Source organism: Triticum urartu, chromosome 3 (assembly GCF_003073215.2).
Source record: "Triticum urartu cultivar G1812 chromosome 3, Tu2.1, whole genome shotgun sequence".
NCBI classification, from domain to species: Eukaryota; Viridiplantae; Streptophyta; class Magnoliopsida; order Poales; family Poaceae; genus Triticum; species Triticum urartu.
In genome coordinates this window covers 712,292,321-712,364,409 of record NC_053024.1, presented here as the reverse complement: position 1 = coordinate 712,364,409, position 72,089 = coordinate 712,292,321, and the positions used below count along the sequence as shown (strand labels likewise).

The 72,089-nt window shown below is 45.1% G+C and overlaps 2 protein-coding genes across 2 annotated transcripts; both read left to right on the top strand.

The window, feature by feature from the left end:
• Positions 1-33,436: 33,436 nt before the first annotated feature.
• On the top strand, positions 33,437-47,787 carry LOC125549346. Its single transcript, XM_048712784.1, has 3 exons — positions 33,437-33,720; positions 44,564-46,169; positions 46,296-47,787. The coding sequence occupies exons 1-3, from the start codon at positions 33,509-33,511 to the stop codon at positions 46,830-46,832; spliced, it is 2,355 nt and encodes a 784-aa protein (XP_048568741.1). The 5' UTR covers positions 33,437-33,508; the 3' UTR covers positions 46,833-47,787.
• Positions 47,788-68,790: 21,003 nt separating this feature from the next.
• Positions 68,791-70,996, top strand: LOC125546117 (protein LATERAL ROOT PRIMORDIUM 1). Its single transcript, XM_048710258.1, has 2 exons — positions 68,791-70,162; positions 70,265-70,996. Exons 1-2 carry the CDS (start codon positions 69,511-69,513, stop codon positions 70,663-70,665), a joined length of 1,053 nt encoding a protein of 350 aa, XP_048566215.1. The 5' UTR covers positions 68,791-69,510; the 3' UTR covers positions 70,666-70,996.
• Positions 70,997-72,089: the final 1,093 nt, after the last annotated feature.

The window sequence follows — 72,089 nt, the reverse complement described above, 5'->3', positions numbered from 1 at the left end:
ACTGCTACTGGGGCGCTGCTGCTAACTTTTCTCCACTCGCTACTGCTAATTTTAGTAGTTTTTTTCTTTTTTCTGCATATTTTTTTTGTATTTGAATAGGCTTTATACAATAATCTTTAGTATAAGATACACATACAAATGTAATCATAGCATATACATACAAATAGTCTCATCAAATCATGTCATCATCATAATCATCATCCAACACAAAGTGGTCTCTCATCATCATCTCGAAAATAGCGATACAAATCTCGATTACTTGCAACTACATCGTCATCCATCTAAACAATGATATACGCGAGAAGAGCTATCACTTTGCGTGAACCTAAACTAACTAATGAATGTCGCTCGGAAACTGAAAACCGGTACACCCGGGCCTGACATTCCGGCCACTCGTCGTATACTCCTGGCGTAGCACTTCTTCGCCATCAATGATCTATACACCTGCATCGTCACATGAGTCGATGATATGCAACATATATAGTTGAGCAACAGAAAGAGACAGACTTGGCAAAAATAGAAGAAACATATCATAAGCATAAATAACAAAGTTCATCGTACCCAAAATGCCCTAACTAGAGTGATCTTCGCTAGTCGAGCAGGACGGTTTAATTACATCACAAATAAAGTTTCGTCGTGCATAATTCAAAGTTTCGTCATATAGATAGTATGGACTAAACGGACACATTGTCATATATCGACAATCACTCCATGTCGTGTCATCCATCCAAGTCAGCGAGATAGTCCCCGAGCTTAGTGAAAGGCTTCAGGTCGAGACGTTGAGCGGCTACGCGTGTTCGGACGTCTTCCCGCGACATTTGTCCTTCTTTGTATAACATCCTGTTTTTTCGACGACCTCCTTCATGATGATTTGGGCAAGTTTGCGCTGGATGTGATAGAACTCAGCTCGAAGTCGATGATCCTCGATATCTCCTAAGTTCTTTGCCCATTGCAGAATATGGGCATCGCCGGATGTAGGTGACATGCGAAGGTTCTGGTGATCCCGTCTGTACTCTAGCATCTGGTGTAGGACACATAATCCATCATTAAGAGAATCACTCGGTTGCTGGATGCAGAAGAAGTCGGTCTAATGGCCGAAGGCGGGCCTGCCGTCCTTTTTCTTCTTGTCCTTGACCTCTCCACCCCGTGCGCCGTAGTGAAACATAGCACTGTCAAGAACAGACTTGATGTGGGTGTAATCCTTTTTGTTAATGTTCTTCGACGATTCCAAGTAAAGAGCGTGGGAGTATCGGGGGTAGAGGATGATGAGGACGGCGCGCCCGCCGCTGCGGAAAACAAGTACACCTCAAATTAATTAGCCTCCACCGTGAAAATGAATGATTGAAATCAAAGGAAGGATATCCGCGCGGATGACTTACATGGGATGATAAGGCACGAGAATCGCCTCCTTGTCCTTATTGGCAAGCATGAAATTGACGATGTACTCCCTCGCGTATTCACAGTGCTTTGGGCAGACTCCCAAGAAGGCCTTGTGCACGAAGTACGGGTCAGCGACACATATATAAGGTATCTGCTCAACCCCGATGAGGTAGTTCATGTGCAAAGCATAAAGGTGGACAAACGCAAAATCCAGCTTCTCCAAGTGAAACATGTCGAAGATGTAATCGAATCGAAGGAAGAACTTCTTCGCGGGGATTGTGTCGACATACGACAATCCCCGCGGCACGTTAACCACGTAGAGTGGGAATCCTAGATTTTTTGAGGCGATGAGGCCTTTCTCTATCCACAGCACATCGTCATGAAGTCTCCTTAAATCGCCGAATCTGGCCCGCACCGCTGCTTCAGGTAGTATTGGTTGACCGGGGATATGCCATTTTGCCGCACCGGGGATATCTATATGGTCTTGAACCCGAGGCTACTGAGGTGGCTGGATCACAGAAGTAGCTTTTTTTCCTTTCCTCGGTCTCTTGCTAGACTTCTTTACTACCGGAAGGTTGTCCATAATACGTTCAGACTCCGGAGGCGGCAATTCAGGCACTGACTCATAAGGCTCAAACCCTAAGTAGGCGCCAGTATTGACATACTGTTGAGTGTCATCGTCATCCTCATCCTCATCTATGGCGACGTCACCATCGACTAATGGAGTAGGCGAGGTGTTGATGTTCATACCTAACTGCGTGCTCGTGGGTGTGCTCTCGGCTGCCTCCAGACGAAGCAGACTCTTTGGCCACAACAGGACCCACCCATTGCAACAATCACCAAGCCGCCGCGGGGTCTCGTCGTCATCCCCCACTAGAAATGGAGGAGCCAAATTCTCGTGGCCCGGTTTGACACTGGCCACGGAAACCTTGAAAACTTCTGGGGGATCGGCCGGTGATAACCCACAAGTATAGGGGGTCGCAACAATTTTCGAGGGTAGAGTATTTAACCCAAATTTATTGATTCGACACAAGGGGAGCCAAAGAATATTCTCAAGTATTAGCAGCTGAGTTGTCAATTCAACCACACCTGGAAACTTAATATCTACAGCAAAGTGTTTAGTAGCAAAGTAATATGATAGTAGTGGTAACAGTAGCAAAAGGTAATGGTAGCAAAAGTAATGTTTTTGGTATTTTGTAGTGATGATAGCAATAGCAACGGAAAAGTAAATAAGCGAAGAACAATATATGGAAAGCTCGTAGGCAATGGATCAGTGATGGAGAATTATGCCGGATGCGGTTCATCATCTAAACAGTCATAACCTAGGGTGACACAGAACTAGCTCCAATTCATCAATGTACTGTAGGCATGTATTCCGAATATAGTCATACGTGCTTATGGAAAAGAACTTGCATGACATCTTTTGTCCTACCCTCCCGTGGCAGCGGGGTCCTAATGGAAACTAAGGGATATTAAGGCCTCCTTTTAATAGAGTACCAGACCAAAGCATTAACACATAGTGAATACATGAACTCCTCAAACTACGGTCATCACCGGTAAGTATCCCGATTATTGTCACTTCGGGGTTAACGGATCATAACACATAATAGGTGACTATAGACTTGCAAGATAGGATCAAGAACTCTCATATATTGATGAAAACATAATAGGTTCAGATCTGAAATCATGGCACTCGGGCCCTAGTGACAAACATTAAGCATAGCAAAGTCATAGCAACATCAATCTCAGAACATAGTGGATACTAGGGATCAAACCCTAACAAAACTAACTCGATTACATGATAGATCTCATCCAACCCATCACCGTCCAGCAAGCCTACGATGGAATTACTCACACACGGCGGTGAGCATCATGAAATTGGTGATGGAGGATGGTTGATGATGACGATGGCGACGGATTCCCCTCTCCGGAGCCCCGAACGGACTCCAGATCAGCTCTCCCGAGAGGTTTTAGGGCTTGGCAGCGGCTCTGTATCGTAAAACACGATGAATTCTTCTCTCTGATTTTTTTCTCCCCGAAACCAAATATATAGAGTTGGAGTTGAGGTCGGAGGAGCTCCAGGGGGGCCATGAGGTAGGGGGCGCTGAAGGAAATATGCCCTAGAGGCAATAATAAAGTTATTATTTATTTCCTTATATCATGATAAATGTTTATTATTCATGCTAGAATTGTATTAACCGGAAACATAATACATGTGTGAATACATAGACAAACAGAGTGTCACTAGTATGCCTCTACTTGACTAGCTCGTTGATCAAAGATGGTTAAGTTTCCTAACCATAGACATGAGTTGTCATTTGATTAACGGGATCACATCATTAGGAGAATGATGTGATTTACTTGACCCATTTCGTTAGCTTAGCACATGATCGTTTAGTTTGTTACTATTGCTTTCTTCATGACTTATACATGTTCCTATGACTATGAGATTATGCAACTCCCGTTTACCGGAGGAACACTTTGTGTGCTACCAAACGTCACAACGTAACTGGGTGATTATAAAGGTGCTCTACAGGTGTCTTCAAAGGTACTTGTTGGGTTGGCGTATTTCAAGATTAGGATTTGTCACTCCGATTGTCGGAGAGGTATCTCTGGGCCCTCTCGATAATGCACATCACTTAAGCCTTGCAAGCATTGCAACTAATGAGTTAGTTGCGGGATGATGTATTACAGAACGAGTAACGAGACTTGCTAGTAACGAGATTGAACTTGGTATTGAGATACCGACGATCAAATCTTGGGCAAGTAACATACCGATGACAAAGGGAACAACGTATGTTGTTATGCGTTCTGGCCGATAAAGATCTTCGTAGAATATGTAGGAGCCAATATGGGCATCCAGGTCCCGCTATTGGTTATTGACCAGAGAGGTGTCTCGGTCATGTCTACATAGTTCTCAAACCCGTAGGGTCCGCACGCTTAACGTTCATTGACGATATAGTACTATGAGTTATGTATGTTGGTGACCGAATGTTGTTCGGAGTTTCCGATGAGATCACGGATATGACGAGGAACTCCGGAATGGTCCGGAAGTAAAGATTGATATGTGAATAGTAGTGTTTGATCTCCGGAAGAGTTCTGGAATTCACTGGAAGGGGTTCCGGATGTTTCTCGAAATGTTTGGGCACGAGAACACTTTATTGGGCCAAAGGGGAAAGCCCACGAGGTTTTTGGAAAGCGCAAAAGGATGTTTTGCGGAGTCTAGGGGCCAGACGCCAGGGTCCCAGGCGTCTGGGTCCAGACGCCGGGAACCCTGGCGTCTGGCCCTGGAGTCCGAGAAGGGCTCTTGCCTTTCGGGTGAAACCGACTTTGTGGAGGATTTTACTCCAAGTTTCGACCCCAAGGCTCAACATATAAATAGAGGGGTAGGGCTAGCACCCAAGACACATCAAGAAACACCAAGCCGTGTGTCGGCAACCCCGTCCCCTCTAGTTTGTCCTCTGTCATAGTTTTTGTAGTGCTTAGGCGAAGCCCTGCGGAGATTGTTCTTCACCAACACCGTCACCATGTCGTCGTGCTACCAGAACTCATCTACTACTTCGCCCCTCTTGCTGGATTGAGAAGGCAAGGACGTCACCGAGCCGAACGTGTGCAGAACTCGGAGGTGCCGTGATTTCGGTACTTGGATCGGTCGGATCGTGAAGACGTACGACTACATCAACCGCGTTGATATAACGCTTCCGCGAACGGTCTATGATGGTACGTAGACAAACTCTCCCCTCTCGTTGCTATGCATCACCATGATCCTGCATGTGCGTACGAATTTTTTTGAAATTACTACGTTCCCCAACAGTGGCATCCGAGCCAGGTTTATGCGTAGATGTCATATGCACGAGTAGAACACAAGTGAGTTGTGGGCGATATAAGTCATACTGCTTACCAGCATGTCATACTTTGGTTCGGCGGTATTGTTGGATGAAGCGGCCTGGACCGGCATTACGCGTACGCTTATGCGAGACTGGTTCTACCGATGTGCTTTGCACACAGGTGGCTGACGGGTGTCAGTTTCTCCAACTTTAGTTGAACCGAGTGTGGCTACGCCCGGTCCTTGCGAAGGTTAAAACAACACCAACTTGACGAACTATCGTTGTGGTTTTGATGCGTAGGTAAGAACGGTTCTTGCTAAGCCCAGTAGCAGGCACGTAAAACTTGCAACAACAAAGTAGAGGACATCTAACTTGTTTTTGCAGGGCACGTTGTGATGTGATATGGTCAAGACATGATGCTAAATTTTATTGTATGAGATGATCATGTTTTGTAACCGAGTTATCGACAACTGGCAGGAGCCATATGGTTGTCGCTTTATTGTATGCAATGCAATCGCCCTGTAATGCTTTACTTTATCACTAAGTGGTAGCGATAGTCGTAGAAGCATAAGATTGGCGAGACGACAACGATGCTACGATGGAGATCAAGGTGTCGCGCCGGTGACGATGGTGATCATGACGGTGCTTCGGAGATGGAGATCACAAGCACAAGATGATGATGGCCATATCATATCACTTATATTGATTGCATGTGATGTTTATATTTTATGCATCTTATCTTGCTTTGTTTGACGGTAGCATTATAAGATGATCTCTCACTAAATTTCAAGATAAAAGTGTTCTCCCTGAGTACGCACCGCTTCCAAAGTTCGTCGTGCCCAGACACCACGTGATGATCGGGTGTGATAAGCTCTACGTCCATCTACAACAGGTGCAAGCCAGTTTTGCACATGCAGAATACTCAGGTTAAACTTGACGATCCTAGCATATGCAGATATGGCCTCGGAACACTGAGACCGAAAGGTCGAGCGTGAATCATATAGTAGATATGATCAACATAGTGATGTTCACCATTGAAAGCTACTCCATTTCACATGATGATCGGTTATGGTTTAGTTGATTTGGATCACGTGATCACTTAGAGGATTAGAGGGATGTCTATCTAAGTGGGAGTTCTTAAGTGATATGATTAATTGAACTTAAATTTATCATGAACTTAGTCCTGGTAGTATTAGCATATCTATGTTGTAGATCAATAGCTCGCGTTTAGCTCCCCTGTTTTATTTTTGATATGTTCCTAGAGAAAACTAACTTGAAAGATGTTAGTAGCAATGATGCGGATTGGATCCGTGATCTGAGGTTTATCCTCATTGCTGCACAGAAGAATTATGTCCTTGATGCACTGCTAGGTGACAAACCTATTGTAGGAGCAGATGCAGATGTTATGAACGTTTGGCTAGCTCAATATGATGACTACTTGATAGTTTAGTGCACCATGCTTAAACGGCTTAGAATCGGGACTTCAAAGACGTTTTGAACGTCATGGACCATATGAGATGTTCCTGGAGTTGAAGCTAATATTTCAAGCAAATACCTGAGTTGAGAGATATGAAGTCTCCAACAAGTTCTATAGCTAAAAGATGGAGGAGAATAGCTCAAGCAGTGAGAATGTGCTCAGATTGTCTGGGTACTACAATCGCTTGAATCAAGTGGGAGTTAATCTTCCAGATAAAATAGTGATTGACAGAATTCTCTAGTCACCATCACCAAGTTAGTATAACTTCGTGATGAACTATAATATGCAAGGGATAACGTAAACGATTCCCAAGCTCTTCGTGATGCTGAAATCGATGAAGGTAGAAATCAAGAAAAGCATCAAGTGTTGATGGTAAACAAAACCACTAGTTTCAAGTAAAGGGACAAAGGGAAGAAAGGGGAACTTCAAGAAGAATGGCAAGCAAGTTGCTGCTCAAGTGAAAAAACCCAAGTCTGGACGTAAGCCTGAAACTGAGTGCTTCTTCTGCAAAGGGATTGGTCACTGGAAGCGGAACTACCCCAAGTAATTGGCGGATAAGAAGGATGGCAAAGTGAACATAGGTATATTTGATATACATGTTATTGATGTGTACTTTACTATTGTTTATAGCAACCCCTCAGTATTTGATACTAGTTCAGTTGCTAAGAATAGTAACTCAAAACGGGAGTTGCAGAATGAACATAGACTAGTTAAGGGTGAAGTGACGATGTGTATTGGAAATGGTTCCAAGATTGATATGATCATCATCGCACACTCCCTATACTTTCGGGATTAGTGTTAAACCTAAATAAATATTATTTAGTGTTTGCGTTGAGCATGAATATGATTGGATCATGTTTATTGCAATATGGTTATTCATATAAGTTAGAGAATAATTGTTGTTCTGTTTATATGAATAAAACCTTCTATGGTCATACACCCAATGAAAATGGCTTGTTGAATCTCGATCGTGGTGATACACATTTTCATAATATTGAAGCCAAAAGATGCAAAGTTAATAATGATAGTGCAACTTATTTGTGGCACTGCCGTTTAGGTCATATTGGTGTAAAGCGCATGAAGAAAATCCATGCTGATGGGCTTTCGGAATCACTTGATTATGAATCAGTTGATGCTTGCGAACCATGCCTCATAGGCAAGATGACTAAGACTCCATTCTCTGGAACAATGGAACGAGCAACAGATTTGTTGGAAATCATACATACTGATGTATGTGGTCCGATGAATATTGAGGCTCGCGGCAGGTATCATTATTTTCTGATCTTCACGGATGATTTGAGCAGATATGAGTATATCTACTTGATGAAACACAAGTCTGAAACATTTGAAAAGTTAAAGAATTTCAGAGTGAAGTGGAGAATCATCGTAACAAAAGAGAAGTTTCTACGATATGATCGCAGAAGTAAAATATTTGAGTTACGAGTTTGGCCTTCAGTTAAAACAATGTGAAATAGTTTCACTACTCACGCCACCTGGAACACCACAGCATAATGGTGTGTCTGAACGTCATAACCGTACTATTATTGGATATAGTGCAATCTATGATGTTTCTTACCGATTAACCACTATATTTTTGGGGTTATGCATTAGAGACAGCTGCATTCATGTTAAAAAGGGCACCATCTAAACCCGCTGAGACGACACCGTATAAACTGTGGTTTGGCAAGAAACCAAAGTTGTCGTTTCTTAAAGTTTGGGGTTACGATGCTTATAAGAAAAAGTTTCATCCTGATAAGTTCAAACCCAAATCGGAGAAATGTGTCTTCATAGGATACCCAAAGGAGACAGTTGGGTACACCTTCTATCACAGATCCGAAGGAAAGACATTCATTGCTGAGAATGGATCCTTTCTAGAGAAGGAGTTTCTCTCGAAAGAAGTGAGTGGGAGGAAAGTAGAACTTGATGAGGTAACTATACCTGCTGCCTTATTGGAAAGTAGATCATCACAGAAATCTGTTTCTGTGACTCCTACACCAATTAGTGAGGAAGGTAATGATGATGATCATGTAACTTCAGATAAAGTTACTACCGAACCTCGTAGGTCAATCAGAGTAAGATCCGCACTAGAGTGGTATGGTAATCCTATTCTAGAGGTCATGTTAATTGACCATGACGAGCCTACAAACTATGAGGAAATGATGATGAGCCCGGATTCCGCGAAATGGCTTAAGGCCATGCAATCTGATATTGGATCCATGCATAAGAACAAAGTATGTACTTTGATTGACTTGCCCGATGATCGGTGAGTCATTAAGAATAAATGGATCTTCAAGAGGAAGATGGACGCTGATAGTAGTGTTACTATCTACAAAGCTAGAATTGTCGCAAAAGGTTTTTGACAAGTTCAAGGTGTTGACTACGATGATAGTTTCTCACTCGTATCTATGCTTAAGTCTGTCCGAATCATGCTAGCAATCTGGCAAATGGATAAACAAAAATACATTCCTTAATGGATTTATTTAAGTAGAGTTGTATATGATGCAACCAGAAGGTTTTGTCAATCCTAAAGGTGCTAACAAAATATGCAAGCTCCAGCAATCCATCTATGGGCTGGTGCAAGCATCTCGGAGTTGGAATATACGCTTTGATAAGTTGATCAAAGCATATAGTTTTATACAGACTTGCGGTGAAGCCTATATTTACAAGAAAGTGAGTGGGAGCACTACAGCATTTCTGATAAGTATATGTGAATGACATATTGCTAATCGGAGATAATGTAGAATTATTCTGCAAAGCATAAAGGAGTGTTTGAAAGGAGTTTTTCAAAGAAAGACCCCGATGAAGCTGCTTACACATTAAGCATCAAGATCTATAGAGATAGATCAAGACGCTTGATAAGTTATTTCAATGAGTACATACCTTGACAAGATTTTGAAGTAGTTCAAAATGGAACAGTCAAAGAAGGAGTTCTTGCCTGTGTTGCCAGGTGTGAAGTTGAGTAAAGACTCAAAACCCGACCACGGCAGAAAATAGAAAGAGAATGTTAAGTCATTCCCTATGCCTCAGTCATAGGTTCTATAAAGTATGCTATGTTGTTTACCAGTCCTATTGTATACCTTAGCATCTTTTTGGCAAAGGAGTACAATAGTGATCTAGGAGTAGATCACTGGACAACGGTCAAAATTATCCTTAGAGGACTAAGGAAATATTTCTCGATTATGGAGGTGATAAAAGAGTTCGTCGTAAAGAGTTACGTCGATGCAAGCTTTGACACCGATCTGGATGACTCTAAGTCTCGATCTAGATACATATTGAAAGCGGGAGCTATTAGCTAGAGTAGCTCCATGCAGAGCTTTTTAGACATAGAACTTTGCAAAATACTTATGGATCTGAATGCGACAGACCCGTTGACTACAATTATCTCGCAAGCAAAACATGATCACACCTTAGTACTCTTTGGGTGTTAATCACATAGCGATGTGAACTAGATTAATGACTCTAGTAAACCCTTTGGGTTTTGGTCACATGTCGATGTGAACTATGGGTGTTAACCACATAAAGATGTGAACTATTGATGTTAAATCACATGGCGATGTGATCTAGATTATTGACTCTAGTGTAAGTGGGAGACTGAAGGAAATATGCCCTAGAGGCAATAATAAAGTTATTATTTATTTCCTTATATCATGATAAATGTTTATTATTCATGCTAGAATTGTATTAACCGGAAACATAATACATGTGTGAATACATAGACAAACAGAGTGTCACTAGTATGCCTCTACTTGAATAGCTCGTTGATCAAAGATGGTTAAGTTTCCTAACCATAGACATGAGTTGTCATTTGATTAACGGGATCACATCATTAGGAGAATGATGTGATTGACTTGACCCATTTCATTAGCTTAGCACTTGATCGTTTAGTTTGTTGCTATTGCTTTCTTCATGACTTGTACATGTTCCTATGACTATGAGATTATGCAAGTCCCGTTTACCGGAGGAACACTTTGTGTGCTACCAAACGTCACAATGTAACTGGGTGATTATAAAGGTGCTCTACAGGTGTCTCCAAAGGTACTTGTTGGGTTGGCGTATTTTGAGATTAGGATTTGTCACTCCGATTGTCGAAGAGGTATCTCTGGGCCCTCTCGGTAATGCACATCACTTAAGCCTTGCAAGCATTGCAACTAATGAGTTAGTTGTGGGATGATGTATTACAGAACGAGTAATGAGACTTGCCGGTAACGAGATTGAACTAGGTATTGAGATACCGACGATCAAATCTCGGGCAAGTAACATATCGATGACAAAGGGAACAACGTATGTTGTTATGCGGTCTGACCGATAAAGATCTTCGTAGAATATGTAGGAGCCAATATGGGCATCCAGGTCGCGCTATTGGTTATTGACCAGAGAGGTGTCTCGGTCATGTCTACATAGTTCTCGAACCCGTAGGGTCCGCACGCTTAACGTTCGTTGACGATATAGTACTATGAGTTATGTATGTTGGTGACCGAATGTTGTTCGGAGTTTCCGATGAGATCACGGATATGACGAGGAACTCCGGAATGGTCCGGAAGTAAAGATTGATATGTGAATAGTAGTGTTTGATCTCCGGAAGAGTTCCAGAATTCACCGGAAGGGGTTCCGGATGTTTCCCAAAATGTTTGGGCACGAGAACACTTTATCTGGGCCATGGGGGAAAGCCCACGATGTTTTTTGAAAGCGCAAAAGGAAGTTTTGCGGAGTCCAGGGGCCAGACGCCAGGGTCCTTGGCATCTGGGTCCAGACGCCGGGAACCCTGGCGTCTGGCCCTGGAGTCTGATAAGGACTCTTGCCTTTCGGGTGAAACCGACTTTGTGGAGGCTTTTACTCCAAGTTTCGACTCCAAGGCTCAACATATAAATAGAGGGGTAGGGCTAGCACCCAAGACACATCAAGAAACACCAAGCCATGTGCCGGCAACCCCGTCCCCTCTAGTTTGTCCTCCGTCATAGTTTTCGTAGTGCTTAGGCGAAGCCCTGCAAAGATTGTTCTTCACCAACACCGTCACCACGCCGTCGTGCTGCCGAAACTCATCGACTACTTCGCCCCTCTTGCTGGATCGAGAAGGCGAGGACGTCACCGAGCCGAACGTGTGCAGAACTCGGAGGTGCCGTGATTTCGGTACTTGGATCGGTCGGATTGTGAAGACGTACGACTACATCAACCGCGTTGATATAACGCTTCCGCGAACAGTCTACGATGGTACGTACACAACACTCTCCCCTCTCGTTGCTATGCATCACCATGATCCTGCATGTGCGTAGGATTTTTTTTGAAATTACTACGTTCCCCAACAGGCGCGCCCCCCACCCTCGTGGACAGGTGGTGGGCCCCTGGTCTTCATCTTTTGCAAGGATTTTTTATTATTTCCGAATAGATGTTCCAAGAAGTTTCAGGTCATTCCGAGAACTTTTGTTTCTGCACATAAATAACACCATAGCAATTCTGCTGAAAACAGCGTCAGTTCGGGATAGTTCCATTCAAATCATGCAAGTTAGAGTCCAAAACAAGGGCAAAAGTGTTTGGAAAAGTAGATACGACGGAGACGTATCAGCCGGCTATGGAACAATGGTTCCTTTGGCTCCATTATTGTCGCCTTCCCCACGTCCACCTTCTGGTCGCTGATGGTGTAAAATATGGTGCACGGGGTTTCGTCGGCCTACAAAAAAAGTCTGCGACATGAGACATCCGAAAGGCAACGAAAATGGGTGATTATACATTTATTAAAGGGGGGCGGTGTGATAGATACCGTGAGGGCGTCGAGCTCAGCCAAAGACGAAGCACCGCCGAGCACATCCGGTGCCGGAGCAGGTGCAGGAGCCAGTGCGGGAGCAGGTGCAGGAGCTAGTGCCGGAGCAGGTGCGGGAACAGGTGCAGGAGCCGGTGCGGGAGCAGGTGCAGGTGCTGGTGCAACGCTAGTCGAGCTGCTCCTGAGGAAGTCGGCAAGGGGAAAGTCCGCTGCATTTTTTCTGGATTTTGCCTGCTCCAATTGAAAACAGCCGGAACCAAGGTAGTAGACATATCTACAAGCACTTGTTTTGCGGCAGCTACCGCTGTTGCGACTGTCTCAGATGATTTCTTTTCAACCGCAATCTCAACCTTCTTGTCGATGTTTTCTTCAGTTAACCTCCGTCTTTCCTTTCTCTCCTCCGTGGTCTCACGGTAGTACTTCTTCCACATGGCGCCGTCTCCGACATCGTGCACGCGTCCATACGACGGTCGAGTATCCACTGGGAGTCCTTTCAATATATTCAACGCCTGGTTGAATGGAGTGTCTCACTTGGGCCTCGCCAACGCCTCAGACGGCGAGTCGCTTTCGGCCACAATCCTGTGCTGCTCTCTCTGCAAAAGGCACAAGGATCGTTTACAAATATGACTAACGTGCAGTTGAATTGATTAGAAACTAAAATTACCAGCAGTCTAATGAACTTCATCGTGATAGCATTCTTCTCGAAAACCTTCTTCACTGGGTCACAATCCTGTGCTGCTCTCTCTGCAAAAGGCACAAGGATCGTTTACAAATATGAATAACGTGCAGTCGAATTGATCAGAAACTAAAATTACCAGCAGTCTAATGAACTCCGTCGTGACCGCGTTCTTCTCGAAAACCTTCTTCACTAGGTCCCAACGGTCCCGGGCCCTGAGGACGTCATGCTCCTGCGGGACGGTGAACTCCGCCAAGGGGTCTGGGATGCCCAGACTCGCGGTTTCCGTGTCCTCCTTGGCCCATATGGACCTCTTCCCGCCGTAACCACGGCTTCCGAGGTGGTGGCACCCAATGTTCTTTTGTTGAAGCCCCTTCATGTATTCTGAATTTTTTTGGCATCTTCAGCCTCGCAAACCGCCTTGAATATTTCAATGTGCTCTGCCGTGATTGTCGGATTATCCTTTACAATCTCGGAGTAGGGTTCCTTTTCGTTGAAGATCCGATATTTCACCCTTGCTTTCCAGGCAGTGATAACCCACAAGTATAGGGGATCGCAACAGCTTTCGAGGGTAGAGTATTCAACCCAAATTTATTGATTCGACACAAGGGAAGCCAAAGAATATTCTCAAGTATTAGCAGCTGAGTTGTCAATTCAACCGCACCTGGAAACTTAGTATCTGCAGCAAAGTGTTTAGTAGCAAAGTAATATGATAGTGGTGGTAGCGGCAACAAAAGTAAAGACAGCAAAAGTAATGTTTTTGGTATTTTGTAGTGATTGTAACACTAGCAGCGGGAAAGTAAATAAGCGTAAACCAGTATATGGAAAACTCGTAGGCACCGGATCAGTGATGGATAATTATGCCGGATGCGGTTCATCATGTAACAGTCATAACATAGGGTGACACGGAACTAGCTCCAATTCATCAATGTAATGTAGGCATGTATTCCGTATATAGTCATACGTGCTTATGGAAAAGAACTTGCATGACATCTTTTGTCCTACCCTCCCGTGGCAGCGGGGTCCTATCGGAAACTAAGGGATATTAAGGCCTCCTTTTAATAGAGAACCGGAAAAGCATTAGCACATAGTGAATACATGAACTCCTCAAACTATGGTCATCACCGGGAGTGGTCCCGATTATTGTCACTTCGGGGGTTGTCGGATCATAACACATAGTAGGTGACTATAGACTTGCAAGATAGGATCAAGAACTCACATATATTCATGAAAACATAATAGGTTCAGATCTGAAATCATGGCACTCGGGCCCTAGTGACAAGCATTAAGCATAGCAAAGTCATAGCAACATCAATCTCAGAACATAGTTGATACTAGGGATCAAACCCTAACAAAACTAACTCGATTACATGATAAATCTCATCCAACCCATCACCGTCCAGCAAGCCTACGATGGAATTGCCAACGCACGGCGGTGAGCATCATGAAATTGGTGATGGAGGATGGTTGATGATGACGACGGCGACGAATCCCCCTCTCCGGAGCCCCGAACAGACTCCAGATCAGCCCTCCCGAGAGGTTTTAGGGCTTGGCGGCGGCTCCGTATCGTAAAACGCGATGATTTCTTCTCCCTGTTTTTTCTCTCCGAAAGCAAATATATAGAGTTGGAGTTGGCGTCGGAGGGCATCCAAGGGGCCCACGAGGTAAGGGGGCACGCCCCCCACCCTCGTGAGAAGGGTGTGGGCCCCCTGGTCTTCATCTTTGGCAAGGATTTTTTTATTATTTTTTCTAAGATGTTCCGTGGAGTTTCATGTCATTCCGAGAATATTTGTTTTCTGCACATAAAACAACACCATGGCAATTCTGCTGAAAACAGCGTCAATTCGGGTTAGTTCCATTCAAATCATACAAGTTAGAGTCCAAAACAAGGGCAAAAGTGTTTGGAAAAGTAGATACGACGGAGATGTATTAACTCCCCCAAGCTTAAACCCTTGCTTGTCCTCAAGCAATTCAGTTGACAAACTGAAAGAAAGAAAGAAAAACTTTTACAAACTCGGTTTGCTCTTGTTATTGTAACTATGTCAAGCCAGCATTCAAGTTTTCAGCATAGATCATAACTAACCACATTTGCAATAATTCTCAGGTCTCATAATTACTCATATCAATAGCATAATCAACTAGCAAGTCATAATAATAAATCTCGGATGACAACACTTTCTCAAAACAATCATAATATGATATAACAAGATGGTATCTCGCTAGCCCTTTCTGAGACCGCAAAACATAAATGCAGAGCACCTTTAAAGATCAAGGACTGACTAGACATTGTAATTCATGGTAAAAGAGATCCAATCATAGTCATACCCAATATAAATTAACAGTGATGAATGCAAATGACAGATGTGCTCTCCAGCTAGTGCTTTTTAATAAGAGAGTGATGACTCAACATAAAAGTAAATGGATAGGCCCTTCGCAGAGGGGAGCAGGGATTTGTAGAGGTGCCAGTGCCCGGTTTTGAAATAGAGATAATTTGTATTTTGAGCGGTATACTTTCATTGTCAATGTAACAACTAAAAGATGGCGATATCTTCCATGCTAAACACATTATAGGCGGTTCCCAAACAGAATGGTAAATTTTATACTCCCCCTCCACCAACAAGCATCAATCCATGGCTTTCTCGAAACAACGAGTGCCTCCAACATACATCAGGTCCCAGGGGGAGTTTTGTTTGCAATTAATTTTGATTTAGTTTGCATAAAGCATGGGACTGGGCATCCCGGTGACCAGCCATTTTCTCGTGAGTGAGGAGCGGAGTCCACTCCTCTTGAGAATAACCCGCCTAACACGGAAGACAAGGACAGCCTTGGTTGATACATGAGCTATCCGAGCATACAAAACAGAATGTTTATTTGAAGGTTTAGAGTTTGGCACATACAAATTTACTTGGAACGGCAGGTAGATACCGCATATAGGAAGGTATAGTGGAATCATCTGGAATAACTTTGGGGTTTAAGGGATTGGATGCACAAGCAGTATTCCTGCTTAGTACAAGTGAGGGCTAGCAAAAGACTGCGAAGCGACCAACTAGAGAGCGACAGCAGCCATGTACATGCATTAAAATTAATATACATTGGATGCAAGCATGAGTAGGATATAATCCATCATGAACATAAATATCGTGAAGGCTATGTTGATTTTGTTTCAACTACATGCGTGAACATGTGCCAAGTCAAGTCACTTCAATCATTCAAAGGAGGATACCACCCCATCATACCACATCATAATCATCTCAATAGCATGTTGGCACACAAGGTAAATCATTATAACTCATAGCTAATCAAGCATGGCACAAGCAACTATGATCTCTAATTGTCATTGCAAACATGTTTATTCATAATAAGCTGAATCAAGAATGAGGGACTCATCATATTTACAAAAACAAAAGAGGTCGAGTTCATACCAGCTTTTCTCATCTCAGTCAGTCCATCATATATCATCATAATTGCCTTTCACTTGCACGACCGAACGGTGTGAATAATAATAAGAGTGTACGTGCATTGGATTAAGCTAGAATCTGCGAGCATTCAATAAACAGGAGAAGACAAGGCAATATGGGATCTTGGTTAAATCAACAGTAATGCATATAAGAGCCACTTCAACAATTTAATTATGGTCTTCTCCTACTGACCCCCAAATAAAAGAAAAGAAATAAAACTATTTACACGGGAAAGCTCCCAACAAGCAAAAGAAGAATGGGAAATATTTTTTGGTTTTCTTTTTAATTATTACTACTACAGCAGAAAAATAAGCTACTACTATTTTTTTGTTTTTCTTAAGGTTTAACAAACACACAAGAAGAAAGCAGGAAAAGGAAACTAAACTAGCATGAATATTACAGTGAAAAAGTATGAGCACCGACATCTAGCAATGAGTGTGTGTGAACATAAATGTAATGTCGGTGAGAAATACGTACTCCCCCAAGCTTAGGCTTTTGGCCTAAGTTGGTCTATGGCCACGGCTGGGCTGGCGGATATCCATAATAATAGTTGTTGGGGTCGTACTGTGATGAGGAAGAATAGTTGGGATCATACTGATGTGCAGCGGTTATCGCCTGCTGAGCTGCACCGTGGAGTCGAGCTGCCTCCGCTCTCCTCTCGTACTCTTCTGCCTCCTCTCTGGTAATAACATATCTTCTTTTTGTCTGTGAATCAAAGAAGGCAGGAGCAGGGAGAGTAATACGGAAAACACGTCGTTTATCAAAAATTAAACGATATAAGAGAGGTGGTTCAGGCCTCTCGACAAACTGGTGCAAAGCCATAGAGTCATAATCTAAATATGCAGGAGGCAACTCCGTATCACCCTCACAAATGTCTATCTCAAGAAAATGAGCTAAGCGGGTTGCATAAATTCCTCCAAAGAAATCTCCATTATGTCTATTATGATGCAACCTACGAGCTACAATGGCTCCCATATGATAAGATTGGTCTCCTAACACAGCACTCCTAAGAATGCTAAGATCAGGGACACACATGTGACATGCTTCATCCTTAGCATTTATGCATCTACCGGTGAAGAGAGAAAAATAATGTATAGCAGGAAAGTGAATGCTTCCTATGGTAGCCTGCATTATATCTCTAGATTCCCCCACAGTTATACTAGCAAGAAAGTTTCTAAACTCAGATTTAGGAGGATCCCTAACACTACCCCATGATGGAAGTTTGCAAGCAGAAGTGAAATCCTCTAAGTCTATGGTATAAGATTTGTCATAGAGATCAAACATGACTGAAGGAGAATTACGCAAAGATGAATACTCAAACCTCCTCACAAAGGAACTTGTGAGATCATGATACTGGGGGCATTTGTTACCCTCAAGACCGGCATTGCGCAAATATGCTTTGAATTCTTCTTTAATTCCCGCACGGTCCATAAAATTTTCCGGCGGCCATTCGCAAGGCCGTACTGGAGCGTCTCTTGGTGGATCCTCGTCAGCATCGCGCATAGCAATCCTGGGTCCTTGATTCTTAGAGGAACCACCTTGGAACATCTTCCTAAGCATATTGTTTTTCTCTAAAAAATTCTGAAATTTTTAGTAACTTCAAACAAAAGTGAACCAACTTCAATAAAACTGATAGCAACTACTCCTACAAGTGCCTAGAGCCTATATCAAGCATTAGAACTACTTGGGACCATATAAATTTGACATGCAAGCTCAAGAACATGGTCACCTATGCAGCACAAATTTGCAAAGAATAAAGCACTAGAACAAAAACTAATTGGACCAATGGAGGAATCACATACCAAGGAACAATATGCCCAAGCAGTTTTGCGAGAGGTGCTTTGAGCAAGGAGATCGAAAATCACAGCAAAAATGGCTGGAACTCGTGCTTGAGTTGGTTTTTCGGGTTTGTGTGAGACAGAGGAAGAAGATGGGTGCTGGGATAAGTGGAGGAGGGCCACCGTGGGCCCACGAGGCAGGGGGGCGCGCCCTAGAGGGGGGGCACCCACCACCCTCGTGGCCAGGTGGTAGCTCCTCCTGCGGTAATTTTTGCACAGTAAATCCTCAAGTATTCCCAAAAAATCATATTAAATTGGCATGTCATTCTGAGGACTTTTATTTTCGAGATATTTTTATATTGCACGGATAAGTCAGGGAACAGACAGAAAAATACTATTTTTACTTTATTCCTACTAATTAACAAAAAGTATAGAGAGGGTACAGAAGTTTGTGCTTCTAGTTTCATCCATCTCATGCTCATCAAAAAGAATCTACTAATAAGGTTGATCAAGTCTTGTTAACAAACTCACTCCGATAATCATGAAACCAGAGAAATTTCGAATAACACTAAGTTACCTCAACGGGGATATGCACATCCCTAATAATAAGAATATCATATTTCTTCTTGACAGTAGGAAGAGGAAATTCAAAACCTCCAAATATAATCGATGGAATTTTTCCAATAGAGTTGATACTATGAACTTGAGGTTGTTTCCTCGGAAAGTGCATCATATGCTCATTACCGTTAACATGAAAAGTGACATTGCCTTTGTTGCAATCAATAACAGCCCCTACAGTATTAATAAAAGGTCTTCCAATAATAATAGACATACTATCATCCTCGGGAATATCAAGAATAACAAAGTACGTTAAAATAGTAACGTTTGCAACCACAACAGGCACATCCTCACAGATACCGACAGGTATAGCAGTTGATTTATCAGCCATTTGCAAAGATATTTCAGTAGGTGTCAGCTTATTCAAGTCAAGTCTACGATATAAAGAGAGAGGCATAACACTAACACCGGCTCCAAGATCACATAAAGCAGTTTTAATATAATTTCTTTTAATGGAGCAAGGTATAGTAGGTACTCCGGGGTCTCCAAGTTTCTTTGGTATTCCACCCTTAAAAGTATAATTAGCAAGCATGGTGGAAATTTCAGCTTCCGGTATCTTTCTTTTATTAGTAATGATATCCTTCATATATTTAGCATAAGGATTTGTTTTGAGCACATCAGTTAATCTCATACGCAAAAAGATAGGCCTAATCATTTCAGCAAAGCGCTCAAAATCCTCATCATCCTTTTTCTTGGATGGTTTCAGAGGAAAAGGCATGGGTTTCTGAACCCAAGGTTCCCTTTCTTTACCATGTTTCCTAGCAACAAAGTCTCTTTTATCATAATGTTGATTCTTTGATTGTGGGTTATCAAGATCAACAGTAGGTTCAACTTCTACATCATTGTCATTACTAGGTTGAGCATCATCATTAATATTTTCATTAGGTTCATGCTCATTACCAGATTGTGTTTCAGCATCAGACATAGAAATATCATTTGGATTATGAGGTGGCTTAGCAATAAGTTCACTAGAAGTTTGCACAGTTCTATCATTTTTCTTCTTCTTCTTTTTAGAAGAACTAGGAACATCAATATTATTTCTTTGAGAATCTTGCTCGATTCTCTTAGGGTGGCCTTTAGGATACAAAGGTTCCTGAGTCATTCTACCAGTTCTAGTAGCCACTCTAACATCATAATCATTTTTCTTACTATTCATTTCATCAAGCACTTCTTTTTGAGCCTTAAGTACTTGTTCTACTTGAGTGGTAACCATAGAAGCATGTTTGCTAACAAGTTTAAGTTCACCTTTAATATTAGCCATATAATCACCCAAGCATCTAATCATATAAGCATTTTCTTTTAATTGTCTACCAAAATAAGCATTGAAGTCGTCTTGCTTAAACATAAAGTTATCAAACTCATCCAAGCACTGACTAGCAATTTTAGTAGGAGGGACTTCAGCTTTATCATATCTATAGAGAGAATTTACCTTTACTACCTGTGTCGGGATATCGGGATCAGGAGGTTCTTCAATAAATAAAGAATTAAGATCATATGTTTCTTCAACAGGCGGTGAATTAGGACCATGTATTTCTTCAATAGGAGGTAAATTATTAACGTCTTCAGCTTTAATACCTTATTCTTTCATAGATTTCTTTGCCTCTTGCATATCTTCGAGACTGAGGAATAGAACACCTCTCTTCTTCGGAGTTGGTTTAGGAATAGACTCAGTAATTGGAGCAGGAGCTGGCTCAGGAGGTGCCCAATTATTTTCATTTGTCAACATATTATTCAATAGAATTTCAGCTTCATCCGGTGTTCTTTCCCTGAAAAGAGAACCAGCACAACTATCTAGGTAATCTCTGGAAGCATCGGTTAGTCCATTATAAAAGATATCAAGTATTTCAGGTTTCTTAAGAGGATGATCAGGCAAAGCATTAAGTAACTTGAGAAGCCTCCCCCAAGCTTGTGGGAGACTCTCTTCTTTAATTTGCACGAAGTTGTATATTTCCCTCAAAGCAGTTTGTTTCTTATGAGCAGGGAAATATTTAGCAGAGAAGTAATAAATCATATCCTGGGGACTACGCACACAACCAAGATCAAGAGAATTAAACCATATCTTAGCATCACCCTTTAATGAGAACGGAAATATTTTGAGTATATAAACGCGATCTCTCATCATTAGTGAACAGGGCAGCTATATCATTTAACTTAGTAAGATGTGCCACAACAGTTTCAGATTCATAGCCATAAAACGGATTAGATTCAACCAAAGTAATTATATCAGGATCAACAGAGAATTCATAATCCTTATCAGGAACACAAATAGGTGAAGTAGCAAAAGCAGGGCCGGGTTTCATTTTATCTCTAAGTGATTCTTTGTTCCATTTAACTAATAACCTCTTAAGCTCATATCTATCTTTGCAAGCTAAAATAGCGGCAGAAGATTCCATATCAAAAAGATAGCCCTCAGGAATAATAGGCATATTTTCATCATCACTATCATCATCGTATTCAGATTCAATAATTTCTTTTTCTCTAGCCCTAGCAATTTTTTCATCAAGAAATTCACCAAGGGGCACAGTAGTATCAGGCATAGAAGCAGTTTTATCATAAGTATCATGCATAGCAGAAGTGGCATCATCAATAACATGCGACATATCAGAACGAATAGCAGAAGCAGGTGTAGGTGTCGCTAACTTACTCATAACAGAAGGTGAATCAAGTGCAGAGCTAGATGGTAGTTCCTTACCTCCCCTCGTAGTTGAGGGATAGATCTTGGTTTTTGGATCTCTCAAGTTCTTCATAGTGATAAGAAGATATAAATCCCAAGTGACTCAAAGAATAGAGCTATGCTCCCCGGCAACGGCGCCAGAAATTAGTCTTGATAACCCACAAGTATAGGAGATCGCAACAACTTTTGAGGGTAGAGTATTCAACCCAAATTAATTGATTCGACACAAGGGGAGCCAAAGAATATTCTCAAGTATTAGCAGCTGAGTTGTCAATTCAACCTCACCTGGAAACTTAGTATCTGCAGCAAAGTGTTTAGTAGCAAAGTAATATGATAGTGGTGGTAGCGGCAACAAAAGTAAAGACAGCAAAAGTAATGTTTTTGGTATTTTGTAGTGATTGTAACACTAGCAGCGGGAAAGTAAATAAGCGTAAACCAGTATATGGAAAACTCGTAGGCACCGGATCAGTGATGGATAATTATGCCGGATGCGGTTCATCATGTAACAGTCATAACATAGGGTGACACGGAACTAGCTCCAATTCATCAATGTAATGTAGGCATGTATTCCGTATATAGTCATACGTGCTTATGGAAAAGAACTTGCATGACATCTTTTGTCCTACCCTCCCGTGGCAGCGGGGTCCTATCGGAAACTAAGGGATATTAAGGCCTCCTTTTAATAGAGAACCGGAACAAAGCATTAGCACATAGTGAATACATGAACTCCTCAAACTATGGTCATCACCGGGAGTGGTCCCGATTATTGTCACTTCGGGGTTGTCGGATCATAACACATAGTAGGTGACTATAGACTTGCAAGATAGGATCAAGAACTCACATATATTCATGAAAACATAATAGGTTCAGATCTGAAATCATGGCACTCGGGCCCTAGTGACAAGCATTAAGCATAGCAAAGTCATAGCAACATCAATCTCAGAACATAGTTGATACTAGGGATCAAACCCTAACAAAACTAACTCGATTACATGATAAATCTCATCCAACCCATCACCGTCCAGCAAGCCTACGATGGAATTGCCAACGCACGGCGGTGAGCATCATGAAATTGGTGATGGAGGATGGTTGATGATGACGACGGCGACGAATCCCCCTCTCCGGAGCCCCGAACAGACTCCAGATCAGCCCTCCCGAGAGGTTTTAGGGCTTGGCGGCGGCTCCGTATCGTAAAACGCGATGATTTCTTCTCCCTGATTTTTTTCTCTCCGAAAGCAAATATATAGAGTTGGAGTTGGCGTCGGAGGGCATCCAGGGGGCGCGCCCTAGGGGGGGCGCCCCCCACCCTCGTGAGAAGGGTGTGGGCCCCCTGGTTTTCATCTTTGGCGAGGATTTTTTATTATTTTTTCTAAGATGTTCCGTGGAGTTCAGGTCATTCCGAGAATATTTGTTTTCTGCACATAAAACAACACCATGGCAATTCTGCTGAAAACAGCGTCAGTCCGGGTTAGTTCCATTCAAATCATACAAGTTAGAGTCCAAAACAAGGGCAAAAGTGTTTGGAAAAGTAGATACGACGGAGACGTATCAGGCGGCCAACGCGTCGCTAAACTTTCTCATGGTATGTTTGTTTATCTTCTTCATTGCCGGGTCCTTATCTGGATCTTTATAATCCTTTTCATTCCGGCCCGGGAACAAGAATATCTGGTGCGGCTTCTTTAGGAGGGCGGGCCTCATATTATCTAACTTGTTTAGTTTCTCATCATTGATGGTGGCGGTTGTCCGAATGATGCAGCCAATTTGATTGTCGTAGCACGCACGCGCTTCCTCGGGCGTGTTTGGCTCAAAATTGCCGTCGTCCACCTCCGTGACCACTAGTCTAGTAGTCCTGAGCTTGTTAGGAAGCCGTCGCCTCTTTGCTTTCGGTTCTATACCGGCTCCGCTCCCCGAGGCAGCGCCGGTCTCAGTCTCAGCGCCGGTCTCAATGCCGGTTTGAGTCTCAGCGCCGGTCTCAGTCTCGTCGGCAAGGCTCTACCGCCCGGTAGACGTCGTCGCAATCACCAGAACCATGTCCTTCATCGTTGCTAGCCATGTTTCCTACGATTAAATCTAGTCAATTAATTCTAGCCCTAATAAAATGAATAATGACATAAAAAGGCCTATTGTTTTGCAGGAACGTTGACTCCTTCCCGGTGCGGCAAATCCTGGGCACTCGATATGTCCTAGTTTGTAGCACAAGTCATGCCGAAATTCACGGAAAATTTTGGCATGACCTTTGCTAAAAAGTGGACAAATCGAGAACCTGAATTTTGCCGGAACGGAAATGAATCAACATTCCGGCAAAACATAGGCCACTCGGCTTCATTCCCTGGAAACAACAAAAGGCCACTTGGGCACAATCGAACCACTTCAATGTCGATTATGATCAATGAGCAAACACTATTGAGGATTTTTCATATATCATGACCACTTCAAATTTGCATCTCCTAGTGTTTGACACTTCAAGAAAATCTACACAAATCCCATGTTCTCTGAAACTCAATTCAAAAACCAAATATAGATGGATGAACCCTAGAACTCAAATTATGAACCTAGAACTCAAATTATGTCCTAATAAAAATTCACTAAAAATTAAGAACCTACTAGACTTGCAACACTAATAGAAATTTATATTTTTATATTGATTTTTTTCTCTAAACTAAATCCTACCACCCTAGTTAACATCTAGTTAAACCTTACTTTCCTAACATTTGTAATTAAACACTACAACCCTAACCCTACTGTCCTAGTTAAGCATATACAATTTTTTCCTACGGCGAGGGAGGCAGGGGCGTATCTGTCAAATTAACCTAACTAATTAACCTAACTAAATTCTTTTCCTAACTAATCTAGAGAGAGAGGAGGGGTGGGGGCTTACAGAGGATGGCTCCGATGGTGGCGCAGGAGGCAGGGGCGTCTCCGGTGACGGTGAGGGAGGCAGTTGTGGCGAGGGAGGATCTGGTGGCGTCGACTGCTGCTCTGGTGGCGTCGACTGCGAATCCGGTGGCGTTGATGTGGCCGCGCGGCTCCGGTGGCGTTGGGGGCGGCTCTGGTGGCGTCGACGGCGCGCGGCTTTGGTGGCTCCGGGGGCGTCGACGTCGGCAGGAGACGGCGGCGAAGTGGGGCGACGGCGAATCGGGCAGACGGCGGCGGGGTGGGTCGAGGGATTTGGGGGAGAAGTGGTGGCCGGGGGGAAACGGTTTTTTGGTTAAGTCAAACTTAGCGGTAGCTCTTTTTGCGAAACACGCTATAGCTAAGTTAGCTATAGCGATTTTCACAAAACGCGCTACTGTTATAGCTATGCAATTTCCTTCATATTTCTTATTTCCTTTTCTGTTTCTACAACGGGGGTCTAGGAAACGCGCTGCAGCTACATTAGCTATAACGCCTCTTACGAACAAACGCTACTGCTACGCCTTTCTCCTTTTTTTCGCTTTCTCATTTATTTTCCTCTACATTTTATTTTTTCCTTTCTCCTTTTTCTATTTCTTTCTTTTTCATTTACTTTTCTATTTGTTTTTCATTTTATTTTATTTACATTAGCAGTAGCGCTCTCTGCGCGAAATGCGCTGCTACTTATGTCCTAGCGGTAGCGCGCTTCCCTCAAGACTGCTACTGCTATGCGTAGCCTATCGTTTTAGCAATGGGAATACTAGTGGTAGCGCTTTTTCATGCGCACGCGCTACTGCTACTATTGTGTCTGTAGCGCGGTTTACGAATGCGCGCTACTGCTATTTAGCACTAGCGCCCATTTTTTACACGCACTACTGCTAAATTTCTGTGTGTAAGGTTTTCCGTAGTAGTGTATCGACAATCACTCCATGTCATGCCATCCATCCAAGTCAGGGAGATAGTCCCCGAGCTTAGTGAAATGCTCCAGGTCGAGACGCTGAGCGGCTACACGTGTTCGGACGTCTTCCCGCGACATTTGTTCTTCTTCGTAGAACATCCCTGTTTTTCCGACGAGCTCCTTCATGATGATTTGGGCAAGTTCGCGCCGGATGTGATAGAACTCAGATCGAAGTCGATGATCCTCGATATCTCCTAAGTTCTTTGCCCATTGCAGAATATGGGCATCGCCGGATGTAGGTGGCATGCGAAGGTTCTGGTGATCCCGTCTGTACTCCAGCATCTGGTGTAGGACATAGAATCCATCATTAAGAGACTCATTCGGTTGCTGGATGCAGAAGAAGTCGGTCTTATGGCCGAAGGTGGGCCTGCCGTCCTTTTTCTTCTTGTCCTTGACCTCTCCACCCCGTGCGCCGTAGTAAAACATAGCACTGTCGAGAATAGACTTGATGTGGGTGTAATCCTTTTTGTTAATGTTCTTCGACGAGTCCAAGTAAAGAGCGTGGGAGTATCGGGGGTAGAGGATGGTGAGGACGGCGCGCTCGCCGCTGCGCAAAATAAGTATACCTCAAATTAATTAGCCTCCACCGTGCAAATTGATGATTGAAATCAAAGGAAGGATATCCGTGCGGATGACTTACATGGGATGATAAGGCACAAGAATCGCCTCCTTGTCCTTATTGGCAAGCATGAAATTGACGATGTATCCCCTCACGTATTCACAGTGCTTTGCACAGACTCCCAAGAAGGCCTCGTGCATGAAGTACGGGTCAGCGACACAGATATGAGGTATCTGCTCAACCCGGATGAGGTAGTTCATGTGCAAAGCATAAAGGCGGACAAACGCAAAATCCAGCTTCTTCAAGTGAAACATGTCGAAGATGTAATCGAATCGAAGGAAGAACTTCTCCGCGGGGAATGTGTCGACGTACGACAATCCCCGTGGCACGTTAACCACGTAGAGTGGGTATCCTGGATTTTTTGAGGCGATGAGGCCTTTCTCTGTCCACAGCACATCGTTATGAAGTCTCCTTAAATCGCCGAATCTGGCCCGCAGCGCTGCTTCAGGTAGGATTGGTTGACCAGGGATATGCCATTTTGCCGCACCGGGGATATCTATACGGTCTTGAACCCGAGGCTGCTAAGGAGGCTGGATCATAGAAGCAGCTTTTTTGCCTTTCCTCGGTCTCTTCCTAGACTTCTTTACTACCGGAAGGTTGTCCATAATACGTTCAGACTCCGGAGGCGGCAATTCAGGCACCGACTCATGACGCTCAAACCCTAAGTAGGCGCCAGTATTGACATACTCTTGAGTGTCATCGTCATCCTCATCCTCATCTATGACGACGTCACCAGCGACGACTAATGGAGTAGGCGAGGTGTTGATGTTCATACCTAACTGCGTGCTCGTGGATATGCTCCCGGCCGCCTCCAGACAAAGCAGACTCTTTGGCCACAACAGGACCCAGCCATTGCAACAATCACCAAGACGCCATGGGGTCTCGTCATCATCCCCCACTAGTACCAGAGGAGCCAAATTCTCGTGGCCCGGTTTGACACCGGCCACGGAAACCTTGAAGACTTTCGGGGGGATCGGCCGGCTGTGGAACAATGGTTCCTTAGGCTCCATTATCGTCGCCTTTCCCACGTCTACCTTCTGGTCGGTGATGGTGTACAATATGGTGCACGGGGTTTTGTCGGCCTACAAAGAAAAGTCTGCGATGTGAGACATCTAAAAGGCAACGAAAACGGGGGATTATACATTTATTGAAGGGGGGCGGTGTGACAGATACCGTGAGGGCATCGAGCTCAGCCAAAGACGAAGCACCGCCGAGCACGCCCGATGCCGGAGCCAGTGTCGGAGTAGGTGCGGAAGCCGGTGCGGGAGCAGGTGCAGCAGTCAGTGCGGGAGTAGGTGCGGGAGCAGGTGCAGGAGCCAGTGCCGGAGCAGGTGCAGGAGCCGGTGCGGGAGCAGGTGCAGCTGCAGGTGCTGGTGCAACGCTAGTCGAGCTGCTCCTGAGGAAGTCGGCAAGGGGAAAGTCCGCTGCATTTTTTTGGACTTTGCCTGCTCCAATTGAAAACGGCTGGAATCAACGTAATAGACATATCTACAAACACCTGTTTTGCGGCAGCTATCACTGTTGCGACTGTCTCAGATGATTTCTTTTCAACCGCAATCTCAACCTTCTTGTCGATGTTTTCTTCAGTTAACCTCCGTCTTTCCTTTCTCTCCTCCGTGGTCTCACGGTAGTACTTCTTCCACATGGCGCCGTCTCCGACATCGTGCACGCGTCCATACGACGGTCGAGTATCCACTGGGAGTCCTTTCAATATATTCAACGCCTGGTTGAATGGAGTGTCTCACTTGGGCCTCGCCAACGCCTCAGACGGCGAGTCGCTTTCGGCCACAATCCTGTGCTGCTCTCTCTGCAAAAGGCACAAGGATCGTTTACAAATATGACTAACGTGCAGTTGAATTGATTAGAAACTAAAATTACCAGCAGTCTAATGAACTTCATCGTGATAGCATTCTTCTCGAAAACCTTCTTCACTGGGTCTCAACGATGCCGGGCCCTGAGGACGTCACGCTCCTGCGGGACGGTGAACTCCGCCAAGGGGTCTGGAATGCCCAGACTCGCGGCTTCCGCGTCCTCCTTGGCCCATATGGACCTCTTCCCGCCGTAACCACGGCTTCCGAGGTGGTGGCTGAAGGAAATATGCCCTAGAGGCAATAATAAAGTTATTATTTATTTCCTTATATCATGATAAATGTTTATTATTCATGCTAGAATTGTATTAACCGGAAACATAATACATGTGTGAATACATAGACAAACAGAGTGTCACTAGTATGCCTCTACTTGACTAGCTCGTTAATCAAGATGGTTATGTTTCCTAACCATGGACAAAAAGTTGTTATTTGATTAACGGGATCACATCATTAGGTGAATGATCTGATTGACATGACCCATTCCATTAGCTTAGCACCCGATCGTTTAGTATGTTGCTATTGCTTTCTTCATGACTTATACATGTTCCTATGACTATGAGATTATGCAACTCCCGTTTGCCGGAGGAACACTTTGGGTGCTACCAAACGTCACAACGTAACTGGGTGATTATAAAGGAGCATTACAGGTGTCTCCAAAGGTAGATGTTGGGTTGGCGTATTTCGAGATTAGGATTTGTCACTCCGATTGTCGGAGAGGTATCTCTGGGCCCTCTCAGGTAATGCACATCACATAAGCCTTGCAAGCATTGCAACTAATGAGTTAGTTGCGAGATGATGTATTACGGAACGAGTAAAGAGACTTGCCGGTAACGAGATTGAACTAGGTATTGGATACCGACGATCGAATCTCGGGCAAGTAACATACCGATGACAAAGGGAACAACGTATGTTGTTATGCGGTCTGACCGATAAAGATCTTCGTAGAATATGTAGGAGCCAATATGGGCATCCAGGTCCCGCTATTGGTTATTGACCGGAGACGTGTCTCGGTCATGTCTACATTGTTCTCGAACCGTAGGGTCCGCACGCTTAAGGTTTCGATGACAGTTATATTATGAGTTTATGAGCTTTAATGTACCGAAGGAGTTCGGAGTCCCGGATGAGATCGGGGACATGACGAGGAGTCTCGAAATGGTCGAGACGTAAAGATCGATATATTGGACGACTATATTCGGACATCGGAAAGGTTCTGAGTGATTCGGGTATTTTTCGGAGTACCGGGTAGTTACGGGAGAAGTAATGGGCCTTGATGGGCTTTAGTGGGAAGAGGAAAAAGGCTGCTGCGCCCCCCTCCCCTCTAGTACGAATTGGACTAGGGAAAAGGGGGCCGGCCACCTTTCCTACTCCTCCACTTCCTTCTCCCTTCCTCCCCTCTTGATGGACTCCTACTAGGACTTGGAATCCTAGTAGGACTCCCATCCTGGCCGCACCAATAGCCTTGGTCGGCCTCCTCCTCCTCCATCCTTTATATACTGGGGCAGGGGGCACCCCATAGACACACAAGTTGATCATTGAGATCGTTCCTTAGCCGTGTGCGGTGCCCCCTGCCACCATATTCCACCTCGATCATATCGTTGTAGTGCTTAGGCGAAGCCCTGCGTCAGTAATACATCAAGATCGTCACCACGCCGTCGTGCTGACGGAACTCCTCCCTGAAGCTTTGCTGGATCGGAGCCCGGGGATCATCATCGAGTTGTACGTGTGCTAAGAACTCGGAGGTGCCGGAGTAACGGTGCTTGGATCGGTCGGATCGGGAAGAAGACGTACGACTACTTCCTCTACGTTGTGTCAACGCTTCCGTTGCGATCTACAAGGGTACGTAGATCATACTCTCCCCTCATTGCTATGCATCACCATGATCTTGTGTGTGCGTAGGAAAATTTTTGAAATTACTACGTTCCCCAACAGTGGCACCCAATGTTCTTCTGTTGAAGCCCCTTCATGTACTCCGACTTTTTTTGGCGGCTTCGGCCTCGCAAGCCGCCTTGAATATTTCAAAGTGCTCTGTTGTGATTGTCGGATTATCCTTTACAATCTCGGAGTAGGGTTCCTTTTCATTGACGATCCGACATTTCACCCTTGCTTTCTAGGCGGCCAACGCTTCGCTAAACTTGCTCATGAGTGTCAGCGTCGGTCTCGATGCCGGTATGAGTGTCCGCGCCGGTCTCGATGCCGGTATGAGTGTCCGCGCCGGTCTCAGTCTCAGCACCGGTCTGTGTGTCGGTCTCAGTCCCTGATGCGACCGGTGGGCCCAACAACAACATCGGTTGATTGTTGGCAAGGCTTAAAAATTCATCTGCCGCCAGGTAGACATCATCGCAATCATCAGAACCCTGTCCTTCATCGTTGCTAGCCATGTTTCCTACGATTAAATCTACTCAATTAATTCTAGACCTAATAAAATGAATAATGACATAAAAAAGGCCTATGTTTTGCAGGAACGTTGATTCCTTTCCGGTGCAGCAAATCCCGGGCACTCGATATGTCCTAGTTTGTAGCACCGAAATTCACGGAAAATTTCGGCATGACTTTTGCTAAAAAGTGGACAAATGGAGAACCTGAAATTTGCCGGAACGGAAATGAATCAACATTCCGGGAAAACATTTGCCACTCAGCTTCATTCCCTGGAAACAACAAAGCCACTTGGGCACAATTGAACCACTTCAATGAAAAGATATAACATGAGCAAACACTATTGAGGAATTTGCATATAACATGGCCACTTTAATGAAAAGATATAATCAACAATAATGGAATATGCAAATGAACATCAATGACATATATCATATAACAACAATCTTGTTTTTTGTTTACATAGCAAAAATTAGTTTAACCAAGTTTTTGAAAAGAAAAACAATTCTATTTTTTATAGCTAAATGCCATAGCTACTGTTTTTTATTTATAGCTAAATACTTTTGTTTTTTGTCTAAAGCTAAAATTCTAGGAACTCCATTTTCTCTAACCCTTCTGACCTCACCGAAATTTCCACAACAAGACCTTATTACCTACACCCAATTTCTTCAAAAATATTCAGGTCCATAGTCCAAATAATTCAAATTTCATTTGAATGAAATTTGGAACAGATTCAGGTCCATAGTCTAAATAATTTTTTATAGCTAAGTGTTTTTTGTTTATAGCATTTGTTAATTTAAATCTAAATGCTGCTATTATTTACATACCCTCTATTAATTTAAAGCTAAATGGAATTACTATTTAGGCATTTTCATAAAAATTTGCCCTAGCTAATTTCCTAAAAAAATTGCTAATCATTTTTCCTAAATGCTAAAAAATGCCTACTGCCCTAAACAAATCTAGGGTTCATATGAACACCTAGGGTTCATATGAACATCAACACAGCATCAACATATATATGAATTGCCCTGGCAGAGAGAGAGAGAGAGAGAGAGGAGGGTAGGGGAGAGGATAGGTGGAGCCTTACGGTCGGCAGCGAAGGCAGGCTCTCGCTCGGGCGGCGGAGGTCCTGGGCAGGCTCAGGCGGCGGTGGTGAGGTCGAGGGCGGTGGCGGTGAGCTCGAGGGAGGCGACAGTGAGGTCGGCGGCGGCTGTGAGGTCGAGGGCGGCCTCAGACGGCGGCGGTGTGGTCGAAGGCGGCCTCGGGCGGCGGCGGTGTGGTCGAAGGTGGCAGGGTGACGACGGTGATGGAGCAGTTGGGGGAGAGGGGGGGAGGACTTAGCGAAATTTTGAGCCCGCGCGGCCGGGGATTAAGTCAAAGTAGCAGTAGCGCGTTTTGTCGAAACGCGCTATAGCTAAGTTAGCTATAGCGTTTTCCTGCGAAACGCGCTACAACTATTCATTTCTGTTTTATTTTTATTTTTCTTTTGTTTTCTTTACATTTTCTTTTTTTTTCATTTATCTTTTTTCTATTTCTTTCATTTTCATTTACTTTTCTATTTATTTTCTTTTTCATAGCAGTAGCGCTCTACAGCATAAACGCGCTGCTACAAAGTTTTTAACAGTGGCGTGCTTTTGGAAGAACCGCTACTACTATTCCTAGCCTGCCGGCACCAGCAAGGGAATTATAGTAGTAGCGCTTTTCCGCGCAGACGCGCTACTGCTACAACAATGGTTGTAGCGTGTTTTTTTAACAAGCGCTACTAATAAGTAGCAATAGTGTCGAGCTTTGACCAGCGCTACTGCTATACCTCTGTGTATAAGGTTTTCCCTAGTAGTGGGGTTTTCTTTCATTTAAGTGTTTTGTCTAGGTTCACGTATTTGGCATTGTTTCCTGGGGTCACCACACTCATTTCAATCCTCCTAATTACCTTGCCACATTAGATTTTTTGCCTAAATGGCAGCCTTAGACCTCTTCCAATGGACAGGTGCTTAGATGAGGTGCTAAGCGCATTAAATAGCTTAGCAACTATAGTCCCCAATGCATAGGTGCTTAGGCCCTGTTTGGTTAAGAAGTCTTAGGACTTTTTCTAGTCCCAACTAAAAAGTCTCTAGTCCCTCCATGTTTGTTTCCAGGGATTAAAAAGTCTCTAGTCCCTCCCTAAAGGTTATTAAATGACATGTAAAAGACCATGTTATCTCTAGTATACAGAAAAATAACAACCAAACAACACCATGGGGCGACGAGACAATGGGTGCAGAGAGGGGCGTTGTTGGAAAAGTCCCGAAAAAGAGGAGAGAGTTTTCTTTATTTAGTCCCCAAAAGCAACTTTTAGTCCCTAATAGTCCCTCCTATTTGGTTAAAAAGTCTTTAAGAGGGACTTTTTCTAGTCCCTACATCAAAAAGTTCCTGGAAACAAACACCCCATTAACTTGTTGTAGCTAAACTCTTTCATGCGATGATGAGGTTGCTTCATTTAAATGTTTTCTCTAAGTTCACGTGCTTGATATTGATTCTTCCTAGAGTCACCAAATCTATCCCTCTCTTAATTGTCTTGCCACATCACATTTCCCACTTATATGACAGGCTTAGCACCTATACAAGGTGAAGCATTGGAAGGGGTCTTAGCATCTGTACGAGGTGAAGCATTGAAGGGAGCCTAACACACCGGACCGGAGGGAGCTTTACACCTTTATTGCCCTCGTAATTATTGATAATTGTAGTATGGAACAACGCCATGGACACGCTGCGCACGAATACCCAGCGGCCTCGCTTCCTACGTAATCTATTGCTCGATCAAGGTGCGGTTACTGCACAAAAAAGTAGAATTAGTGAGCAGGTGAGTGAGGACTGAGGATAGGACACCCTCGGGAAAACAAAACATAACACGCTAGCTCGGCTGATATTGTATACTAGTACGATCCATTGTGACAACTGACAAATTAGGACTTAAAAATAGGCTGTTAGGATTAAGTAATGACGACCCACGCTTGCAGTCCTGGTCAAGATCTAATATCGATCTCATCAGCAGCCAATAGGCTTGTATTGTAATCACAGGCCATGTTATTGCTTAGTCCATCTCCTCTCCATCTTGCGGATACATAACATCGCTGCATTGCAGTAGCGACCTCAATCAGCTCTGGAGAGAAACAATGGTTGGCCATGAGTGCAGGGGTTGCGGATGGTCGGAATGCCGTATCAATGGCTACGCGGCATTTTTGGGTGGGCTGGCGATGTTAATCAGAGGGCTAGGCTTTCTGGTAGTTACCTGGACCACCGTCGTTCTTCTGGGTGGCTTCGTCTCCCTACTGCACAAGAAGGATTTTTGGTCTCTCACGGTGATTACACTCATACAGATATCGAGGTTAGTTTTACTACTTAGTTTTCTTGATTAATAGCTTCTTAGATTATGTCCCGTGGACTATACGAACACTTCTCTGCCTCCATTCAAATACAGTAGGAGTTACTCGAACATATTTGTATTGAGTTCCAAACTAATCCTTAGCGATTAGCCATTCACGAGCTTCAATTGTTATTAATTATATATCATAGTTAACTAGAATATTTCCCCGTGCGTTGCTGCGGGATTTGAAAAATTAATTTTTGATACATTCTATATAAACAAAATGATCTAAATCAAAAGTTGCTCCTTCCGTCTAGGTGCATAAGTCACATTAGACTAGTCACAGTGGGGAGTAACTTGGAGTAATAACATGCATACGTTACTATTCTATGTTACTACATCTATAGTAGGAAGTAACATATGTGTTGTGTCATGCATCACTTCATTTATTAGGTTGTAGACTTATCTTTTCTTGATATGTGTGATGTTATAGTAACTACCTATGTTACGGCATGCCTCTCTTTCTTCATTAACTACATGCCACATCATCTATTTTGCTTATGGGAGTAACATCACTAGTAACATCACACTTTTCAAGATAATTTTGCTTATGTGGCACATATTTAATGATGAGAGAGGTGATGGTGGTAACTTAGCTAGTTACTGTAACATCACACATACCAAGACAACGTGAGTCTATAGGCTAATAAATGAACCATAACATGATCACAACACACATATGTTACTACCCACTGTGAAGATAATAATATAGCCTAGTAAAATGTGATGTTAATAGTCTAAGTTACTCCCCAATGTGACCAGTCTAAATAAGTGTGATGTTACCATCTATACTACTCCCACTGTGGGTAGTCTTAGGAGGAGCATCGTGACCTAGGTGGCTAGAGATTGGACGAGTAGGAGTACCATGGTCAGGAAAACTTCCAATCACAGCGCAGTTTTAAATGGAAGCAAAATCAGCATTAATTTACTAGTTATAGGAGTGAATGCATACAAAACCGTTTTCAGAACCTTGCCCAACGGCCAGCCACGATGCATGCAGTGGTTGCGGGCGTCTCCTTTTCCTGGTTTTGGTAGGCAGCAGTACGGGGCAAGGAGGGAAACGAGGGCCGAATTTAATGGGAATATCTGATTTTCGTACGGTGACTTATACACTTAGACAGAGAAAGTATTATTTTTAATTATATCTGAACAAAGAGTATGTATGTACGTTGGACTATTCGAGATGGGACAATTAAATTGGGGTATGCATGTGCTAAAAAATAGTTCTAGTGAATGATGACGTGACACATTTGATAATGTGAAGGGCTGCATGTTAAGAGAATTAGACTTAATGAGAATCAACTATTTATGTATTATAAATTCCTAGATTCACTGTCAAAAAAAGAGATTAACTCCGATGCAAACTTAGCAAAGGAAGAACTATTGGATGCAATAACTATTTACAAAGAAACATAATCTAGAAGAAGTTTGTACCACTTGCCAAAAGTCAGGCCAGTCGGTCGTGGTTTGTACCACTTGTGTGCGGCGAGTCAGGGTGGACATAGCGAGCGAGCTTTTTGGTCTGCCTGTGGCCCGCTCATGACCGGACCGATTGGTCCGAGCTCCCTAGAGAAATTGGCCAGCCCGGATTGCAAAAAGAATCGCAAAAATAAGTCGCATTATCCTGGATTCAAACTCCCGATCCACCTCTAATGGATGTACGTACCTAACCACTCGAGCTGGCCAGCGCTAGTGACGAGTATGTAATGCGAAATACTTTAGAACAAACAACATCGACCGATCTCCATGTTACCCCTTTTTTCAAACATTTAATGAAAAATTTGAATACTTCTAAAAAAGATTCTAAAGAACTTTGTAAAGAACATAAACAAGTTTCGGAAAAATTGCCCAAATTTCGGATTTTTAACCAAATTTCAAAACAGGAAGAATGTATGAATATGTGCACAAATTTAAAAAAAGCAAAAAAAATCACTTCAAATTTTTTCTCAAACACGAACAGGTTTTTTTTAAAATGTGACCAATATTTGAATTTGTGAAAGAATTTCCAATTGGGATTTATTCTGAATTTCACAATAAAATTTGAAAAGGAACTTATTTTGCAAACATGAACATTTTGGACAAGAGGGAATATATTTTTGAATCTGTGAAAAAATTGAAACTCTGAACAAAATATGAAAGACAAAACGAACATTATTTAAAATTTGGGGAAATTTTGTGAATCTGTGAACTAAATTTGAAAAAGGTAAATTTTTTGAACTTATGTGCGTTTATTGAAAAGGAGAACATTTTTAAAATAATTGATTTTTCTTTAAATCCCGAATTTTTCTGAATTTATGAGCAAAATTTGAAAACAGGATGCTTTTTGAACTTATCAGCCTATTTTGAAAGGCAACGATTTTTTAAATATCAGGAAATATTTTTTAATTCTGACCAAAAATTAAAAACGGGAACATTATTTGACATTCCGAACCTTTTATTTAATTTCGAATAATTTTAAAATTATGAAAAACAAAAATAGATACAGAAAAATAGAAGGAAAAGCTTTTAAAATAAAAAAGAAATAAACAGGAAAAGGAAAAAATGACAACGAAAAAAGAATCAGATAAGTAAAAAACCCGGACAAAACCATAAAAGAAACAGCAGGAAAACATAAAAATAAAAAAACCATACATGAAACGGTTGGGAACCTTCTAGAGCGTTTAATCGCTCGCCTCGCCATGTCTATGCGTGTGTCGTAGAGGGTTTTCCGTTTTGTACCACCTGTGGGGCATCGCTATTCCTCGCTTTCAGCGAGTCAGGGCGTCCGACTCGCTGAAGCGCGCGAGGGTCTGGCCCGGCCCACCCGCGTGGGCAACACCAGCCTGTTTCTCTGTTTTTTTGCCATGTTTTCTGGTTTTCTTTTTTTCCTTTTTTGTTTCTCCTTTTGTTTATACTAGGTTAACATATCCTAATATAAATATTACAAAAAAGTCTCTTCAAAACACATTTGAAAAAATGTTGAATAAGTCTTAAGAAATGTTGAACAAGAATTTTAAAAAAAAAGTTGAACAAGTATCTAAAATATATTGAATAGGTATTATAAATGTTGTACTAGTATTTGAAAAATATTCAATAGGTATTAAAAATGATGAAGGGGTATATGAAAAATGTTCAAAAAGTATTTTAAAATGTTGAAAAATAATTTGAAAAATCTTGAACAAGTATTTGAAAATATTGAATAAGTATTAAAAATGTCGAACAAGTATCTAAAAAAATGGTGAATTGGTATTAAAAAATGTTGAACAAGTATTTAAAAAATTTGAACAAGAATTTAGGAAATGTAGAACAAGTATTTGAAAATGTTAAATAAGTATTAAAAATATTGAAAACATATTTAGAGAAAATTGAAATAGGTATTAAAAATGTTGAACGATATCTAAAAAATGTTTAACTAGTATTTGAAAAAGTTGAATAAGTATTACAAATGTTGAGCAATTATTTTTAAAAATGTTGGACAAGTATTTCGAAAAAATTTAAATAGCGTTGGGACAATGTTGAATGTGGATACACTTGTTAGTAAAAACGTTTTTTTATATGTACGAAAATGTAGAGTGAACACGAAAACAAACAAAAGAAAACACAAAAGAAAAACAAAAAAATGGAGAAGAAAAAAGAAAATCAAACAAAAAAGGAGAAAAAAAGAAAAAAAGAATTAAACAAATCTGAGAAGAAAGTAAAAAAGAATGGAAAACGGAGAAGAAGAAAAATGGAATAAAAGAGAACAAAAAAAGTAAATGAAAAATTGGAGAAGACCGGCTCAGTGGTATCTAGTAGATATTTTTTTTGAGCATCAATACAGACACAAGCGCTCATATACACGCGCATACACTTACCCTATGAACGCACACACGCACATCCTACCCCTATGAGCACCTCCGAGAGACTGAGCCGGCATATCATCTTGAGATTTACGAAGTCACCGTAGGCGCCTCGTCGTCGACGGGAACATCTCCTCCAACTGAAAGCGCATCGCCGGAAATCCTGAAATAAATCCAGAAATAATGCGAGCACCAGGATTTGAACCCTGGTGGATTGGGGATATCACTATCCACCTAACCAACTCAATCACAGGTTGATTCGCGTATCTAGTAGATATTGATCCTACAAGTAACCAGGAACATGAGATGGGCAGAGTGGTTAGCTGCGCCAGGTGAGAAGACTGGAGACCCGGGTTCAATTCAATGGGATGCCTCGTTTATTTCCGATGGTTTGAATCTATGCGAGCTATACGGGCCGGCGCGACATTGTTCATGTCGACGCGAGAGATTCTGGTAGACTCGCTTAATACAAGAAATAGGGGAGCTCCTAACCGGCGCTCTCAGCGCCGGTTCTCGTACTGGCGCCCGAAGGCGATTCGACTGGGCCGGCCCAGCAAGATTCAATCGCTACAGAGGAAACGCCAAAAAGACAGCGCAAAAATGGTCTTCGGCAAGGGTCGAACTCACGCCGTGACAACACCGAACCAGTAAGACTAACCACTTGACATACCACGCTCAACTGACCAACTACAGGGACAACTTTCTAAGTACATTTGTACCCCCGCAAATGTTTACTGTAGCACTTTGATATAAATTTTGGAAAAGGTTCACGAATAACGGAAAAGTTCATTAATTTTGAAAAAAATAATCAATTTTGAAAAAAAGTTCACGATTTTGAGAAAAATGTCTAGCGATTTTGAAAAAGGTTCATCCATTTCAAAAAAAGTTCACAAATCTTGAGAAAAAAGTTCACATATTTGAATAAAGTTCATCAAAATTCAAAAATGGTTCATCGATTCTGAAAAAAGTTCACCAATTTTAAAAAAGTTCATCAATTTAGAAAAATAGTTCATGCATTTGAAAAAAGTTGATCGATTTTAAAAAAGTTCACAAAAAAGTGGAAAAAGTTCATCAAATTTGAAATAAGTTCATCGAAATTGGAAAAAGTTCATCGAAATTCAAAAAAAGTTCATTAAATTTGAAAAATAGTTCATCGAATTTGAACAACAGTTCATCGTAATTCAAAAAAAGTTCATCGATTTGAAGAAAACGTCCATGTATTTGCAAACCAATTCATCACACCAAGACAAAGAAAAAAACGAAAAACTAAAAAAGGAAAAACTAAAAAAGGGAAAAGGAAGAAGAACAAATAATAGAGGAAAAGGTATGTTAGAACCAGGTGTCGTGCGGCGGCCGAGTGGTTTGCCTAGCGGTCCTTGATGCGGGATGTGGCTGCTTCGAAACCTAGCGGCAGCCCCCATTTTTTGCAGATTAAGACAGAAAAGAAAACACTTTAGATGGGCCGGCCCAGAGCATCGCGGGGGTGTGCGCCCGTTTGCGCACATGCCTGTAACGGGCGCAACGGGCGCCGTTTAGCAAACGCCGAGAAATAGCGTTCGCGCCACTTGTGTGCGGCGAGTTAGGGTGGACGAGCTGAGCGGGCTTTTTGGCCTGCGCATGACCGGACCTATTGGTCCTAGCCCGCTAGAAAAATTGGCCGGCCTAGATAGTAAAATAAGGCCCGCTTAGCACCTCAGTCCGGTCCGCATTTTAGCCGTACCGCTCGGTCGGACCGAGAACTGCCGCCGGCGACGTGGGCTCTGCCGTCGAGAGGTGAGCATCCTGGGTCGGGTCAACCACTTGAGCCTCATTCGCCTGTCCGGCCTCTGCATCACTGCATGCATGGCGGCTACACGTACATGGTGTTCTAGTTCGCCGAGAACAGCGTGCTCAGGGAGTGGCTCCACGTCCATGGCGGCGAGGTGCTCGGGGGGAGCCAGGGCGTGCAGGTTGCGCTGGACGTGGCAGGCGGGCTCAACTACCTGCACAACTGCACCGACCATTCGTACGTGCATTAGAGTCAAGAGCAGCAACTTCCTCCTCGACGCATGCTACCGTGCCAAGCTCTCAAACTTCGGCCTCGCGCTTGCGATCACCGCCGACATCGAGGACGACGCCCTGTGGATGACCCGGCACGTAGTCAGCAGCGGCGGCGCACTCCCTGCGATGACCACGGCGTCAGTTAACAGTTGGTGTCAAAGTTTCAGAATAATTCAGTTTCGTCAGTCGTAGCTGTAGCTGTTAAAGTTCAGTTTCGTCAGTTAGGATTTTCTTCAGTTAGTGAAATAAGTCAAGCAACGGTTTGGTTATAGTTTGTTAAGTGTAGCCCATCGCTTTAATCGGATCGTGGTACGTTGGGATTGCAGCGTTCACGTCTCGGCTCGGCTGTGGCCTGATTTTCCGTTTTCAGTTAGCTCTATACTCAGCGGAGATAGTTGATCTTCGGAGTCGAACAAGAGACGCCATCGAGATTGGCAGCAGCAGCAGCATTAGCATTGTCTTCCAGCTTCTACATGCTGCACGCCTATCCATGAATGACGACGCACGCATGTGGGGCATGCAGGGCCCGCATGCAACTCACACTCCTCCTTCGCCGTCGCTCGGTCCTGACCGAGCTTTCGCCTCGCCGGTCCGGTGCATGGAAAAGGGACCACGGCGCTGCCTAGTCCGGTCCTGTCCTGTCCTGTCCGGACCGCTGCCGGCTGGTCCAAGCGGCGGCGTGGTCAGGGTCCGGACTATGTCCACCCTTAGGTTGGTCATAATGATATTATCATAGGTAAGATATTATCATAGGTAATATCATGCATACCAACTACGTAATTTTGATGAGGTGTCATAGACTTAAATGAAAAAAGAGAGGGTTGAGTATCATATTATAATATTGTATTATAATAAATGCTATGTTATTACGTGTCATGCATGACAATAAATAAGGTACTACATGATACTAATATATGATACTACGCCCTGTCATTGTTCCCAGTGCCTAGAGGCTTCGGACTCCCGCGCCCTGTTGCGCCCGAGTAGGGGATAAGAAGGGGAGCACTATTTTAGGAACTCGCCAATTATGGGAGTATGTTCCCTAAACCGCGGGATAACCTGATCATATCGTATCTCTTGAAGATGGCTACCAAACTATTGGCCATCACTTACCTATATAGAGGGGAGATGAAGCCTTGCCAGGACAATGCCGCGTGGGAGCCACGTATTCGTAAACTGGCTGGGTAGATAGGGAAACTCTTACAAATCCGCTCGAGCCATGTATTCTCTTACTGATCAATAAAGGTAGATATACAGGAAGTAGGGCTATTACCCATCCATGAGGCGTGAACCTAGGTAAAACATCATGTCACATCCATCGCCAACGAGATCCCTTAGGGCACCACCCCCGTCTGTCTCTACTCACTTCCATAAGTGTCTCCCGGTTGTAAGATTGGCGCTGCATTAATCATCTACATTTGGCGCCCACTGTGGGCCCGAGCGGATTTCGTCACCAACAAACTTTCCTACATGGAGCTCTCCTAGAGTGACGGACGCATTAGGCCGGGGGCTAACCCTCCGTCACCTCCTAGGGATATCGACCTCAACCTTTCTTCCGAGATGAAGGAAGCCTAGCGGTGAACTCGCCCTCACATGATGTTTTGAGTTTTGCCAAAGCTAGCTCTCCCTTGGTCCAGAGCACGGTCTTCCAGCACACCAACCCGAAGAAGCCCAATATGGGTGGGGGTCTCCTACTGTAAGGGTACCCCTGGCAAACCAACTTTTTTGGTTACCACGGGGCAGATACCAAGCTGCATTATAAGGATTTGCACCAGATTGCCCCGTCGAAAGGGCAAGCCTTGCCAATCCTGACCCCATGCAAATTGGGGAATCACCAAGGGGTTCTTTATGCACATGGTTAGATTGTCTGGGAGAAGGTTTCTGGAGATCATCAACCCAGGACAAGCGCCTCAGATGAGATCAGGAGCCAATGTGTTGAGTTCCCTCTCGGTGCCCAGTGACCGATTGACCTCACATTTTTGTGTGAGGATCACCCACAAGGTTTCAGCTGGCCACCAGAATATCCCTTCGTCATTTGGCCAATCATCAAAAATCGCATTCTAATGGAAGCTTTGGTTCATCAAATAATGAAACATCTTAGATGACTGCCTGCCTTTCAACATACTTATCACATGTATCTTGGAGTCGCTAGTTGTCAGGAGAGGTCACCTCCGGCCCCAATGACTTCCTATTGTGCGAGGTGTTAGGATTGTCCCCCTATAGAGACCTTGGCCAGATTCTCCTCATTGTATGTCTCGGAGAGGAAGGAAATAACCGGACAACACATGTCTTGTTTGATGTCATGGAAGCCAAGATGACATTTACTACCTTCCTGGGACTAACTTGCACTAGTCTCGTTCAAAGCAGTAGTGAACCACACCCTTGTGTGCCTAAAAGACATGGGACTACCATTCCTTGAGGCAGTGCCCGAGGGGATGCCAGTTCGGCTACTCCAAAGGACCGATTTTGGGACATTACTCCAACTCCGACTCCCAACCATATCGAGGGGTGAAACCCCGCACAAGCAACCGACACAAGAGGCAAAGGTCAAATATCCTTGTTCGTAGAGTGTCGGTTCCTTGTGGGAGCTAAATCCTAGGGGGTTCCAGTTCCTTCGAGGTTGGCCAACCCTCTACTTAAGTCAGTTCGAAGGAGCTCCTCTTTGGGGTAACCGTGTTCCCGCGCTTTTTTTCACATTTGTAGGCTTTTGATCTTTATTTCATTACATTGTAGAATGGATTCTCCTATGTCTGGTAGCTAGTGATGGAGAATCAGTCTAGCTCGATCGTTGCAGTCAGGCAGGGCTGATCTCCGTCCGCCCCACCCCAGAACCCCTTCTTCGGGTTGCCGGGGTAAGGGTGATTTTGATTCCAAGATCACCGTGTGCGAGTGGCTTGTTTGGGTATTGGGACCCTTCCTCTCAGTGACTTGCATTTGGTTAGCCTGAAGGGGAGGCTCAGGCGGTACATATTTGCCGAGAAAAAGGGTGAGGAGACCGGCACCTTGATTCTTTGTGAACTGGCGACCTAGCACGCCGAGATCGCATGTGTCAACGCGAGGACCCAGGAGATGAGGGATTCTTGCAAGTACTAGGTAGGAGATCACGAAGCGTACCACTAGACACATCGCCCCTTGGAGAAGTAGATTCTAAGTAGCATGAAGCAACTATAGTTGAACTCCCGTCTCCTCACCAAATCCCTCGAGCAGTCTGTCTTATGTGCAGTTCATCTGGGTGTCGCGGGTGCAATGCCTTTAATGCATTCACATGTACGGGGAAGTGCTTCCGTCGGTGGATTACTAGATCAGGTCACTAGACTTGGGACTCATGACTAGGGTTTCCAAAACCCTTTGGTCAACCAATCGTATCTGGCGACAATCTTTCACTTACTCATTCTCACAAGAATGCACCCTTTCACTTATGCAAACTGTTGGGTTCTACGGTAGGATGCGTCGACTGCAAATTAAAATTGCGACCTGCAGAACATCTAGGATCACGAATCATTACCACTAGGAAGCTCGTCTCCAGAGTCGTCTCCTCCTTGTCGATCTCCCACATAGCCGATCAGGTCCCGTGAGCAGGTTTGCCAGAGCGGCGCAAGTGCACCACCTCTGACGGTATCCGCTTGTGTAGGAGGAACGTTGTGCGACGGACTGCTAGGTCCGATTATGCAACCGGTGATGAGTGAAGGTAGCTAGTTTCAACACATGCAAAGCTCTAGTGATGGCGCCGAAGCGATCAATCGAATGAGTGTGCTACACCTCCACTATATATAGGCTTCCGTCGCGCGTTCAACACTTGGGCCTCGCACGGGCCCTAAAGCCCAAAGTCTGTCCAGCTTGGATCCGAGTTCGAGTAGGATTACATCTAACTCGTGGAGACGGATCCAACCTCACAGGTTCCTCCCATTAAGTGTGCGATCCCTTATGTTCAAGTCGGCGTGGTCGCTGCTCGGATCACTTCCGACCTACTCGGTTGGTAGTGGGCTCTAGCTAGGCATGCCAACCACCATGTAGACCATGAAGCCGGTTGGCGAACTTGTACAATATGTCACACTTATGTTCCATTTGCCACATGATATATGTTGTCGGGCTCAAGGTGAGTCTGTCATCCTTGTGCTAGCCCGACCTTTTTCTCGTTACAGTGATGCCGACTACAAACCAGACTATCTCATAATCCGTGTCGCATGGCCATACTTCTCTTGGTCGGGTCGCACGAGGGGTCCAGAGTATATCTCTACTGATCGGGGCAAATCACATCTTACTCGACCATGTCTCGCAGCATGGGTCTGGACAAGTCTGAAGCCTACCTTTATAACTACCCAGTTACGGAGTAGCATTTGGTCGGCCCAAAGCAGGGTTGTCACCATCCCGAGTACGTACGTCAGCTCAGGTCTTAGGACATAAAACGTATGTTGTACTAGAGACTCACAGATGACATATCGCTGCATCTCATAGTTAGGTGTGTTCGACTCAGACCTTATCTCGACTTGGATCCGACTATGTCAAATCCAACTAGATATCGATCCTTCCGGACCCATATTATCCGATTAGCATCTAATGCTTCATGAAGGCATCACCACCGTCATAGTGTGGCTGATTAGGAAGCACCGGAACACGTGTATCTTCGACAGCGTGCAGCCGTCCGCGGAGTAACTCATCCGCGACGTCAAGCAGGAAGCGCTGACTTGGGCACAGGCGGGTGCCAAAGGGCTTAACAATATCATCCCTGTAATCTAGCCCTAGTGTATTGGGGCTGAGCAACCCCTTCTCACCTGCTCATCGGAACCCTAGGCTACGCCCAAACGTGTACATAGCTGCTGCGTTGCCACTCTTGTTTTCTACCCTCCCTATCAATGGGACGATATGCAATTTGTGTATTCGCGAAATAAAATATATCTCCTATTGATTCCAGATTGAATTTAAATTTGAGCTTTACAACACAACAGGGTGGTCGATAACTATGGGGGTGAGAACTGGAGCTCATTTGCGGCGTCATCAAGGGGATTGAATGCGGTACGCTCAGTATTTGCACGGGGCAGGATGGATGATGACAATATAAGAGCTGTACTGTTGGTTAAGCAAATTTTAGGATGTATTGCATTCTGGGTCCAACTAGCGACGTACGCCATTCTATTATTATGCAGTGCTGCTGTTATCTTTCATGCGGGGCCGTTTATCGCTATCGGGGTTTCCCTGTGGCGTTTAAAACAGCATGATTACGGTAACTCTGATGGAGATTCTAGCACAGCAAACATGAAGCCGGCCCTTGATGTCTTGTACATCATTGTTGTGGTCCAAGGTGCAATCATTAACTACAGTCTAATGCTCAATGCTCTTGTGCCGAAAAAGCTAGTGGCCGTAGTGGCCAAAATATACGGCTTCGAAGGTCCAGGTGTCGCATTAGTTAAGAAATACATGATAGAAACAAGGAAGGGATGCGCGAAGCACCCGTCGTTCGCCAAAGGAAGGAACCTGGTGACATATGCTGTGGACCTGATGGCGCATGATAAGTTGCCTCAAGACTACCTCTCCGGGTTGAAGATCCTGAGAACAATCCTCGGACCACTGGACCAGATGAAATCGAATAAGTTTAAGGAGCAGCGCATGCTAATAAGACAGCTGATCTTGTACGCACCATCCAGCCACATCTTCCGCCGCCTGTTGGTCCTATCAAATCCGAGAAGCTACCCATATGGCACAGAAAAGAGTGCACAAAGAGAGATGACCAAGCACGCAGCGAGTATAGTGGTGCACATAGCAGACGGGGCCAGTGAGGAGCAGATTCCCCAAGTGATCCAGTGCATGTCATCACTGATGGGCACATTCGAAGAAAGTGAGCATTATCCCGAGGAGGAGGACTACCTGAAGCGGTTGTGGGAATGTCTGCATGTTCTTTTTTTGTTCGCAGCCGACGAGAACAATTGTATACTCATCATCCACACTCGAGGTTTGCTCACCAAGATCCTGACGCCTCTAACCTCCGACCACTACCACCAAAATAATCATGAAGATTGGGGGGACGTACTAGTGGAATCACTGAAACTGATTAACCGGCTCACGACTGCTCATGGTCATGGACAAACCCTGCTTCGGGATATCTCAACCAACCAGGAAGCAGTCGAGCCAATGAACAGGATTCTCGGGTGTGCTGAATGTGATGATAAAGAACAGAAGGCATTGATCATAAGGATTTTCACCGAACTACACGTGCAGGTGCAGCTCCCAAACAGAGTAAATTTCATCGAGATGCTAGCAGACATCTACACTTACACTGCCGTCGGCTCCACCAGAATACCTGGGCCAGCCAGAATAGCGGCACTTGAAGCACTGGCGAAGCTATGTTCCCGAGATGGAAGCAATGCCAGGATTATTTTACAAGTAAATGGTTCTGCAGTTTACTCTTTCACAGGGGATCTTGACGCTGCAAGTAATGGATATTGCAGATACCATATAAGTGTAGCGGAAATCCTACAGCATGCTTGTCTCCATTACACTAGGGATGATGAATGCCTCGGAGTACTCAAGGGATCCATGACTTACGTGATGCCAAAGGTACATCTCTGTCCAATAAGATTAAATATAGTAAAAGTTCTTGGATGCTTATCAATTATCATCTCTTTATTATCTATACATGTCAATTAAAGACTTACAGGAGAAACATACTCTTACCATTTGCAGGTGCTCACCAAAATACTTACAGGTCAAGAAGGCGCTGCTTCGCAAAATAATTGCCAGCACAGGATAATTCAAAAACAGCAAATAGAGAAAGCTCTATTATCCCTTGGCGTGACAGTACATGAGATGTTCATCAGTGCTGATCAGGATTTGGCTGTTCATTTTGATGGCGCAATTGGTGAATTTAGCCTTCCGGTGAAGCTCAGGGAGATGGTACAAAGAAACAGTGACCCCACGGCAAGTTGCCTTATTATACTTAAGCTTATCAGCAGAATGGTCATATCGATGATGAAATGCAGAGGTAGCAGATACCCCAAGCCAGACTTGGAGAGCTTGGTGGATGCACTGTGGAAGGCTTGCAGCAGAAAGATGTGTTTTATTGACAGCTCCATGGATTTCGCAAGCGGTGACCACGCAGCGAAGCCTCACAGGATTCTGGATTCATTTGTCATAGAAGCAATGGAGCTTGTTCGCAACTACAGGGAAACGGAAGTCATGTCGCCCCATACCATTGTCGGTGGGGAGCTCTCATCCAATTAAGACCTTATCATTCGCCTGCTTTATTTAATATTTGTGTTGAGCGTTCATCTTATAACCATGTCAAGAATCAACTATGTTATGCCATATCTCAGTGTATCTCTGAAACTAGTACCATGTTAAGATTCAACTATGTTATGTCATATACTCAGATATGTCGGTGTACCTCTGAAACTAGTATTTACCATGTTAAGATTCAAGTATGCCATGTCACTCATATCTCAGTCTATCTCGGAAACTAGTATCATGTCAAGGATGAACTTTTTTGTGTCACTCATATCTCAGTGTATCTCTGAAACAAGTACTTGTTGATTGTGCAGGGCAACGATTTTTTCTCTAACTAGGCGGGCAGGGGCTGTTCCACCACCAGGTCGGCTGAGAGAATCGAAAAATAACGGAGGTATTTGTTGGAACTTACAATTATCTGCCAGTGCAATGGAGGCCGCTCGTGACGGCGAGCTCCTAGCAGCAACTTGCCCGGCTGCGTGTACGCGGTCGGTGGGATGGTCCGGGGGAGGAGGTGAAGCCGGAGGCGATCCCGGGGGAGCCGCGAGCGCTGCTAGGGTTAGCCGCAGGAGTGCGCGAGAGGCGATCCAGAGGGTGGAATCTGTAGAGGAGAGTGCGAGGGGTGGGACGCACCTGCGGAGGCAGCCGGAGGAGATATCGCCCGCGACGCGAGCGCCATGAGAGAACACAGAGGGGATCGGGAGAAGAGAACCCGAGAGCGTGGGCGCGTGCGTGCTATGAAGAAAACAGAGTCCGTGCACTCAGTGCGTGTGGCGTCATATAAGAACAGTACCCTGTTCGTTCTCATATTTGTTGTACCTTTGGGTTTAAATTTTTTTTAGGGTGGATCCTAATTTTCTCAGCATGAAGTTGTTGTTTTTGTGATACTAGCAAACATGCCCGTGAGGTAGCAGCAGGAGACAAAAAATTTACGCGCTAGCCCAATAAATACGACTCAATACCTCGACATATGAGCATCCTCTATTTTAAGACGGTGGTTTGTCATGTTGCCACTTATTTTTCTTCCCACCCCCGCTGATGATGGCCGCGATGTCTACATGATCGCAATGCATTCGATGTGGTAAATACATTTGTAATTGAGTCGCGCAAGGGAATGTCTAAAACTTTAGAAACAAATCTCATTTGCCACATACTACTCCCGAATCTCTTCCCACCCTCACTGATGATGGTCGCGATGTCCACATGATCGCAATGCATTTGATGTGGTAAATCCCAAGACAATTAGCTTGCCACTGCACGACATATTTGTCATTATGTCATGCAAGGCAATGTTTAAACTTTAAAAACAACTCTTAACGGCCACGAACTACTCCCGAATCTCTTTCCACCCTCACTGATGATGGCCGCAACTGTCCACATCGTCGCAATGCATTTGACGTGGTAAATCCCAAGGCAATGAGCTTGCCACTTCACGACACACTTGTAATTGTGCCGCGCAAGGGAATGTTTAAAACTTTAAAAACAAATCATATCAGGCATGATCTACTCCCAAATCTCTTCCCACCCTCGCTGATGATGGCCACCATGTCCACATGATCGCAATGCGTTCGACGTGGTAAATCTCAAGGCAATGAGCTTGCCACTACACAACACACTTGTCATTGTGTCGTGCAAGGGAATGTAAAACTTTAAAAATAAATCTCATCAGCAATGAAACACTCATGAATCTCTTCCCACCCTCATTGATGATGGTCGTGATGTCCACATGATCGCAATGTATTCGACGTGGTAAATCCCAAGGCAATAAGCTTGCCACTGCACAACTCGCTTGTCATTGTGTCACGCAAGGGAATGCCTAGAACTAAAAAATCTCATCGTCCATGAACTACTCCCGAATCTCGTCCCACCCTTGCTAATGATCGTCGCGATGTCCACGTGATCGCAATGCATTCGACGTGGTAAATCCCAAGGCAATAAGCTTGTCACTGCACGACACACTTGTCACTGTGTCGCGCAAGGGAATGTTTAAAACTTAAAAAGAAATCTCAACGGCCATGAACTACTCCCGAATCTCTTCCCACCCTCGATGAGGATGGCCGCGATGTCCACATGATTGCAATGCATTCAACGTGGTAAATCTCAAGGCAATGAGCTTGCCACTGCACAACACACTTGTCATTGTGTCGCGCAGGGGGTGTTTAAAAATTTAAAAACAAATCTCATCGGCCAAGAACTACTCCCGAATCCTATACATAAATTTTTGGTTCCAGGTGTTTCATCATTTCTTTTCCGAAGTTTCAAGTGTTTCTTGGTGATCTCGTCAGGATGCCTCATCTCTTTCTGTTGTCAAGGTTGTTGGAAGGAAATTGTTCAAAATTTCAACTCGTATCTTTCCATCTTCACTTTCTCGCAATCACCCTTTTATTTCTGGAGTTCTTCCCGGAGGCTCGGCACGGTGGTTGTTCATCGTGGATTATTCAATTTTCGTTTGTTCATCAAGTTTTTTTGCCAATCTTGAGGTTTTCCCTCTTTCTCAAGATTCTGATCTCCAAGCTATTCTACTTGGCGCCATCATTAAGGTGTTCAAGTAGCCTTTCATCATGATTTCCTTTGAAAAGTTCAAGCATTCCTCTACTTGTATTCCAAAGTGCAAGTTCTTTCTCCCCTTTTCTTCTAGGAGTTGTGATTTATCACTTTGCGTTTCCTATCTAAGCTTGAGGTTGTGGAAGAAGTTGTGTTATATCGTTTAGGAATCATGAGGAGGCATGAAAAGAAGTTTTTTGAGAAGGGTATCTTTTTAGCCTATTCCATAAGTCATTCCATAAAGAATTTCTAGCAATGAGTTATCTTGGGATAAATTTTACCTAAAGCCTTCCCTAGGAAATGTTGCTATTTGTGGTGCTTGATGATCCAAGTTTCGTTTTTCCTCTTGTTGAAAGAAGTTTTGCATAATTTTTCTGTTAGTGGCAGGGTTTGTCCAAATGTTTTCGGATGTTTTCCATAAGCACATTGGATGTTAATCTTTTGGTTGTTGAGTTTTCAACAACTATGTTCAAGCCTTCCTCGTAAGATTGTTATTTCAAGTTCTTTGTGCTACAAGATGTTGGATTCTCATTTTTTTTAGTTCCAAGTATATAGTTATCTTTCATTTGTTTCGGAGGCATCATGTTGTTGCTCCCTTCGAAGTTCTATCCATCTTCTCAAGACCATGTTGTATTCCTTGTTTCTTTTTTCAACCAGAGTGCTTTCAAATTCTTCTTTTCATGTCTTTTGTAACTTTGGCCTCACACGTTTGTCAAAGAAGCAACTTAGTTTACCACTTCATCTTGTCATTCCTAGATCTCGTGACGAGAGCTCTTATAAGTGGGGGAGAGTTGTAACAGTCTGCGACCGGTTCCCTAGATTCTTTCTATATTACAACTATTATATTGGGTATTTATTGATTCATCGCATTTATCATGTCATCATCCGTGTTGCATCGCCAGTCCTTTGCCGTTGTACCGGAGTTATCCGGGTGTTTTTATATAATTGACATATAGTCAGATGCCAAATTTTGTAAAAACATTTTAAATTTTGCAGAATTATGAATATTTTCAAGTTATACAAAAAAAATCCCTTAACAACAAACTTATGAATTCTAAAAATTGCATATAATTATTCAAAAAACATTATAATTAAAACAATATTTATTTATTGTAATTGAGGAAATATTTTTATTATTCAAAATTATAGAATTATTCCTATAATCAGATATACTATTCTATTTATATGATTGTTTCAAAAATAATACGTCAATACCTTTTGAAATTGATTGAACATTTTGCTAAATGATTTTTTATGTATAATATAATTAATATTCATAAAACATGAGCGTTTGAACTTTATTTTTATTACTATCATTATAAAAAAATAAAAAGAAAGCTAACATGTACTACATGGGCCATACAAACGGCAGCCCATTTAAACATACAGGCGTTTTCCTTTACAAGGGTCATTATCCTTATTGCGCATCAGAATTGTTGTGGTGTTGTGGCTGTCACAGCCGGCTTACTAGTAAACATTATTTAAAAACATATAATTCAATTAGCAAACATTCTTTAAAATTAGTAAACATTCTTCAAATTTAAGATTTTTTAAATTTATATAACCCTTACCAAAACAAAACCCACCGTCTTGTTTAGGTATTTAGAAGAACAGACCGATTGAGCATTTGTTTTCTAGAACTAGCCGACCGAGTGGTTTGAAGCTTTTGGCCTAGCCCAACAGGAGCTAGACATGGGTGACGCGTCTGTAGGCGTCACTACAAGTGATACATAGCAGCAGCAGCCAAAAACGGCGATTGCTATGTTTTGCTCATTGCGACATCTAGCTCCGCCTCACCTCTGGTGAGAGGCAAACGGGCCAGGACATTGTTGTACCATTTGGAAGCGGTTTTGGTACGTTTTGATGGAACGATTTCAGACCGTCATCCTTTTTCTCTCTTTTTTCTATATGCTTTTTGTTTAGATTTTTATCAGTTATTTTCGTTATTTTCGAAAAAAAATTAGCATTTTCAGGTTTTTCATTTTATTTTATTCAAATACATGTCAATTATTTTAATAAATTTTATATAATGTTTATAAACATAAGAGACATAATCTTGATACACATTGAACATTTTTTAAATACTTGTTTGAATATTTCTTGAAATGCAACTTTTTTTCAAATACACAGAGATTTTTTATTAAAATGGAAAAAAATAAAAAAAATTAAATACTTTTTAAACATGTAAACATTTTTGAATGGTCATGAACATTTTTCTTAGTTGTCTGAGATATTTTACAATTACCATAACAAGACTAAAATTTACTTACACTCAAGAAATTATTTTGAAATGCGAGAATATTTTTTAATGATACAAAAATAAATAAATGCTACAACGATATTTTAAGTAATTTTGCAAACAGAAATTACGCTTTGTTAACATTTTTCCAAATACGCGACATATATAAAAATTTAAGTAAAGTAATTTTTGAAATGCATATATTTAAAATTTTGTTTTGATAAAAAAATACATTGAAAAGTTATTTTCCTAGTTTGGCAATGCAGTTTTTTCAAAACCATAGTAAATGAAAACTTCAGTTTTAGAAACCACATTATTTCTCAGTTTTAGCAAAACTATGGAGATGTTTGGGAAATACAGTATTCCTCAGTTTACTTGGTTTGACCATTGCATGCATCGTCTAGCTGAACCAAACTCAGCTGCACTAGAGGACAAGGAGTTACAACGACCTGATCAGCTTGTGCATGCAAACAGCTGCCGCATGCTTGTTAGCTTGTAGCCTTGCGACTCCTGCCTGCTAGGATCTGTAGTATAGTTATCTACTCATCTCTTGTATCCCTGGCCGGATAGAATCGATCAGTGTACGACTTCTCCAATGATCGATCGATCTAAGCCTCGGCATGCGCGTGTTTCCACCCGGCGTCGTAGTATTGTACGACTGTATACTGTGTGTAGGATCATTGACACAACGAATCATACTACGACTGTATGCTGTGTGTAGGATCATTGACACAATCAATCCGGCTAGCTAGCTAGTATGCCGCGTACGGCTCTCTCAGGATGTCAGGATCAATCAATCAACTACCCATTCTAATTGATCTAAAGCTTCTTGCATTGGCACAATTGGCAACGGATTAAATAGATCAACGGCGGAGTCATCAAGTGGAGGCCAGTCGTAGGAATGGCAGAGTAGTCGATGTAGAAGAGCACGTGTTTTTCTTCCCAGGGTGGCTGCAGAGAAGACGGGGCAATGGAGGATAAATGACGGCTGGAAGAAGTCGAGCAAGCGTTTCTCAGTTTACGAAAAAGAGATCATGACCTCGTTTTAAAATACGGCAAAAAAACCACATATACTACGCTTTATAAAACTGAAGTATTAATTAATGCCAAACACGTCAAAGTATTTAAAAACCAGTGTTTTTTTCTCAAAACCATGGTATCCTTGTAAAACTTCAAAAATACTGAGCTGCCAAACGCAGTATCTGTAGACAAAAGTAAGAAACAGAGAAAAAAGAAAGAAAGAAGCAAGACGAACGAACAAAACTAACGTTGTTGAAACTAATCGGCCGCCCACTACAGCTCACTAGAGCCGAGCGCTCCCTCTTTATCGGAGACAGTAGCTCGGCTAGCCATCTGGCTCGTCACGCTGACGTGATGCGCATGTTTTCTTTTCTAGTTATAATTTGAAAATATACATGTATTTCAAAAATTAATATATTGAAAAATTTAACAGTGTTGTTAAACCTTTTTCAGACATGTTTGTACGTGACGTTAAAAATTATGCACGTGTTTCAGAAAATGTTTGTAATTCAGGAAAATATTTCAAACCATCAAAAAATGTACGTGACATTTAAAAAAAGTTGACATGTTTCAAATAATGTTCACGAAACTTTTCAAAAAAAATTATACAATGTACAAAAATCAGTGTAATTCAAAAACACTGTTTTGTGCCATTTAAACAAATGTATGTGATATTTGAAAAATGTCCTGGCGTTTAAAAAAATGTTCATGACATTTATCTTAAAATGTTTATACAATGTCAAAAAATATTTGCGTAGTTCAAAAAATGTTAAGACATATTAAATTATATTTCAAACATGTTTTTGAAAAATGTTCTATACGTACCAAAAAAAGGTTGTGCATGTAATAAAAAATGTTCAACGTGCATTGGAAAAGGTCTTCATTTATTTGAAAAGAAGAAAAAACTAAATGGAAAACAGAAAAGGCCAAAAATCCAAAGAAAACAAGTAAAGAACAGCAAAAAAAGAAAAAGGATAAAAGTAATGATGAGAAAACTAAAAAAGCCAAGCAGAAAAAGGAAAACCAAAAAGGCCAGCAAAAATGGAAAACCGGAGCAAAAGCACGCTAAAACATAAAAGCTAGCACGAAAAAGAAGGATTGTGCTACCTGTGCATACATGAAAACCGCTTGCTGGGCCGGCCCGTTTTGTGGGATCGCTGAGGCGAGATGTAGTTCTGCCTCACAGGAAGCAATAAATAGCCTTGGTGTCACGTAGCAAACTTATTTTTTGCGAATATGTAAAAGCATAGTGTATGATTGCATTGATAGAAGACATATATTGTAGCAGATACAAAGGGCATTGCACGAACACGAACGCCAGGACCGATGTGAGTGGGAATGCAAAGAACGCGTATGAAAAAGGGATGCGCAACCCCAAAAGGACAAACTATTATGTCTCTGGGATCAATTGTCCTAGCCTCGTCACTCCAGCGTCATCCCACGAACGAGTGTCATCTTTGATGATGTCGGCGAGACGTTGCACAGGTCGTTCGTCGCTGTTGAAAACGCAGCCATTGCAAACATTTCCAAATCCACCAGGAGGTGGGGATGGTGATAGAAATCACGACGTAAAGAGGTGGGAGCATCGCCTCGCGGCAAGTTGAGACGTAGACGCTCCGACAAAGGCAGTGGCAGTACACTTAGAACCCTTTTTGACAATCTCATATCACTTGGCACCTGTCGTAAGTAAGTTAGTAACTAAAGAAACCATTTTGATATCCTTTTTAAGGAGCTCTATTTTTTTTTGCGAGGAATGCGAAGAAAGTGTTAGACACAAGGCAAGTCGCGAACACCCTTAGAGTTTTCATTTTCCGAATAAACAAATACTATATCCTTTTTCTTCCGGTGAATATCCTAAAGACATACAGCCTGATACCGTGATACGCTGAACATTGTCACTGCGTTCATTCAGCGGGATCGGTTTGTTCTGCTAAAATCAGAAGAGCAAAAAATGTTCCGTGACCCCTTCCAGCTCTTCTGCTAGCGGCCGTGTCCCCCGGTCCAGACCCTCTGGCGTGCGTGCTCGGCGCGTGAGAGGGGGAGACAGCACCGAGGCAGGCGGGCTATGATGACGGGCAAGACACGAGCCAGACCGTACCGTACGGGCGGCATCTATCTCTCGCCCGCCCGATGCAGCCCGACGAGAGGAAAGAAGAAGGCTCGCCCTGCCTGCTGCCACACGGCGCAGGCAAGGCAGGCAGGCCAGAAGAAAGAAACGGAAGCGTGGCCTCCTGCTGTGTGGGCGCCGCGGTAGCTTCAGGCCCATTCTCCGACCCGGGCAGTAGCAGCAGGGCGACGACACAGGTGTCAACCAGGCCTGCGCGTCCCGCAGGAATGGCTGGGCCACTGACGCCCCTGGGACGACATCCTCAGCCTTTTCTCAGAAAATCGACCAGCGGCATCTCTCGCCTCGATCGCTCCTCGCGCGTGCTGCCTGTTCGCTCGATCTCAGAAAATGTTCAAAGGTAATTCCTGTTCGCTCGTCCGGCGCGGGTTAAAACGTGTCCGTTTTTCTTCTTTCGGCGGGAGCGGCACGAGTCACGTGAGAGGGCAGGCGCGAGGCGTCACGCTGTCTATGACTTTGTGTACCCGCGAGTTCCTCTATAAAAGGCCGTCTCCATATTTCGTGTGGGTCAATGCGTGCCTCTTTTCACATGCTTGTATGGACCCAAATAACACCTGTATCGGCAGTGGATTACGGTAGAAATCCTCTCAAGGCAGTTGGTGCTCCCGTGAGATTGTACTATCACGGTGTTCATCTTGACCGCGCTCATTCTGAATGATTATAGGTGTAGAGGATTGATATGATGCAAATCCCTCCCTACAACCGGAGAGGGAGGAGTTGGCAGAGAAGTCCATCGGTTGGAGTTGGGATGCGGCCGGGGTTAGAGATGGGTTTAGGGTTTGGGGTAGGGGCGACCGGGTGGGTGGCAGAAGTAGCTGTAGTGGCGGGTGGGTGGCAGAAGTAGCTGTAGTGGCGGGTGGGTGGCAGAAGTAGCTGTAGTGGCGAGTAGCAGCAATGCGGCAAGAGGTGTGTGGTAGGCGGAAGCAACAGAGGCAAGACGAGGGCATCTTAGACAGCGGCACAACCAGTAAAGAGGGGATGTGGCACGGTTTCACGCCTAGCTTGGATCTTCTCATGCAACTCGGGTCGCTGCTCCGGCGTGAGCAAGGCATAGATGGTGATCCGATCCGACGCCTCGGCATGGCTAGCGACAGACGGATTGGAATGTGGCAGTGGTCAGTGGAGGGGGAGGAGGGGAAAGAAACGGGCTAGGGTTGGGATGCCACTGTTCAGCTTAAATAGTCGAACTTGATCCCTCTGGCGGCACGCCGGAGGGGCACCAGACGGCACCATGAATGCCCTCAGTGAAAAACAAAGAATGCACCGTCAAACTGATTTTCACGTGGATCTATGTGGTCAGTCCGACGTGGTAGTGGTGTTCGGACACGTCAGGATGTGCCATATCCGCCCCACATATGAGTAGGATATGTCATTCTGGGCATTTGGGACAGATATAGGGTGTCCGGTAGTATATTCTCTAACTACTAGGTGACCTCACAAGCGATTCTTCCTCGCTCAACAAAATGTTTTTCATCATTTATTTATTCAAATCACTCAAATTTTTCTGCGGGAAAAATCACACATATAATGACTAGGTATTATAAAAAAACTTTAATTTTGATGCAAAAAATAGTAGCATTGACATGTGACAAAAAGGGCCATAGATTCCATAAATCCGTTGGTGCTCTCCGGAGCGTGCTCTCCTACGCGCGAAAATATTTTTTGAAATGTCAAAAAAATTTCAACAAAGATTCAATGAGTTATTTGTCACATTCAAATGCTACATACAAATTTGTAGGGAAAAGTATAAAACATTTTGGCCTGTGAAAAAAATATACCAAATGTCACTGTAAATTTGTTTTTTTTTCATGGATGAAATGCCGTTGCTCAGTTTCGCATGAAAAATTGCAAGGATGCTTGGTACGCTAACACAAACATCTACAAAAAAAATCAGAATTTTTGAAAAACATTATCTACATTTTTGTTTACTATTCACACGGGAGCACGCCCTCCCGAGAGCCAAAACACCATTCTCCATAGATTTTTGGAATATGGGTACACCCATACTTCCTCCGTTTCACAATATAGTGCGCCCACGTTTCTCGAGATCTAAGTTCTACCATAAATTTAACCAACGCGACCGATTGTGGTGGGAGCAAAAATAATACCACTGAATTCGTTATTTCGATACAAATTCAGTGGTATAATTTTTGTTCTCGTCGCAATCGGTCTCGTTGGTTAAATTTATGATCAAATTTAGATATCGAAAAGTGCGGACGCATTATATTGTGAAATGCAGGGAGTATCTTCGGACGGAAAGTTTATAACCTAATTGTTTTCGGCGGGAATAGCATTTTGTTGCTGTAAGGCCAACTCCACCGCGCGACCCTATCCTGTCCGGCCCCGTCCGTTCGGGGTAAAACGGACAAACGAGGCGGCCCAGCGCGCGGGAGCAAACGGACTTTTGTCCGTTTTGTGTCCCCTTTCGACCCATCCACGGTCCAAGTTTGCGCCGCTTTTGGGGTGAAACGGACACCATGCGGACGTGCGGGTCGTCTGCGCGTGTCCTCCCCTGGCCCGCCCGTCAGTGGCACAGGGCGGGCCTTTTTCTATCCGCCCCCTTCCTCCCTCCAGCCGCATCCCCTCCACTCTTCCTCACTCTTCCCCTCGCCGCCGCCGCCGCTGCCATTGTAGCCGTGCAGTTCGGATGCGAGCTTGCCTAGCCCCTTCCCCTCGGCGCCGCCGAGCTACCCAACCACGGCCACCTGATTTGCGCGCCCGCCGGCCGGATTTGGGGCGGATCCGGTCGGTCTTGAGCTCGGCCGGCTGTGGGAGGTCGGGCCGCGCCATGGACAGGCCGGGCACCTCGCCGGAAGGCCCTGGCAGGGCCGCAAGGCCACATGCAGGCAGTGGCTCCTCCTCTAGCCGCTCGGATCTGCACCGTCGGTGGTCCGTCGGCAGATACACGAATGGCGGTCGGCCGGGCGCGGTGCTTGCACAAAAGCTCGTCGGCGCACCGTTGCCACTCATTAAGTGCGACCACTGCCCAAGGATGGTCGTGCGCCGCGTGTCTACAACGCCGGAACATCCCAGATGGGTGTTCATCAAGTGCTTAAACGACGGGGTATGCGCTTTTTTTAGCTTCGGTCTGTGCTCTAGATTTGACTAGTTGTGCTAACTTCAAATTTTGTTGTGTAGAATGGATGCAAGTTTTGGTATTGGAAAGAAGAGTACATCGATATATTGATAGAGCGAAATTTAGTACATGTTCGTGCACTTTTAGCTAGCATAGAGGCTGTAAATGAGACAAGTGCACTTGTTGCTAAATTAGAGGCTAGACACGAGACTAGGTCTGAGGAAGCAACATCTACTTCTGGCTTGAAGAAGAAAGGAGGATGGCAGATCGAGCCTCTTCCACAGATCAACAATGAGTGCATCGAGAAGGCCCTAAGCCAACTCAAGGGGGCAGTTATGGAAGTTGGCTATCTTCTAAAACGTATTCTTGTTGTCCTTATTTTCTTTGACCTTGCTTTACTAGTCAAAATGTGATGATATATTGTCATGTAGCAAAAATGAATGATAAAAAAAGTTAAGGACTTGTAAAGAAAAATGCACGCGGACAGAATGCGACCGGGATGCGTCCGCGCGCTGGGCGCACGGCCACCGCATCCCAGAACACGCCTGGACACGACCCCAAATCCCTACCCAAACGCACAGAATCCGGATAAAACGGAGGTCCGTTTGGGGTCGGTGGGGTTGGCCTAAAGTCGCGCTAGTACTACTCTAGAACCACATGCACATGACTAGTTCTTTCAGATGTTTAAAAACGTCTGTAATTACCATCATTCCATAATTTAAATTAAGGAGATGCGATCGTGCTGTCGGGGTAGCAGTAAGCAGGTCGACGAGGGAAGGCGAGAGACTGCTGTGCGCAGAGCAGCAGGCTGGGTGTTTCGACCGATGAGATCAGCTGGCACCCGCCGGTTAATTCCGTCGGCAGGGCCGAGGCGAGGCACGGCTCGCCGCTCGCACCCGCCCGCGCTGCTCCACTGGCGTCGGCGGCAGGGTTTAGTTATTGCGGTCGCCGTCAGGACGCGGCGGGGTTAAAAACGCCAAGGACAAAAGAAGCAGCGACGCGCCCGGTCCCCTCTGCGGCCTGCCCGCGCGGGGCTCGATGCCGCCCCGACCCGCCCAACGCGCCACGCATTCATCTCCTCGGAAACCGCGCGCTGCGCCGATGGGTTCGATTCGAACCCAGCGATTTCAGCAGGCTGGGTCGGGTCGGTCGACTCCTCGCGCTTGCTTCGCCTGCGCCTCTCTGCGTGCGCCGAAAGCTGAAGCTCGCGCGGGACCCGCGCCGGTTAGGGCTGGCTCGTCTTGGCCCTTTTTGTACATACGTAGAAGAAGATGCCAAGGCGCGGGCGGGGGGAGATAACGGTGTCTGAGATGCTCTGCACGTTCTGGACGGAACTAGCTGCAGGAATCTGTAGGACTACTCCGGCCATTACCCTCTTAAATGGATATAGTCCCACTGTTTCTGAACAAATTTCTTTCAGAGACTTTAATAAAAGACTACATGAACGGCTGATACTCCGCTAGCTCTCTTATGAGATTTTTTTCTTCCTCGGTCCTGAGTTGGCTCCTGGCGCCGCCTAGCTTTCGAATTCGTGTCTCCACTTGACGTCAATATACTCAGGTGGCTTGTGCTCATGGGCCGGATATGGAAGGCGGATAGGCTGGCCAGCTGCGGTCTTCCTCACCGCGCGTGCTGCAAGCTGTGTGACCAAACCGATGAGGACCTTCAACTTATGATGCCCGGCTGCTCCTTCGCCCCAGAAGCATGGTACTCCCTTCATTTCACAATGTAGTGTTTTCTCTATCCACGTGCTTCAACTTTGATCGTAAATTTAACTATCAAGACCGATTGCGGCAGGAGCAAAAATTATATCAGTGAATTATACTGTAACTCTGTAGAATATCTCCTCCAATCTTAAAGCAAAGACGCGCAAGTCTCATGCGTGTTTTGAAAAGAAAAATGTCGTCTATGTTTCTTTGGGGGGAGGAGCGGACGCAGGTGTGTTGGTCTGGAGTAGTTCAACTTTGTAATATAACTCTGTAGAATATCTCTCCCAATCTTAAAGCAAAGACGCGCAAATCTCATGCGTGTTTTGAAAAGAAAAGTGTCGTCTATGTTTCTTTGGGGGGAGGAGCGGACGCGGGTGTGTTGGTCTGGAATAGTTCAACTTTGTAATATAACTCTGTAGAATATCTCTCCCAATCTTAAAGCAAAGATGCGCAAGTCTCATGCGTGTTTTGAAAAGAAAAATGTCGTCTACGTTGTCAACATATTTGTCGGTGACGAGATCGGCAAAGATCCTCCCCTCGGCACGATCCATTCCCATGAATCCGCATCCACGGCTAAATGATGCAGTACTATTCCTCCATGTGGCTGCCATAGTGCCGATGCATGGCTTCATCATGGTTGTATGCGTGCTTGCTCGACGGGTCCATTGCAAGGAAGCGGAGGAGGATCCGATGCCATGCAAGGTTTCAGTGGAGGAAGGACGATGCACCAAATAATTGCCTCTGCCCAACATCCGCTCGTATGCAGTGTCCCACACTGCTTCCTACTAGTGCCCTTTTCCCTTGCACAGAGTCCCTTTTGTCTTCTTCTTCAAAAAGAAAAAAAGAGAGTCTCTTTTGTCTATCATGTCTCCTCATTTCACTCCTCTCGGGGAGGCAGGCATACGGCTCAAAACACCGGCAAACTTACAAGGAGAACCACCAAATCCGCAAAAGGAAAAGGAGGAGGTGGAGAACCGGCAGGAAGGCAGCAAGAATGTGACATTTTCGACCGAAACCAAATTAGTGTTCAGGCCACGTACCCTGCAGGCTGGAGCTCTGCAAGCCATGAATGGCGGAGAGGAATCTTGCGTGCTCATCCATGGCTAAGCCCAGGTCGAGGTTCTGACGTGGCCCTGGCACGCCGGCCTGACTTGCACCGTCTCATCCACCGCCTGCATGGAAGCCAGCGACGACCTTGAGACGCCCAGAGGCGCTGCATGCACACATATCGAGCAGCCTTTAATCTCATGCGGCCACTTGCCCGGCCGACGTGCTTTATAAATTGACCCCCTCTGCACGTCTGAGCCAGTTCATCTCCAGGAATCCATTCGGCTGGCGATCCATCGCCCACCAACGCCAATCATGAAGGCCCAGTGAAAAAACACAGACGCCATAGGTCACGTAGGATTAACAAAGTTGACTTGCGCGGCTCTGACGGGTCAGGTCGATGCAGACACTGTTCACGGCGTATTTCACTGTGGCAGGGCAGGAACGTGGTCCGAGTTAATCACTGTATCAGGACGGGCCTGCGACACTGATCGGGCCTGCCTTTTCCCGAGGGTTAGGGCCCAATGAGCAGCGGAATGATGATGGGATTAGCCCGGGCAGAAAGGCTCGTGCTCAGCGCCGCAGCGAGCCTGCCTGCCGCTGCTACCCCATGTGCACTAGCACTACTGTTCTCCCTTTTCTGAGATCATAAAATCGACCAGCGGATCTACGGGGACAGCAGCCAGCCGAGGAAGAAGACGAAGCTGCACGGCGACGGGTGGGTGTGGAATGGAGATGGAGGGGCCGGCCGGGGAGCGAGCGAGGGCGGGAATGGTGGCGACAAGCCGGGCTAAATTCAAGGAGGCTGGTGCGGCGGGGCCTGCACCAATAATTTCCTCCCGTCCAAAAAGCTCACGCTGCATGCATGCATGGAAACGGAGCGCGACGACGGGGGAAAATATATTAACGCACATTTCATTCCCTCTTTGGCATACTACCCCGCTCCACTTTTTTCTTTCTTTTCTACAGAAAAGCTTGGCATCGTACACGCGCACCAAAGTGCGCATCACCGTTTTGTCTCGGCGACTCCCTCACTAACCAAAAACCTACACACATCACCGTTGAGCCGTGTGCTGGGGCGTGGTGCCTGGAACATCCATGTCCCGCACGATCGACGCAACGGATTTTGAACCAGTTGGTAACCTAGATCGAGCGCGCCGCCCGTTCGTGCTAGTACATGCTAGGCTAGGCTCGGGACCTCGAGGCAACTTGCTACCGGCTGGACAGTGAGCGCACCGGGCGCGGGCCTGTCGCAGAGCCCTTGTCACGTAGCGAATCAAGCAACGATGCATCACTGTTGCTGCGGCAGCTCCTGTAGCGAGAAACCGGCTGCATCTATTGCCTCGTACCACCGGCCACCGGCGCACTGTACCGCCCTCCCGCGGCCGCGACCGGCGTAGCGCTCCTCCTCCTCCTCTAACATGCATGGACCCCCTGGCACGTACGCCTGTAAATCATCGTCGTGGGCTGCCTGCTCGCACGTATAAATTGCACGATATCCTAGGGTTAGTACCGCATGTACGTACCCATGCATGTGTCGTACTCACATCGCATGTAGATGTATAGTAGTACTATGTAGATCGAGTACATACGTGTGTGTTTGCGTTGTTGTGGTGTGCGGCGAGCCGTGTTTGCGTCCGGTAATAAGTCGTCTTCTCCGGGACGGACGAGAGGAGAGACACGTCGCGAGGGCCGAGGGCCGTTGGGCGGGGCAGTTATTGCACGCCGCGCGCAGCTAGCGTCCAAAAAGACGAGAGGAGCGGTCCCGACAGCGTGCAGCTACCGCGCCGGACGCTCCAATAATTCGTCTGGCCTCCTCTCGACCTCGACGTATGGGTATGGCCGTGCTGGTGCTGCGCTGCGGCGCCGCTACGCGCCATGTACGCCTCTCACGTCCCATAAATGGTATCGTCTCCTTGCAACGAGCTTGCGGTTTGCGGCCCAAGGGATGCACGGCCGCTAGGAGTAACTAGCCAACTACTACTACTAGGCCATTCTTAGGTCATTTGATGACTGTCTTGTCCATCCGTATCAACCATAAATGAGAATTAAGAGGACCGCCTATGCATTAGTACTCCCTCCGCTCTTTTTTAATCCGCATATAAGTTTTGTCCAAAGTAAAAGAATACTCTATCATTTTCGGTTTATAAGGCTTATCTCATTTTTTTTCATTCCTCCTATTTATAGGGCTTATCTCCATCTTCTTTTAAGATTCCAAGGCACATTAAATCTTTGAATGTAAGAATTAAAAAGAAACTCACCAATGCATGTAATGTTACTATTCATCTAGTGGACAAGCATGCATGCACTGCAATTAATCTCACTTGATGCATCAATTTAGTTTGTGTAGTTTTGTAAAGTACGAGATATATTCCTCCACTCACCATATCCCTTTGTTGATGAGATTTCAGATTTGAGCCCTATAAACCGGAAAGGAGGGAGTATCTACTTTGACCAAACTTATATAAAAAAAACACTTCCTCCATTCCCTTATACAAGGACACTACTCCCTACGTTTAGGTGTATAAGGGGCTGTTTGTTTTCAGGGACTTTTTTGTCTAGAGACTAGAGACTTTTTTATCAAACGGGAGGAACTTTTTAGGGACTAAACTAGGCATTTGGGACTAAACGAAGAAGACTCTCAAGGAGAGTCTTTTTGGGACTTTTGGGGACTTCTTCAACAATGCCTTTCATGCACCCATTGGCCCGCCACCCCATGGTGTTGTTTGATTGTTATTTTTCTATATACTAGGGGCAACATGGTCATTTAATAACCTCTAGGAAGGGACTAGGAACTTTTTAGTCTCTGGAAACAAACATGGAGGGACTTTTTAGTTGAGACTAGAAAAAGTCCTAGGACTAGAGAACCAAACACCACCTAAGTCACCTTACGAAACCAAATAATCCCAAAACACTTAGACGCGATGCATTAACTTCCACCTTATTTCTTGTTTCTTGACATAAATCAAGGAATCAACCAATAAGAGATGTGAGGCATGTATGCTTTCAATGACTCGAGACTACCAAACACGACATACAGTGGTCAATTCATTACATGCAATGCTATTAATTAATAAATAAACATTAAGTTCTCTTGTTTCCCCTCTGTCTTGGTCACGGTGCACAACATAAATTTTGCATCTGGACGGAGAGAGTATGAAAAATAAATTATGCATCTATACAAGGCCACTAAAAGTAATTGAGGCAAAATTTAATACTACGTGAATAAGTCATTCACGTAGTTTTAGGTCATCGATTTGAGAATTTAAATATGTGTTATATATCATGAAAAATATATCACTAGATTTCTCATTTCACACACATAGCATTGCTGTCTTTTTTTTGGGTGCAAGTGCATTGTAATATTACACATTAAATCTGTTCTTTTTACCATCATGCATAATCAGATTAGATACTTGTAAGCGCATGGAATATGTGGTTAGCAAACTCAACGTTCACAAATTAGATATTACCTCCTTCCCAATGCGTATCTAGACAAATGTAAGACAAGTTTTTGAAGATGGAGGGTCTGAAAATTCATGAAAAAGTTAGTACATTTACAATAATATAACCGCGGACAGTAGAAAATTAGTTTCCCGAAACCGTGATCACGTAACATATTCTTTCTTCCGAGGGTTTTAAGTTGAATTACGTTTGTAGCATGGTCTTTTTTGCGTGCAAACATGTGCGTGTTAATTTGTTAAATCTGCGCCATGGCAAGCACATGCCGGACGGCGGAAGAATATTGTAGGCTCCGATCCCTGCACGCAGAGAACATCCGGGGAGCCGCGCCGCACGCCGATCATTCGTCCACCGATTCGGCTTTATCGCGGCGGGAGCAAAAGGACGGAATGCTCGTTTAGTTTACCTAATCGGCGCGTGCTCGATCTGACGAGGGCGACCGGAGTGGGCGGCGGGGAATCTCACTCGGACAATCGTCTTTCCCCCGCCGCAGGAACAGCCGCGGATGCTTCCTCCTCGCCGTAAACCAGCGGCGTTTCCGAGCCCCTTTTTGCCAGTTTAACATGCAATAATAATCTGGCCCAAAGCGTGTACTACTAAGGACGTGGCCGGTTCATGAGAGCGGGGCACCACCACCGCACACGACACAAGAGCTGGATGGAAGGATCAGGCCGGGATCGGGCTGCCCGCTCACAAGCAGCAAAAGCTGTGGTGTCTCTCGTTAGCTCTCGCGTCGCAGGGACCAGCTGCCCCGCTGCATCAACCGATCGAAAAGCTCTCTGCGTCACGTCGGGTCCCCGGCGCAGGCCCATCCACGTCGCCGGCCGGCGTCCACCAGCTCCTCGCAGGAGCTCGATGCCCGCCCGATCCCCGCCGCTAGCCAACTTTGGCACAGGCTTTACAGCGGCGACATGTATGCATGGGACGCTCCAAACAGTTGTTTCCGCAGCTACTACGTATCTTCCTTCTTCCTTGGTTGGCATGCATTGCATGTTATCGCTCGATCGCTTTGCTTGAGCGTGTCAAAATGCCACGAGCCCGACTCTATTTTTATTTTTTGAGAAAGTCCGACCCTATTTTTATCATTTCCGGATTGTGTGTGTGTTACCCTTTTTCTCTGCCTTTGGTTCCACCTCCGGGGTGCTCTTTCGGCCGATAGGCCGGGGCGGGCCGGTGATGGGGACACGGCGGGCCGGGACGCTTTCTTTCGTCCGTTCGCGTCCAAAGTAGCGGCGCCGCTCGATCAATCATGTGAGCCGGGGACGGTCGGGGAGCGGGCACATGCAGCGCCGGCCGTCGCCTTTGCGGCCACATTTTACACGCTCGTTCACATGTCGTAGTACGTACTACAGTAGTGTACACGTAATCCATGCAAGCAGCTGGGCGGCGGGGCGTCCACTTGTTTGGTTTCGCCATTTGGGTCTCGTGCCTGTTTACAGAATTCTGCGGAACGGAGGGAGGACCACGGTCTGGTTTTCCAAATGAGACCATCGCGCTCGTTGACACCTCCCTATCAGAGCAAGATATCCGTGGGGGCGGCCAGCTAAGCTCTCGTAGGTCCAAACGAGGAACTAGTGTAGATCTCTGTCCTTGTCACCGTCCCATACACGGGTTAGCAACAAAAGGCATACCCTATCTTTATTTATTTTGCTCAAAACAAATGCATTCTTAAAACAGTTTTGCTAGAACTCATCTAGATGGGATTTAGTTTGGTCTCATTCACCTTTTATAGCCATTGGATGTGATGCTATAAGATACGTGTGTGCTGACGTGGGTTATATCCGTTCTTGTTTTTCAGATGAATGAGACCAAACTACGTCTCATCTAGATGAGTTCTAGCTACTCCCTTCTTAAAAATTCTGTATTTGCCTAGACACGGGTGTATCAGTATTGTGTTTTAATGTTAAAATACATATGTACTCGCTTTGTCCGGAAATACTTGTCTTAAAACCCCCTCTGTCCGGAAATACTTGTCTTAAAAGTGGTTTCTAAGACAAGTATTTCCGGACAGAGGGATTATCTAGTATCTACACAAGTCTAAGAAAAGAATTTTGGGACGAAGTTAATATATTTTTAGAAACACAAGGCAAACTGGACCTTTACATACACGCGCGCACACTCGCTTTTAGGAACAGACAAACATCGCCGGAAAGCCTGAAATAAGTGCAGGAAAATGTGAGTACGCATGCAAAATCCAGGACTTGAATCTGGTTTGGTTGGTTCCATCAGAAGGAATCTAACCATCTGGGCTATGTTTATTTCGCCAAAACAAATATTTTCTTCTATAGATACAAAGAAAAAGAAAACAATGTTCCAGATAATGCATGTTGTACTACTGTGATCTGTCATGTTCTTTTTCGCTTCATTGGCAGCTTCAAGGTAATGCATACTTGAAGCCGATAAAGAAGTAAAAACTTAAGGGCTTCTTTGGACAACATGGCCAACTCGAATTTATAGGTTTTTTTTTTTGCGTGTGAAATCAACAGTTGTATTATAGTATTACTCAACACATTAGCAATTACAATGTATGCGGCATAAGTTGTCAACATTGTCGGACCCGGAGACAAGCCAAGTTGTAGTACAAACCTAGGTTCTACCAAAGTTTGCCATATAATGAAAAAGTCTCATTCAAGCGGACATGAAGTTTCTGCACCTAAGCTCATATGCACCTTCATCAACAGTAAAAATGAAAAATGACAAAGCAAAACTGAATTTTTTGACGAATTCTTAAATTGCGTGCAAAATTTCATGAAGAAAAAACATTCCAAAAATGTTGCCGTGGAAAAGAAAAATTGATGCTCCGAGAAATTTTTTGCACGCGTGCTAAGAAATCATGAAAGTTTGTCTCTAAGAAAATTCAGGGTTTTTTTTTGCTATTTTTTTGATTTTACTGTTCACGGGGGTGCATATGAGCTCGGGTGCAGAAGGGTTCTTTCGCATTCAAGCGGCTTTCTGGATTAGTTCCTAACAACATTGCACACTTGTACTTCAGTTCATAATTACAAGCAAAACACCGACATTCTCAATAGCCTGCTAGACCCGACCCGGGTCTCTTCAACGAATGAAGTACAACTAATACACAAAGTGGCACCAACCTATCTTCTTGTAGCAATGGAGTAATCATTGAAGACCCGGTGTGATTCGATCCTCTTCGACAAATGGAGCCCTCTCCTGATGCATTGAGTATTTACGCCCTTGAAATTGTACAACACATATAGTCAATGTTTTCATATTTCCAAAGCAGGGTCCTTATGAATGATATGTAATAAACGGCAAAAAAAAGAGGTAAGAAACGATAAAGGAGGGAGTCCACATTTCCCTATAATAACAAATAATGTTTGTTTCTGTTTAGATGATTGCTAGAATATTTTTTTTAGTACCATGCCAACGCCCAGGAGTTCAAATTGTTGCATCTAAAATAACATGTATGGATCTACAAAAACCGACATCCACAAAATTCCTCCATAATCCATCAGAAAGTGTGTATGGAGGACGGGCTCCATGGAGCCCATTTCTCAAATATAATACGTAAGCATCTAACATATACGTATAGTACATTTAGACTCACCCACCCGCAACAAAATATACACGTAGACCAAGCATGTGTGAGTTTCTATGCTAATATACTTTCAGGCCTAGCGTACAAAAGACAAATATTTGCATATAAAAGGGCCCCTTTTTGCTTTTGCTGGGCTGAGATTTTTGTTGTGCACTTACAAATCACTAGTATACTTCAATGAATTTTTACAGATCCAAAGGGAACACATTCAAGTTTTCCTTATTTTATTCTATTTTTCGAAACTTTTTTAGTACTCCATATATAACCCATGCAATGATCGGATAAACCTTGGCCTCAGACTGAACAAACCTCCGTTTCTACGACGGGATTAATTAATGCGTGAAGAGGGGTGCGGCGGCAGCGTGCAGTGAGAAGAGTCTGTTCTTCTCCGGCCATTCATCAATCACGCCGCTGTTAAGAACAGTTCCTCCTACTGGTCACGCAGTGGTGGCCAGCAAACCCAGCCCGCCAATGACGCGCTGAAGAGAGACCAGCGGCGCCGTAGCCGCGCCACGTCCCAACAAAATTTGCTGTGGAAGAGGAGAATGGGAGCGTTGGCAAGTTGGAATTGGAAACGGGGAGGGTCTGGTTCGTCACGGCCATGCACTGCACGCGCCGGATCTTGTGAGCATGCGCCGGCGTACCTGCCAGCCAACCGACGTCGTTAGCCTTAGCCACCGGAGAAGATGCTGCTAGTGTACCTGATACGTGCTCCGGCAATTAACGCGGCTGCCTGGCCGCAGCAGGCGCGGCAGAGGGGGGCAGGAGAAGCGAAGAAGCTGGTCAGTGCGTGGGAAGCGGGGAGAAAAGAAGACAGAGAAGCGGCCGGCCGGCCGGCCAAAGATGGATAGATAGCGAGTGATCATCGTCGATCCAGATTCCAGAAGCGAAGATCTCCGTCCCTCCCTCCACAGGAATTTTCAGAGCCCCCACACCCCAGCACTTAAAAAAATGAATCCCTCTGCCCCGCTCCATCACCCGCAAAAGCCAACCTTGGCTTCCATAGCACATTTTACAAAAGCGTGGTAGTAGTAGTACCGCTGTCGAAAATCACCGAGGAAAAGAAAATGAAAGTGGCGTGGCACGAAAAGGCAGACGAGGGAGGGGGGCTAGCGGCTGCTGCTAGATTGATGGGCCCTGTCAGGCAGGTACTATATAGGCAGCTAGAGTTAAAGGAGCTAGAGTGGTAGAGTGAGCGGGCGAGCGAGCTCGGTGCTTGGTGGAGGAGTTGGAGATAGCGAGAGGGAGAGGGAGGGGGTGGCCGGCCGGCGCGCGCTAGTAGTAATTGGGGCGATAGAGACGCCGCAGCCTAGTGCCCTCGCTATCCGTCCGTCCGTCCGTCCGTCTCCTACTGTTTTCCAAGGCGGGGAAGAGGAGAAGAAGCTCCCACCACAGCCCCCGCTCACCTGCTGCGTCAGAGAGAGAGAGAGAGAGAGAGAGAGAGAGAGAGAGAGAGAGTCGTAGCATCAGCGCTAGTGGAGGATTTTTATTCTCCTTCCTTCCGTTCCCCCGGATCGGCGGCGTAGGATCCGCAGCCACTACCCCTCCTACTAGCTTCTAGCGGAACGCATAGGCGGCGGCGATTCCAGCCGGTGACAATTTTTAATCCCGATCTCGCCGCGCGCGGGCGCGGAATTCGCTGGGCATAAGTGTGGCTTCGGGCCGGCGCTTCCCGTCCGACACCGGCGCCTTCGCGGACTGGGTCGCGTCCTCCGCCGCGGCCGCCGCCGCCGCGGGGGGCAGCAGGGGGGACGACCTCTCGCTCGGCTTCAATGCCGGCGCCGCGGCGGCCGCGGCCGCGGCCGCCTCCGGCGCCGCGCTGGGGGCGGGGTTGTGGGGCCCGGCGTCGGCCTCCTCGTCCCCCGCCTCGCGCCAGGCGGCCCTGAACTACGGCATGGCGGCCGGCGACGTGGGGATGGTGGTGGTCGCCCCCGCCGCGTCGTTCCACCACACGCACCACCATCACCACCACCACGACGCGGCCGCCGCGGCGGCTGCCTCCGACGCCATCTTCCCGCTGCTCTCCGCGGGCCCCTGCGTGCTCGACCCCGAGGCGGCCAAGGCAGCCGCCGCCAGCGGCGGCATCCAGTTCTGGCAGTCCGCGCAGCACCATCAGCAGCAGCACTCGCCGTCGGGGGCGGGCGGCGGTGGCGGCAACCCTAACCCTAGCCTGGGCCCCTTCTACCTTAAGAAGCCCGTCCAGATGCTCGACGCCGGCGGCGACGGGTCCTCCGGGTCGGGCACCACCACCTGCCAGGACTGCGGCAACCAGGCCAAGAAGGACTGCACCCACAGCCGGTGCCGCACCTGCTGCAAGAGCCGCGGCTTCGACTGCTCCACGCACGTCAAGAGCACCTGGGTCCCCGCCGCCCGCCGCCGCGAGCGCCAGCACCTCGGCGGCTCCGCCTCGTCCCCCGCCAACGCCTCCACCGCCGCCGGATCGAAGAAGCCTCGCCTCCTCTCCTCCCAGCAGGCCACCACCTCGCACACCTCCACCTCCAACGCCACCACGCCGCGCAGCTACGACACCACCTCCAGCCATCAAGGTTTGTATTGTAACCACGCCGCCCACCACGGCAACGTATCCTCTTCACGCGTGCGTAATTCGAGACAGTTTGCTCAGCATCTGCTATGTGTGTGTGCTGCAGACGCGTCGTTCAGGGGGAACCTGCCGCGGCAGGTGCGCGCGCCGGCGGTGTTCAGGTGCGTGCGCGTGACGTCCGTCGACGACGGCGAGGACGAGTACGCGTACCAGGCCACGGTGACCATCAACGGCCACGTCTTCAAGGGCTTCCTCTACGACCAGGGCGTCGACGACGGCCGCGCTAGCAATGACATGGACTCGAGCACCGGCGGCGCCGTGCCCAACATGTCCGAGCTCCACCTCGGGGGCGGCGGCGGCAATGCCGCGAGGGGAGGTGGGGGGTCCTCCTCGATGGCGCCCTCCGACATGTACGGCGGCGGTGGCGCTGGAGGAGCAGGCGGAGGGGGAGGAGGCCAGCAGCACATACTTGGCGGCGGGTCCAGCTATGGTAACACCATGAACTGAGCCGAGCTGCTAGAAGAGTAAGGTCACATAGTAGATCATTACTACAGTACCATTCTTTCCTTTCTTCTCTTCATTGCTAGTAAGTACAAACCTGTCAACCCTCTCATGGCCGGGGTGGAATGCAATGCATGGTGTTCGCCATTAATTTGTTCATGCTGTATGACATCAAGTGTTAATCGTTCCTAGTCTAGTCCAGCCCAGTCCTCCTAGTAGCACCAGTTGCTTAATTTTCTAGCAGTACTAATGTACTCTTAGAGAAGAATAATTGTCAATTAGGAATGTTAAACAAGATAATGAAGATCAAATCAACAGTAGTACTTTGCACAATGAATTGATCAGGTTATTGCCTGCTGGTTTTGTCCAATTGGTTTCTTCTTGTCTCATGCCTTGCTTATGTTCCCAATGCCTGCCTTTCCATATATGGGGATGTGTTCAGGGGTGCAAACCATGTAGGCCGTGGGTGCCATTTCGAGCAGGCTGGGATCCAGAGGCGTGCACTGTTCAGGCTTCTCTCCTGCTGATAGATAGATAGATTATCATGATAGGTTGAGCAGAAAAGTTTGACTCTTGCAACGCTCACTTGCTTGGCTTTCACTCCTTTGCGTGGCCGATTTGGCATCCAATGCTTGCCATGCCTATCTTGTTTATCTCACTCACTCATCGGAGCACACTTTTCCCTGTTTGTTTTCCCCATCTTTTTCTACGGGTAGGTAGGATTGAAAGAACGGGAGGCATTCTTGGCATTGGCTTTGGCTTTGTGCTTTGTAGATGTAGCATCTTCTAATTGCATTGGGACTTGTGTCCTAGAGAGAGGCCAATGTGTAATGCATGTGATGAGGGAATTCTTGTGCTTATTATACACCATCTTATCTCACACTCACACTACTACTCCCTCCGTAAACTAATATAAAAGCATTTAGATCACTAAAGTAGTAATCTAAATGCTCTTATATTAGTTTACAGAGGGAGTACATGTTAAACTATGTTAGCATCTTCAGCTTTTGGTAATTGGCATGCATGTTGGGAAGCATGTTGTAGTAGAGGCTAGAGGAGATGCATGAGGAGGAGAGGAGGCAGGATCATGGTTGCTTCCTGTGCTGTGCTCCATCCTCCTATCCTGCCAGCCATGGTTTTTTGTGCTAGCCCCCATATTGATTCCCCGTGCCGGATTGACAAGATGTGAAAGGAAAGGAAAGAAGGCGTGTGAAAAGCAGACCCATGCATGCCTGATTTGACACGGTTCACTGCCTGGGATTGCAGCCTTCTTTCTCCTTTGCTTGTTGGGTGAAAATCTTGGTCGGCTACACTATAGCCTGCTTGCTTAAGCTGCTGTTGCAAGTTACCCAGGGGCATCATGCAGATGGGTATTGGGTCGTATCGTCATGGCTCATGAGCCATGATGAATGAACATTTAAAAAAGATTG

Excerpts from the sequence above, each read along its gene's own strand:
- LOC125546117 (XM_048710258.1), top strand. The coding sequence starts at position 69,511 with ATGGCGGCCGGCGACGTGGGGATGGTGGTGGTCGCCCCCGCCGCGTCG. Across the intron at positions 70,163-70,264 it reads CACCACCTCCAGCCATCAAG|ACGCGTCGTTCAGGGGGAAC; the intron begins GTTTGTATTGTA and ends TGTGTGCTGCAG.
- LOC125549346 (XM_048712784.1), top strand. The coding sequence starts at position 33,509 with ATGGTTGGCCATGAGTGCAGGGGTTGCGGATGGTCGGAATGCCGTATC. Across the intron at positions 33,721-44,563 it reads ACACTCATACAGATATCGAG|GGTGGTCGATAACTATGGGG; the intron begins GTTAGTTTTACT and ends ACAACACAACAG. Across the intron at positions 46,170-46,295 it reads TGACTTACGTGATGCCAAAG|GTGCTCACCAAAATACTTAC; the intron begins GTACATCTCTGT and ends TACCATTTGCAG.